The sequence below is a fragment of the Galeopterus variegatus genome, unplaced genomic scaffold (genome assembly GCF_000696425.1).
Source record: "Galeopterus variegatus unplaced genomic scaffold, G_variegatus-3.0.2 Scaffold33, whole genome shotgun sequence".
Classification (NCBI taxonomy): domain Eukaryota; kingdom Metazoa; phylum Chordata; class Mammalia; order Dermoptera; family Cynocephalidae; genus Galeopterus; species Galeopterus variegatus.
This window is the reverse complement of record NW_007726144.1, coordinates 914,368-971,925: the sequence shown is the minus strand read 5'-3', so window position 1 is coordinate 971,925 and position 57,558 is coordinate 914,368. Positions and strand designations below refer to the sequence as shown.

The window sequence follows — 57,558 nt, the reverse complement described above, 5'->3', positions numbered from 1 at the left end:
GGGGGGGGGGGGGGGGGGGGGGGGGGGGGGGGGGGGGGGGGGGGGGGGGGGGGGGGGGGGGGGGGGGGGGGGGGTTTTTTTTTGGGGGGGGGGGGGGGGGGGTGGGGGGGGGGGGGGGGGGGGGCGGGAGGTGCCCACCCAGCCACAGGGGGCGCCCTTGCCTGTGAGGCAGAACTGCCTTGGGGCTCAGAGATCTTGGCTTTCCTGACTCCCTCCAGTGTCTCCGCCCAGCGATGGGGAACTCCCAGGGCTGGTGAGGCAGGGCTGCCAGGGGACTGGTTTGTGGGTGGTGGTGGTGCTGGGCTAGCTCCTTTACCGTCCCCTTGTCTGCCACCTCTTCTTTTTATCCCCAGTCTAAAGTCTGTCTCTCCCCCAGGCCAGGGGAGGAAATGGAGGCCTTTCCCTCCAGGCCTAGCATGTTGCTCCTGGCAACCGGCCCAAACAGGCCTGCAGTTGGCCAGGCTTCCATATCTGGCATCGAGCTGGGCTGAGAAGGGTGACTCAGCGGGTGGGTCCCCTTTGCTGTGCTGATGCCTTTCTTACCCAAAGCAGCTTGAGAGCCCTGGCCTGCAGCAGCCCAGGAGCCAACTCCCTCTCCTGCCAGCCTCCACCTAACAGACCCCCAGCTTTGGGCCACACTTGCCACCTCCAGCTCTCTTTTTTTTTTCCTTTTAAAAGATGACCAGTAAGGGGATCTTAACCCTTGACTTGGTGTTTGTCCGCACCACGCTCAGCCATTGAGCGAACCGGCCATCCCTATATGGGATCCGAACCCGTGGCCTTGGTGTTATCAGCACCACACTCTCCCGAGTGAGCCACAGGCCAGCCCCTCCAGCTCTCTTTTCTATCTTATTCCTTGCCTCTCTGCTCACCTCCCCATCCCACCTCCTCTCTTCCCTCTTTCTGAGATCAGATTTGCCAGCTGTGGGAAGAGTTACGACCAGGATACCCAGCCCCGCGTGCCTCACAAGTCTGCTGGGACGCAGCCATTCCTGTGCTTGCGGAACCTGGAGGATGCCAGGGAAAGAGCTGGCCTTTCCCTGGCACAGCACCAGGACTGGGGCAGGACGCAGGCGAAGCCAGGGTCTCCCTTGTGAGCACTAGAGGATTTCCCGACCCCTGCCCGGGTATTGTCTGTCTGAGCATGAGTCACCTGAGGAGCCCCAGGTTCCCACCCTTCCCAGCTCCCTGGTCTGCCCCACCCTGTCCTCCCTTCCAACCCAGCATGGGGACAGCATTCAGCACGTGCCTGGCTTTCTTGCTGCCATCCCATAATGGACTGGGGCCCAGGCAGCACCACCACCCTGGGGCTGAATGCCTGGCCAGCATCTGTTTGGGTCCCTGCTAGGTCTGAGGGTCTCTCCTAGGAAGGAAGTGGCATTTGGTGGTGAGCAGGCAGGACTAGGGAGGAGGCATGAGAGGCTCTGGGCTCTGCTCTAGCCCCAGCCATCTCTTGGGGTGTGCGTGTGGCTTCCTGGCCACAGAGCTCCCAAGGTTTGAGTCATGCGCCCATGGGTGATAGTGGCTTCTTCCCCGTAGATGGGACCTCCCCATGCCTGACTAAGAAAACCACAAAGGCTCTTCCTCGCTTCCCTCTCTTTGCTCGTGGTTTCCTTCATCTGCAGGGTGTGTCTTGGTTCTTTAGTCCTTAGTCTCTGCCCAGCACTAATTAAAACCTCCAGGAGGGAAAGGGAATTATTCCCCTTAATTTTGTTGGAGGCCGTAGATCGTGGCATGTGCTGAAGCAGTACTGCATCCATTTCCAGTTCTTCAACCTACTTGCTGCAGCACCCCGGGCATAGCTCTCTACACCTCAAGTTTCCTCAATCACATAGTAATAGAACCTATCTCATAGTGCAGCTGCAAAAATCAAATGAGTTAACATTATAATATTTAAAGCAGTGTCTGGTATGTAATGAATTCCATAGGCATTTGCTATTATAGTCATGCACTGCATAACAACATTTTGGTCAACAACAGATCGCATATACAACAGTGGTGTAACTTAGGAGCAATCGGCTATGCCAGCCACAAAACACACAAACAAATAAGCAAATGCTATAGCATACAGCCTAGGTGTGTAGTAGACCATACCATCCAGGTTTGTATAAATTCACTCTGTGATGTTCGCACAATGAAATCGCCTGACGATGCATTTCTCAGAACATATCCCTGTTGTTAAGCGACATGTGACTGGTTGTTGTTGTTGTTATTATTATTATTATTACACCACCACCTTTGGGAGCAGCAGGAAGTGAAGAGGTTAGACTGAAAAGACTCCTGTGCTTGTCAGATCATAAGTTCCTGGAGGACAGGGACCTTGCTCCTCTGTTTTCCTCAGTGTCTGCCAGGCACTGCCAAGGGAGGGATTACCAAGGAGAACTCCTGGAGTTCCTTCTGTGGCGTCTGGGGAGGCTGGGGAGACAGGACTAGGGAAGCAATGCCCTTGAGACGGCTTCCGAAAGCATTCCGTCACTCATTCCTGCTTCTTCCAGCTCAGGCTGGGTGGGTCAGGGGGCTGTTTTGTGCCAGTGTCTGCTCTCTTCTTCCTGGCTTCTCCATTCTCTCTAGACCTTGTGGCTTAGGAAGGCAGTGAGGTGGAGGAGAAAGAGTCCTAGATGAGCAGCCAGAAATGCCTGGAACTGGTCCCTGCTGCTGTGGCTTGCAGTGCTCGACACTGGGCCATTCACCTTTCTCCTCTGTGCCTCAGTTTCCTCATCTGTAAAAGGAGGGGGTTGAGCTGAAGCACTCTAAGCTCCTTCTAGTTCTCTAAATTCTGAGCCTGTCCCAGAACAGCCAGCTGCAGCCGTTAGCCTTCAGGGTAGAGAGGCCTCTTCTGGGAAGCCCCTGCCAGGCTTGGAGTTGGCCCAAGGAGCTCGGAATCTATGTCTGCCATGTCGCTTCACTTTACCAGCGGTTTTTCTTCATTTTCTCTCCTCCCCTTGCAGCTGCCTGAGCTTCGGAAAAGTTCTGAAGTCATGGAAAGTTGGGGCTGTGCTCCCAGCCAGGGGCTGGGCCGGATGGCAGCCAAAACCTGAGCTGGGTTTTGACTTTATTTTTAGCCTTTCAGACTGAGACAGAGGAGGGGAGACATCCTCCAGTTCTGGAAGGGCCTCTTTTTGCAAGAGACAGACACTGTTGCATTAAACAACTTGTTCTGAGTTGTGGCCAGAGGCCTGGATGGAGCAAGCATGCAGACTGGGCAGCTCCCTCCATGTCTTCATGTCCTTCCCCTGCCCCTCTGGGTGTCACTCTATCCTCTTCCCAGCCCAGTGGAAACCAGTTGGAGGGGGTGACTCCTCTTTTTGGAATCTCCTAAGCTGGTGGCAGGAGAACACTGCCTGGTTCTTGCCCTCAAGTCTAGCCTTCTCTATTCTGCTTCAGAGTGAATTGTTGGGCCTCTTGTTGCTTAGGGCTTTTGTGGCTAGAGAAAAATGCTGGCAGGGCTGGTCTCTCTTCTCCTTTGGGAGATAGGTTCTCCCCTACAAACTCCGCCCACGTTTGGTTTTCTTTTTTTCCATCTGCTGTGGTAGGCTCGTGCTTAAGGACTGATGAATTGCAACGATGCAGTACAGCAGCTGGGACCAGGCCCCTTGGATCTTTCCCTCCACTCCCTGTGTCTGCTGCTTTCTCTCACCCTGAATTTGTGAAGGGATTGTAATGTCTGGAAAGTTCTTGGGTCCCCTGTAAGTTTTTAAGAAAATAGGACCCCAGGGACTGGCCTGTGGCTCACTCAGGAGAGTGTGGTGCTGATAATACCAAGGCCACAGGTTTGGATCCCATATAGGGATGGCCGGTTAGCTCACCAGGTGAGCATGGTGCTGACAACACCAAGTCAAGGGTTAAGATCCCCTTACCGGTCATCTTTAAAAAAGAAAATAGGACCCCTCTTTCTCCAGTTCACTAGCAAAAATAATCAGGGGCCCAGAAACGTGACGGAGGTGGCAGAGGCATCCCTGTTTGGTTGGTTCTAGCTAAAGCTTCACCCAGTTTGAGGAGCAGAGAGGCTCAGGCTGGAGCGTAGATGGACCTGGAGGCCTGGGAACCACATCTGGAGCCAGATGTTGAGGCTTGTGGTCGATGGGCAGTGCCCAAATGAGGCCAGAGGGAGGGAGGCTGCAACTCCTCTGCTCTGCCCCCAGATCAGGTGACCCAGACTGGGACCTAAGAAAGGGAATGGTCAATACTGTGCCTGATTGTCCTGTCCAAAGTTTCCTTGAGCTCTAACCAGACTTACCTTCCCTACAGTTCTCCATGTGTAAAAGGGACTAGGAGAGGTGACCAACACCTTTGGGGTGCAAACTGAGAAGCGTTAGGGATATGTGGACCCCACGGCCAGGAGCCTTGTTGTCTGGATCCCCTGAGGGAGGGAAGCTTGACTGGATGGAAAGTGGGTGGAGTCTCGGGAGGAGAAGGTTAAGGCCCTGTGTGGGAAGGGGCAGGAGACAAAGGTGCCCCTGTCTCTTTGGGAAGGAATGGGAGGGGAGAGAGGGAAAAGCATTCATATCATGGGATCAAGCTTTGCCCTTAGCCCCAGGCACGTTCCTGAGCCCTGAGTCATGGGAAGGGTGGAGAAGCAGAAAGGGGGTTTGGGGGGACCTTCTGGGAGGTGGGAGCCCAGCCCCAGAGGCAAGTGGATGCAAACAAACCTAAAGCAAGGATGCCCTCTTCTGGCAGCTGATGGGACAGCAAAGCCAGCCCTGTGGCTGACTTTTCAGGAACCTGGCCCTCTCTAGGGAAGCAGACTTCTTTTCTTAACCCACTCTTCCTTCTCTTCTTTAGCAATACCAAGAAAGAGGGTGACTTGATGGCTGCCCAGGCCCGGCTCAAGGACCTGGAGGCTCTGCTCAACTCCAAGGAGGCCGCGCTGAGCACTGCTCTCAGCGAGAAGCGCACGCTGGAAAACGAGCTGCACGATCTGCGGGGACAGGTGGCCAAGGTGAGGCCACCCTCCAGGGCCAGCCCACAACTCCATCTGACACATGCACACTCTTCTACTCTGGCCTGACCTCAGGAGGTGTCTGGTCTGACCTGTCACATGGTCTCAGAGCCAGTCACTTGTCCTAGCATCATCTCGCCCATTCAGACCATATCTCATCTATCTTAGGCCACCCATGGGATCTAGCACAGTGAATTGAAAATAATCCACAAGCCATTTCTATTTAACTTTGCAACGAACTGTACCCTGCATCCCTCGCAGTTTGGCCCTCCTATAGAGAGCTTTTGACCTCACTGGAAGAAAGGAAGAGTGGAGTAGATCATCCACTGAGGCCATAATTGGGAGCTGATGGCTGATCACATATGGGATGCATGTTAATGACACTTTGCATGTATATGGTGGCCTTTACTTTCAAAACATTTTGCTATTTATCCTCTCCTCTAATTTCTCATGTTACAAGCTAGGGAACAGAATTGAAGAAGCTGGTTTATTCCCAATTTCACAGCCTCACCTGCTCAGAGCAAGGCCAGGTCTAGAGTCAGTGGCCAAGCTTCCATTCTGGGTGCTGTCCCCTCTCAGGCCCTGCCACTGCAGTACACCATGGAGAGGCCAGCAAGGAGGCCGACTACAAAATGAAGGCTGGGCCACTCTCCTCCTGGTCTCCTGCCTCCAGCTCCACCCTTTTCCCCAGTTCCTCCCAGCTGCACTGACCAGCTTGTGCTTTCTTTTTTGGGGCGGCTAGTTGGTACAGTTATCCGAACTTTTGACATTAGTGAGCCTGTGCTTTCTAAAATGAAAATCTAAGCAGGGTGTTTCCCTGCTCACACTTTCTCAGAGGTTCTTTTCATGGCAGATTAGGGCATCTCCTTATGATCTAGCCCCTACCCTAGGCCAGTCACCTTCTCCCACCTGTGCTTCAGGCTACAGCAGTACTGACCTTCCTGAAGACCCCAGAACATGTGTGTGCCTTCATACCTCTGTGCCTTTGCACATGCTTGTCTCTCCCCCTATAGGCCCCTAACCTGCCCATGGGTCTCAGCTTCTTGGAGGCCTTCCCAGACCCCCCGCTCCACCCCAGGCACTCTTGGTTCTTTCCTTCATGTTCCCTCTATACTTTGCACATGACTCCTTTATTGTGATTATTACATTGTTCCAGAGAGGGGAGTCCTGTGGTTGTGGGGTGAATATATCTTTTATTTCTTAACACAGTACTTACCCAGAGTAATTATCATGAGTGAGCGGATGTCCTTACCTCCATGGGCATCCAAGGACCTCACTTCTCCTGGACCTGCTTCAGCACATATAAAGGGATGTGCTGGGAACAGCCCACCTCAACTTCCTCTCAGCTCTCATGCTGTGTGACCCCTCTCTCTGACCTCTGCTCACTTCCTTTCAGCTCGAGGCAGCCCTGGGTGAGGCCAAGAAGCAACTTCAGGATGAGATGCTGCGGCGCGTGGATGCTGAGAACAGGCTGCAGACCCTGAAGGAGGAGCTGGACTTCCAGAAGAACATCTATAGTGAGGTGGGGACTGTGCTTTGCAGGCCAGGAGGGCTGGGGCTGGGTGGTGACAGACAATAGTCTTGGGGCTGGAGGATCAGCTGTGTGCAGCGCTCACCTGCACGAGTCCCTTCTACTAAGTGGATAGGGGTTAGGAGGTAGCCAGAACCCAGGTTAAAGTGGGGCTGACAGTGTCTTGTGGGATTAGGGCTGGCAGGGAGCTTGGCCATCTGGGTCTTGGCCTGTAACGAACTAGTTCTTTTTTTTTTTTTTTCTTTTTTCCTTTTTGTCTTTTTTACTGACCCGGTAACGGGATCGTAACCCTCGGTGTCGCGCCCGTACCGGGGACCGGCAACGGGATCGCAACCCTCGGTGTTGCGCCCGCACCGCGCTCAGCCAGTGAGCGGGAACCGGTCTCCACATGGGATCCGAACCCTCGGCGGGAGCACCGCCACACTCCCAAGCGGCGCACTCTCCAGTGCGCCACCGGGCTGGCCCCAGGAACTAGTTCTGATTTTGTTTTCTGTATCCTTGCTCCAACTCTTCTAGGAGCTGCGTGAAACCAAGCGCCGCCACGAGACCCGGCTGGTGGAGATTGATAATGGGAAGCAGCGCGAGTTTGAGAGCCGGCTGGCAGATGCCCTGCAGGAACTGCGGGCCCAGCATGAGGACCAGGTGGAACAGTACAAGAAGGAGCTGGAGAAGACCTATTCTGCCAAGGTGCTTGCTCTTCCCCGGTTCCCTCACTGCCCCTGCTCCCAGCAGCCCTACCACAGTGGGGGCAGAGTCAGTGAGGGATCAGGTAGATGGTGGCAGGGAACTCAGGGTGGCCCAGCACCTGAGCTGCAGCAATGATGCTATCCTCAGGCCACTCCTTCCATCCCTCCCGTTCCCTGCAGTCCTAACCTTGCGTCCTCCCCTCCAGCTGGATAACGCCAGGCAGTCTGCTGAGAGGAACAGCAACCTGGTGGGGGCTGCCCACGAGGAGCTGCAGCAGTCCCGCATCCGCATCGACAGCCTCTCGGCCCAGCTCAGCCAGCTCCAGAAGCAGGTGATGCCCCACCTCACCCCTTCCCCCAAAGGTGCTTTCTGAGGAAGGGAGGGGAGAGACAGAACATGCCCCCAGCATCACAGACTGAGAGAAGGAGCCAGGACTCGGAGTCAGATGGCCTGTCTGCTGTTCCAGTGCTTCCTCATATTTCACCTTCACTTCCTCCCTAACTCATAAATCTGCCGTAACACTCTCCAATGTGAGGCATTAAAAGCTTCAATATTATCCTAGCTGGCTGTGCAATTTGTTACAGGAGAAAATAGGATGTAGCCTCAGAATAAGATTTCAGTTAGATATTGGGAAGGACTTCCTGGTCACTAACAAGACCATGTTTAGAGCCTGTGATGGGCTCTGAGAGCCTGGAGATCCTAGAAAGGGTAGCTGGGTGTCCCCTATACCTTACCCAGGTCCCTCCCTTTCCATACTCGGGTCTCTTGGGAGCTCACCAGACCCCTGCCTCCACACTACCTCACTTCACAGCTGGCAGCCAAGGAGGCGAAGCTTCGGGACCTGGAGGACTCGCTGGCGCGTGAGCGGGACACCAGCCGGCGGCTGCTGGCGGAGAAAGAGAGGGAGATGGCTGACATGCGGGCAAGGATGCAGCAGCAGCTGGACGAGTACCAGGAGCTGCTGGACATCAAGCTGGCCCTGGACATGGAGATCCACGCCTACCGCAAGCTCCTGGAGGGCGAGGAGGAGAGGTGGGCCAGGGAGCAGCCGGGAGGAGCTAGCAGTGGGTCTGGCCTTCCGCTGGCCTTGACAAGGCCCCTCTTTGTCTCCCTTTCCCAGGCTCCGCCTGTCCCCCAGCCCCACCTCGCAGCGCAGCCGTGGCCGCGCCTCTTCCCACTCGTCCCAGACACAGGGTGGTGGGGGCAGCGTCACCAAAAAGCGCAAGCTGGAGTCCACCGAGAGCCGCAGCAGCTTCTCGCAGCACGCTCGCACCAGCGGGCGCGTGGCCGTGGAGGAGGTGGACGAGGAAGGCAAGTTCGTGCGGCTGCGCAACAAGTCCAATGAGGTAGGCGCCCAGGTCAAGGTCTGAGGGAATCCCCTGGTAGGGAGCAAGCGGCAAGACGAAGGGATGAGGTTTGGAGGGAGGATTATTCCTCCTGGACTCATTGGCTGGGAGACCTTGTGCAAGTTATTTAACTTCTCAGAGCATCAGTTTATTTATAAAATGGTGGTGAATAATGGTTCCCTACCTCTCTGATTTGTTGGGAAGATGAAAGATGACGTATCATTACACTGTGTCGTCTGGCACAGTATAAGTGTCCACAGATTGTAGCTATTATCCTTGGGGGAAGGGCAGTGATGGGGTGGGGGGTGTTGGCGTGGATGGAGGGAGGGGCCTCTGATTGCAGAGGGGTTGCCTGGGCCCTTGAGTGAGATAAACCCACAAGCCTGGATAAGCCTCCCCCTTCCTCCTCTCTCTCTTCCTGGCAGGACCAATCCATGGGCAACTGGCAGATCAAGCGCCAGAATGGAGATGATCCCTTGCTGACTTACCGCTTCCCACCCAAGTTCACCCTGAAGGCTGGGCAGGTGGTGACGGTGAGTGGCAGGGTATTTGGGACTCTGGGGTGGCCAGGGGTTGACCTGTGGATGGGAGCACTGGAATGAGTGCCCTTCTCTAATCCCCTCTCCCCAGATCTGGGCTGCAGGAGCTGGGGCCACCCACAGCCCTCCTACTGACTTGGTGTGGAAGGCGCAGAACACCTGGGGCTGCGGGAACAGCCTGCGCACGGCTCTCATCAACTCCACTGGGGAAGTGAGTATGCTTCCGGCTGGTCTCTTGCTGGACAAGGCTCCGCCTAGTGGCCAAAATCAGAGCCACCCGCCCCCAACCTGAGGGAGCCAATTCAGGGCAACTTTTTTTTTTTTAAAAAGATGACCGGTAAGGGGATCTCAACCCTTGGCTTGGTGTTGTCAGCACCACGCTCAGCTAGTGAGCAAACCGGCCATCCCTATATAGGATCCGAACCCGTGGCCTTGGTGTTATGAGCACCGCACTCTACCGAGTGAGCCACCGGCCGGCCTAGGGCAACTTAACAGAGCTCTCTGGTACAGGCCCCAGACTCCACTCAGTGGGCCACCCAAAAGAAGCCTCCAACAGCAGCATGAGGGGTAGAAGTTACACAGCGAGGATTGTTAAAGGTAGAGCCATACTCCTACCGAGAGAGCTTGACAGTATCCCTCTGGGGTAGAAATGAGCTACTTAGCTCCAATTCCACACAGGACAGAGTAGGCAGTAGGCTGGACAAAGGGCAGCCCACAGGAAAGGTTCCAGGTGGTCACTGTGGGTAGATATTGCTGCACACCCCTCCCAGGCCCTGACCTGACCCTTGGGCCTGGCCCATGTCCCTGGCAGGAGGTGGCCATGCGCAAGCTGGTACGCTCAGTGACGGTGGTTGAGGATGACGAGGATGAGGATGGAGATGACCTGCTCCATCACCACCATGTGAGTGGCAGCCGCCGCTGAGGCCAAGCACACACAGGGGCAAACCAGCCAGGCCTGGGGGCAGCCTCTCCCCAGCCTCCCCATGCCAAAAATCTTTTCATTAAAGAATGTTTTGGAACTTCACTTGCTGCCCTGGCCTTTCTTCTCTCTCCTCCCTATACCTTGAACAGGGAACCCAGGTGTCTGGGTGCCCTACTCTGGTAAGGAAGGGAGTGGGAACTTTCTGATGCCATGGAGTATTCCCATGGGAGCAGCGGGTAAGGGTCTGGGATTTGTCTCCTGGGAAGGGGACGGGAGGACAGATGTGGGGCACCCCAGCCCTGCCTCTCTCCCCCCATTTCTCTTGAATGCAAAATTTCCTTTCTTGTCCCATCCTCATTCGTGTTGCATGCATGTCCACTCCTTTCCCTCTTTTTTCCTGCAAGAATGTTTCTCTCATTCCTGTCCCCCGACAAATTAATTTTGCATGCCTGCTGCCCTACAAGCTTGCTCCTTGCCCCCTCTTTTTCTCTCAAGCTTAGAGTAACTAGAACAGAGTCAAAGCCACGACTCCTGTCCCCAATTCTTCCTGACCCTTTACTCCTTTCATGGATTCCCTCCCCTCTCCTCCCAGCCCCTGGCCTCCCAAGCCCCTGTGGCCCTCTGGTTCCTTGGGCACAGAACCCTGCCTTCCTGCCTGGTGGCTGGGAGCCTGCAGGAGCCCAGAGCCTGGGCATTGGGCCTGAGCAGTCAGTCCCAGACTCGCCGTCCCGCCTGAGCCTTGTCTCCCTCCCCAGGGCTCCCACTGCAGCAGCTCGGGGGACCCCGCTGAGTACAACCTGCGCTCGCGCACCGTGCTGTGCGGGACGTGCGGGCAGCCTGCCGACAAGGCATCTGCCAGCGGCTCAGGAGCCCAGGTGGGCGGATCCATCTCCTCTGGCTCTTCTGCCTCCAGTGTCACAGTCACTCGCAGCTACCGCAGTGTGGGGGGCAGTGGGGGTGGCAGCTTCGGGGACAACCTGGTCACCCGCTCCTACCTCCTGGGCAACTCCAGCCCCCGAACCCAGGTGAGTTGTCTTTTGTCTCCACACCCTGCAGGCAGGACCTGGGTATTGAGGGTTAGGACAAGGTGGCCCTCTGGGGGGGAGAGCCTTCTCTTCCGCAGCCCGGGAGAGTGGGAGTCTCCTCCCCTCAGCCTGAGTCCTAGGCAGCCCACTCCTGCATCCTGCCCCTCTTGTTTGAGCCCCAGACTGGAGGGCAGGAGCAGGGTTGGAGTGTGATGGATGGGGAGACACTACCTCCCTTCTGGGAGTCGGGAGGGAAGGGATGGGTCCAGGCACTGCTGCTCACACCTCTCCCTGCTCTCTTCTCTCTTAGAGACCCCAGAACTGCAGCATCATGTAATCTGGGACCTGCCAGGCAGGGGTTGGGGTGGAGGCCTCCTGCTTCCTCCTCACCTCATGCTCACCCCCTGCCCTGCACCTCATGGGAGGGGGCTTGAAGCCAAAGAAAAATACCCCTTTGGTTTTTTTCTTCTGTATTTTGTCTTTTTCTAAGAGAAGTATTTTCTACAGTGGTTTTATACTGAAGGAAAAACAGAAGCAAAAAAAAAAAAATCTATCTCAATGCTAATTTTTCTTCCTTCCTTTTCCCTGCTTCCAGGAAACTCTACATCTGCCTTAAAACCAAAGAGGGCTTCCTCTAGGAGCCAAGGGAAAGGGGTGCTTTTAAGAGCCTAGTTTCTGCTTTTCTGCCCTGGCTGCTACCCCCACCCCAGTGACCCCATGACATGGTGCCTGAGAGGCAAGCGTGGAGTCATCTCGGCAGCCTCTGGGCAGCAGGTCCACTGCCAGGCCAGCTTCCCAGAGAGAGAGGACAGCTGAGTCAGGTCCCCCGGGCCCGGCCTCCCTGACTGAGGCTCCTCTGCCTGCCCTGGCCCTAGTCCCCACCCCTGCCCCCTGTCCTGGGGTGAGTCGATTCCCCCAGGTACCAGCTGCGCTTGCTTTTCTATATTTTTAGACAAGAGATGGGAATGAGACGGGAGGTGGACGAAAGGAAGAAAGGTTAGTTTGAGCCTACCTTCTCCTAGCTTTAGAGCCTGGGTGGGCTATGTCCAGTCACTGGAGGTCAAGGCCAAGTGGGGTACACGGAGGAGGGAGAGGGAGGCCCCGGAAGGGGTGAGAACCTGCTGGGGCCCCACCACAGTGGAGGAGGAAGGTGAGAGGGGGTGGGGTATGTGTGGCTGTGGTTTCTGGCAAACACTAAGGAGCCCCTTGCCTCCCCATTTCCCATCTGCACCCCTTCTGTCCTCCCCCAATCAATACACTAGTTGTTTCTATCCCCGGCTGCTGTGGTGTCTTTGTTGGTGAGCGTCACCGTGTGTTCAGAGGGGCAGACACATACACACACAGCGCCTCACAGTCACTGTCTGCTCGTGCTCATTACTGCCAGCCTTTGCCCCTGCTCTAGGGAAGACAAGGAGAGACGAAGCCCTCAGGGCACTTTAGATGCATATCTGGGCACTTGGTGGTGGCTGATGGGGAGATATAAGCACCCTCCCTCCCCACTGTGTGGCTCTCCCTGTGGAAGTTCTTCAGAGAGGCAGAGCCTGAAACATGTTTCCTTCCTAACTTCCTTCAACCAACCAACACTCGTCAAGTGCCTCCTCCTCATACATGCTGGGCCCCGAACTAAGCATGAATAAGACATATGATACTGACCTAGTCTGAGGGTGGTGACATCTCAGGACCTAGGGGCATGGACAAATGGGACGAAGAGAGTAGATGCTGAGCTAGAGGCAGCAGGAAAGGAGCAGCGCTTCCTTTGCAAAGGAGCAGTTACTGTCCCTTTGAGCCACATTGTGCTTAGCTCGGGAGACAGGGAAATAAGACAGCACGTTCAGTGTCCTCAGGGAACCCACGCCCCAGTGAGAGGAAAAGGGGATATGTCAGGCAGAGGAGGAACCTTTGAAGAGATGGCTTCTAACCTGGGGGTGTGAGGAGCCCAGACTGAGAGCGCAGGCCCCAAATAGGGAAAATGAGCTATAGTAACCAACCTCTCTCGGAACCTTTCTAGTTTCCAAGACATTTATGCACTATCTCATTTGGCCCTCTGTCTTGAGGGGTAGTTATCTATCTCTAGTGTCTTGAGAGGTAGTTATCGTCTCCTGTGCCCCTGAAAATGGGGACTCAGAGTTAACATGCCCAAGGCCACACAGCTAGGAGGTGGCAGAGATACCAAGGGTTCTGGCTGCAGACCACACTCCTGTGACATGCTCCCCTCTGCACAAAAAATATGGGTGATAAATGTAAGTGTTTGTTCTCTGGGCAGCGGAGTTGAGCCTGCAATCAAAAGTCAGTGAGAAGGCCGGCCCCGTGGCTCACTCAGGAGAGTGTGGCTCTGACAGTGCCGAGGCCGCGGGTTCGGATCCTATATAGGGATGGCCGGTGCCTCACTGACTGAGCGTGGTGCAGATGACACCAAGCCAGGGGTTGCGATCCCCTTACCGGTCAGGGAAAAAAAAAAAAGTAAGGAAAACGGCATGTCTGGGATTGCAGGAAAACAGACCGGAAAAAGCAAAATTAAAGGTCTCTGAAGTCATGCTGGAAACCCCCGAATCCCCCAAAGGCTGAGACCCCATGGGCCTCGGGGGAAGGGATGCTAAGAGAAGGAGCCGGGCGGCTTGAGGAAGGGGTCCTTGCCTGGAGTGAGCGACTTCAAAGAAGGAAACCTTCCTTTCCAGCCCTCAGCGAAGTCACCGAGGCCCCAACAGGTAAGGGGTCTCAGGCGGCCGTGGAGTCCAGTCTTCTCTAAACGACGTCCACGTGCACTTCCCAAGCCTGTCACCTGGGGGCGCCAGAACCCCACGGCCGGCGAGGCGTCCGCGCACCCTGGCCGAGGTCCTCCGCAGCTCAGCCGAACCCTGGTGGACCGCACGGGTTCTGAACGCACAGTGGGCTCCGCAGCACCAGAACCTGCAGGTCAGGTCCCCTGCTCTTGAGGATGAGAGCTGAGGGGGATAAGGCAACAACTCAAATTCTGCCGCAAGCTGGCCGCCCGGGAGAGGCGGTGGCCCGGCACTCTGCAGCTGGAGCGTGCGCACACGTGGTTACCTCACGTGACGCTCGGCGGAACTCAGCACTCTGAGGCCACCCAAGATTGTGTAAAAGTGTTTTTTGGTGGTTGTTAAAAATGTTGTAATACATACTCTGTAGAAAAACTGAAAACACAGGTGAGTACGAAGAAAATCATTCATTTTCAGTCACCAACAGGCAATCATTGATGGATTTCCTTCCAGATTTTTTTTTTCCTGATCATATACTTGACATAGTTAAGATTTCACAGTGGTTTAATTTTTTTGATTCTGCTTTCGTCAGTTAACATGCATAAGCACTTTCCAATGTTATTTCAGAGTTTATAAGCATTATTTTAAAATAACATTGTTTAAAAATAAAAGAAGAAAACAGAGAAAACAAAAAATAGAAAAAAAATTGATTATTTTTCTATCTGTTCATGTAATACTTACCCATTACGGAGAGGGTAGAAAAGGAGAATGAAAATAAATAAACTCTGCAATAATTCCTATTCACATAATAATGGGAGGCCTTTCAGCATTTTATATATATTTTTTCAATTTTCAAACATATAGTGAATCTCACACAATTTTCTGCTTGCTGTTACAAATAATGCTTCCTAGAATATACATCTCTGCACATATCTCTGCGCATTTCCATGAAACAAACTCCAAGAAAAGGAATAGAGTCAAAGGTAGACACATCAAAAAGGCCATGGATAATATTGCCAGAGTGTTCTCCAGAGAAGCTGGACCCTACCCACAGTTTATCATTCTCACCTGCAGGGGAGCCCACTTTCCCTCATCTCTTCCTGATGCCAGAATTTTTGTTGCTTTTAATCTTTGCCAATTTGATAGGAGACCAATTACAGTTCTTTATTGTTTCAAATTACATTTCTTTGGAGAGAAATTGAAAAGTCTTCAATCATGTATATTGGCTATTTGCATTTCTTCTGGTGTGAAAAACATGTTTCTATCCCTTTTGCTCATTTTTTGGAGGAAGATTATCTTTTTCATATTGGTTTTTAAGATTGAGAGAAAATTTTCTCTCTTGATTTTATCTGTCTATAGATAATAAGCCACACGTTTTGCAAATATTTTGTAAGGATTGTTTACTATATAAGAACACACTCCCCCCCATTTTATTAAGGTATAATTGACAAATAAAAATTGTATATATTTACTCTGTACAATGTGATGTTTTGCTATATGTATACATTGTAAAATGATTAAATCAATGTGTAACATATCCATCACATCACATACTTAACATTTTTTTGTGGTGAGAACATTTGAGATCTATTCTTTTAGCAATTTTCCAGTATACAATACATTATTGGTAATTATAGTCACCATGCTGAACTGTAGATCTCCAGAACTTATTCATCCCGTCCAATGGAAACTTTGTACACTTTGGACAACATCTTTCCATTGCCCCCGCCTCCCGAGACATACTTTTTTTTTTGGAACTGCAACCTAGCTTAGTATAAAACATACTTTTTAATGGCTGAATGCACAATTTTAATCGCTGAATGCAGCAATTCATTTAACCAGTCCCCTCTGGACATTAAGATTAATTCTCAGTTTTATGACTGTAACTAATGTTGCAGCGAATGCCGTTTTCTTTAAATATTTCAGGTAACTTCTTAGGATGGAATCCTGATGATTTCCCTGCTGAATGGTTTTTCAATTCATGTTCTTCCCACGCTGGAACTCCTATATCTAGCCCCGTCATCCCCATTCTCCAAGGACTATTCCAGGCCTTTCCCTTTCTTTTCAAACTTCCCCTCTTCACTCTCAGTGCTGAGCTGCTTCCTACTTTATACCAAGGAGACTGCTCTTGCCAGGATCCCCAGTGACCTGCACATTGCTAGCCCACTTGCTGAGACCACTTCTCAGTACGCATCTTACTTGACCTTGTTTGTCACAGGTAACTCGTCCTTCTCAGCCTACCTTGTTGATTCTCCTCTTCTCCCTGGCTTCTAAGGGATGGAGTGCCCCAGGGCTCAGTCCTTTTCTGTCTATGCTCAGGCCCCAAGAGACTTCCTCCAGGCTTATGTCTTTAAATACTGTGCATACATTGGCAACTCTCAAATTTTATACCTTCAGCCTGTTGCTTTGCCTGGAACTCCAGACCTAAATTCCCACTTGAAGGTCTAATGGCATCTCCAAGTTAACATGTCCAAAACTGATATCCTGATTTCTACCCACCCCTCAGTCTGCTCTGCTTATAATCTTCCCCATCTCAGCTGACAACACCATCCTTCTTTCTAGTTGCTTAGGCTAAAAACCCCAAAGATATTCCTAACTCCTCTTGTCCTCTCATACCCCACATTCAATCCATTAGCAAATCCTATCAGCTCCATGTTTAAAATATGTCTGGGGGGCTGGCCTGGTGGCGCACTGCTACAGTGCTCCACTTGGGAGCGCAGCGGCGCTCCCGCCGAGGGTTCGGATCCCACATACAGACCGGTTCCCGCTCACTGGCTGAGCGAGGCGCGGGAGCAACACCGAGGGTTGCGATCCCGTTGCTGGTCCCGGTCCGGTATGGGCGCGACACTGAGGGTTGCGGTCCATTGCCGGACACGAAAAAAGACAAAAAGGAAAAAAAAGGAAAAAAAAAAATAAAAATAAAAAATAAAATATGTCTGGAATCCAGTCCATTCTCGGTGCTGCTGCGCCCACTACCATCATCTCTTGTCTGGATTATGGCATTACTAGCTGATCTCCTGCCCTTCCTCTGTACAATTTATTCTCCACACAGCAGCAGAATGATCCTTTAATAGTTTGGTCACTCTTCTGCTCAAAACTCTCAGAGTCTTTCCAAAGCACTCAGTGTTAAAGCCAAAGTCCTCGCGATGCACGCAAAGCCAGGCATGACCCCCAGCATGATGACCTCATCTGACACCATTCTCCCTCTTTCTTACTCCACTCATGCCACAGTGGCTTCCTACATATTCCTAGGACACATCGAGCACATGGCTGACTCAGGACATTTGCACTAGTGGTTCCCTCTGCCGGGACCACTTTTCCCATCAAATATATGCATGCCTTGTTCCCTCACTTTCTTCAGGTCTCTAGCCAGCTGTCACCATCCATTAAAGCCTTCTCTGACCAAATCTTATAAAATAGCACGTTCCCCATCCTGAGTCTTACCACTTCAGAGCCACCCTCCCTGCTTTATTTCTCTCCAGGACATATAACGCCATTGACATTATTTCACTTGTGTATTTGTTCATTTTCTGTCTTCCACCTGAAATACATACACCTGAGGGCAAGTATTTTTGACTGTCCCCAGTACCTAGTGCAGTGCCTAGCTACATAGCAGGTACTTTAAAAGTAAAATAAATGCATAGACTCAGAAGTGGAATAGCTCTGTGTGAGCACTTTTGCAGAACCTGAGACCTACTGCCAAATTGCTTCCAAAAGAATGGAACCAATTTGTACTCTCACACACTAGTGGGCAGGTTATTACTATTCCCATTTTGTGAGGCAACTGAGATGCAGCGAGAGGTTTACCCGAAGTCACCCAGGACTCCTGACTCCCAGAAAATAATGTGGCAACTCAATACTGTGGAAGGAGCCACAAGGGCTTCATGGAAGAGCTTCATCTTTTGGGATGGGAATGGAAGGACAGGGAGAATTCTATCAAGTAAAAATGAGAATTATCATCATTCCAGGTGGGAGATACAGTATGGACAGAAGCTTGGAGAAAGGCAGGATCCGGGTTGACTGGGGTAGAAGGTCACTGAAGGGGTGAGAGGGAGCCTAAAGTACCAGCCAAGGAGTTTGAAATTAATTCCATGGACACTCGGGATCCAGGGAGAGTTTTGAGCAGAGGAATGATTATGAGAATTGAAGTTTTCTGCTGTCTCGGTTTGTCTCCTATCTTTCAGTTTCCATTTCTTCGTCTTTCTCTTTCTCTGTGTGTTTCTCTTAGCTGCCCTGGCCCCTCCATGACTACTAACTAAGACATTTTCCTTTTTCATGTCACAACCGTGACAGCCCATCAGGAAGTGGGAGAGAGAGGGGATGAGCCTCCCCAGAACCTCAGTGTCCCCTTATCTTACCCCCAGAGGGGTGGAGGAAACAGGACTTGGGGAGGCGATTGGGAGGGAAGTTGCCTCCTGCTCCCCCCACCCCCAGATTGACACTGAGATGCTGGCCTCCCCTCCCCCTCAGGCACTTGCACTTCTTGGGCTGGTTCTCCATGCCTAGTACCGGTCTGTGCCAGCTGGCAGCTCTCACCGGAGACTGAGGTGGCACAAATATGGGGGAGGGGGAGGAAGTGGGCAGGGGCCCAAGGGAAATAGGGGCCAGGATCTGAGGAGGTGGTAGTCAGAAGCTGGTGGCCAGTATGGGGGTCTCATGGGGTGAAGGAAAGGCTCGGCAGAAGAGCCTGGGGGCTTCCAGGGGAGTAGGGAGGGTGTCAGGCCCCCTACCCTGGTTCTCCTGCCCCTGGCAAATTCAGTCCTCTCTCCACCACCTACTTTCCTCTACATTCACCCCCTTAAGCTGCTCCTAGCTAATTCCTCTTGGTTCCTTTAAGAGCTGCCTGGGAACTGGGGCACCGGAGGGGGCTGGCAGGGTCCCCATCGCTCCCCCTGCCATGCCCGCCCCTGCTCCACCCCTTGCCCGATACAGACTCTGCAGGAAGTCTTGGACGCCTGGGTTAGGGTCTCCACTGCTGGGCTGGGGGTAAGGCTTGAACATGGTGGGGAAGGGGGACCGTGGTCCCTGGGGTGGGATGGAGGGGTGAGCTGCCAGATTCCTGGGATTAGGGACTTGGAATGTCTGTGCCAACTTCAGCGGATAACATAGGGGGTGGTCCTCCAGCCTCAGACTTGGGGAAGGGCAGCTCCAGGGACCTTGAGGGGCAAATCCTAAGGCGCAGGATGGCTGGGTCTCCTCACCCTCCACTCTCCCATCTAATTCCCCCGGGACCCTTATTTGCTAAACCCTATCAGCCACTCCCTGTCTCTCCTGTACTCAAAGACACAGGGCCCCGACAGACACCCCATCTTCCCACAGGGCGGGAAATTGAGGCTGGGCAAACCAGAGAAAATTGAATCATGTATGCCATAGCAGGAGAAATGGAGATTAGGTTGTGGAAAAGCTCTCTCTTCTTCTCCACCCCAGAGAACTGGAAACAGGAGACCTGGGTGTCGAGCTCACTCCTGCAAGTTTCTAACTGCAGCTGTGGCCACCACCTGGGACCACCAAGTCCCTGATCCCTCTTCAGGACAACTTAGCTTCTTTCTGGGAGTTTTCACTTCCATATGCCAGGCCAGGAGAGGCCCCTGGATAACCTGTCCAGATGGGTAACCTAGAATGAAGTGGGGCCATTATTTCAGAAATGTGGCTCCTTCCAGTTCTGCCACAGAGACTGGGTCTAATTCCCATAAAAGGGAAGAAGATGGAGCAGGGCCCCAGGGATATCCAATGGGGGGTGTGAAATCTTTCTGTAGTTCAACCTTCTTCCTCCTGTTGTGGTACTAATTCACTTTCCCCTAGTCCCTGCCATCTTGATCCCAAATAACTCCTTCCCCTGCTACCGTGTGTCCCAGTCCTGGAGGACAGAGCCTGAACAAACAGGTACTGTCTGAGTCCCTGAGGCCTAGGTGCTGAGGGGCAGCAAGCACGGAGAGTTAGAGAGCAGTGGGGCGGTGTGAGAGCAGCTCTGCTCAGAGTCCACTTCTGCTTTCAGCGCATGCTGGGTGCTCTTTGCCCCATCCCAGAAGGAAGTGCTCAATCACCACTCCAACCCAGACCTAAAAGGGAACCAGACTTGGCCTGTGAAACCCTCTGCCCCAGGCTGGTGCCAGCACACTCATTTCCTTCTTTTTTTTTTTTTTAAAAGATGACCGGTAAGGGGATCTTAACCCTTGACTTGGTGTTGTCAGCACCACGCTCAGCCAGTGAGCGAACCGGCCATCCCTATGTGGGATCCGAACCCGTGGCCTTGGTGTTATCAGCACCACACTCTCCCGAGTGAGCCACGGGCTGGCCCTTTTTTTTTTTTTTAAAAGATGACCGGGAAGGGGATCTTAACCCTTGACTTGGTGTTGTCAGCACCACGCTCAGCCAGTGAGCGAACCGGCCATCCCTATGTGGGATCCGAACCCGTGGCCTTGGTGTTATCAGCACCACACTCTCCCGAGTGAGCCACGGGCTGGCCCTTTTTTTTTTTTTTTGGGGGCTGGCTGAAATGGGGACCTGACCCCCCGACTTTGGTGTTATCAGCACCACACTCTCCCGAGTGAGCCACGGGCTGGCCCTTTTTTTTTTTTTTTTTGGTGGCTGGCTGACATGGGGATCTGAACCCTCGACTTTGGTGTTATCAGCACCACACTCTACTGAGTGAGCCTTCTTAAAAATGCTATTAAGTCTGAATAGGAGCCAGGCTGCTCCCAGGTAGGCTGAAAAGCTGTTCTTTTACCTATGAGAGTCAGAGATGGCAAGTGCCCTGCCCAGGATCACACAGCAAGTTATAGGCAGACAGCCTGGTCCCAGGGTTCTTGTTCCCCAGCCCCCTGGTTCCTTTTTCATTCTTCCTGCAAGCTCTTCATTTTACCACGAAGAAGCTGAGAGCCAGCAGGCACAGTAGGGAGCTCCAGTAATCGAGTTGCTTAGGATCAGGGCTGGGAGAAGACACAAAGCCCAGCTCCCAAAGCCTCCACCCAACCCTCTGCCTCCTCTATTCCTTCCCAGATGGGAAAGAACCCAGGTCAGCCTTGTACATTTTTCTATCTCTATCTAGTCTAGACCTTTGGAAAGTCCTTTCTAAAGTCTGCCCTTCATCTCTCCTCTTACAGCACAAACCTTTCCCTCCTAATAGGTCTCAGGGGACATCAGCCAAAGAAAGCTTCTGGAGAAGCCACCTTCTTAGTAAGGTGGCTTAGGAAGAAAAGGCAAAACCCGAACCTGGCAGTGGACCCCCTCCCTTGAAAGTCAGGACAATATTAACAGAAGAGGTCTTCCTGGGCTTCTTGACAGAGATCCTTTCCCTTGGCTTATTTGCATAGATGTTTGTGTGTTTATTTGCATCCTCATGGGCAAACTCAATTTGCATAGGGCCAGGCTGCCATCCAGGTGTGTCTCCCCTGTATATACATAGTTCTCAGGGAAGAGAGAAACCCAGAGAAGCTGGCCATAAAGAGGAATTGGCCCCAGCTGACCCCCTGCACCCAGATGGGGAATATCTGCACAGTGGTGCCTGCCTGAAGGTGGGCAAGGGAGCTGAGCAATGACCCAGGGCTACTGCACCCCCCGTGACTCCCCCCCATCTGGAGCCCCTCCTCCTCCACACATGTGGATCCAGGAGCCACAGAAGGTGGGGCACAGTGGGACATGGGTAGGAGGAGGAAGAATATGGGGAGATTCTAGTCCCTCCCACTTAGAGATGCGGTCGCCATGGTGACTGAGGACCAGTGAGGCGGGATGGGGTTGGGGATGGGGGTGGGTGTGTGGCAGGGACAAGGCACTGAGAGACTGAACGCCTGGCATTCCAGGGGGAGGGAAACGCAGCGGCATCCCCAAGCTCCAGGTAAGGGAGCAGGAGAGCTGACAGACAGTTCTGAAAGGAGGGGCCGGGCCATTGTCTGGCGGTGGCTCTTCCCTGAGGAGGGGGCAGACAGAGGGGTCGGGCCATTGTGTGCGATACTCAGCGCAGTCTTCCAGCACTAGTCAGACTAGAGGAGGGGACCTAGGAGACACTGGGTAAGGGGTTAGGAAGGATTAGGCTGGGCAGGTGGCAAGAAGGTTAGAAAACAGGGTGGGAGGATGCTGGGGGCATAGAGGATTGGGGACATTGTAGTGCCTACACACAGTGGGCACTCAATACATATAAGTTGATTTGACTTGCTTGTGATCATGAAAAGGGCAGATGAGGGACAGGGCAGGTGGGGCTAAGGAAGGGGAGCTGGGAAACAGATGTTTTCCGGACTGTGCTTTTCTGAGGGCTGCCCCTGAGGCCAGAAGGGAGAGGAGGCGGGGGGAACTGGACCTGCCAGGGCCATCGGTGAAGCCAGGAGTGGCTTCTTTCCTGGCTCCAGCAGCCCCTCCCTCAGTGAGGCAGGGGATTAGAAGAGACTGAGCCCCTGGGTTGGTTGAGGTTCCAAGGTAGTGTAGGGTAGGGATGGGAAGCGACCTCTCCATCTCCCTTCTCGTCCCCACCTCCACATTTAAGTCTCCACTCTGGGCAATAAAGCCTGGCAGGAAGGGGCTACTGTTTGATGTGGCTACAGGCTAAGGGGGAGGAGTCCTGGAAGGAGCTGGACACTGGCAGGGGAGAGGTTGAAGTGTTGTTGTCATGGGATGTCCCCAGCCTGGGTTCGGGCTCCCGGGCTTGTGGAGAAATGAACTGGGGAAACTCTCGGATTGCTAAGAAGATGGCACAGCCCCTATGGCCTGGTCTCTAAACATCTGACCCCTTCCCACCACCACCCACCTGACCTACTGCCTGACTCCATCCTCAGCCAAAGTACTTCCCCTTCTTGGCCCCAGTTTTCTCACTTGTACAGTGAGGGAGCGGGTGGGAACCTGTCAGCTCTGAACTTCCTTGACGCTGTAGGCAGGACCTGCTACATAATTTTTGGGGCCAAGTGTAAAATGAAAATGTAGGGCTCTTCATTTAAAATTGAGTAAGACTTTCCAGACAGCAACAGCAGAGCATTAAACCAAGCGTGGGCCCTCCTGAGCATGGGGCCATGTGTGACTGCACAGGTCATGCACCCCTGAAGCCTGCCCTGGCTGTGCGCTCTGCAGCTGCAGCAAGGGAGATGGCAGTGACACTTTGGATCTGGCTCCAGAGGCTCTGGTGTGAGGGTGCACTGCTGGGGCAGGGTGCCTTTTCTTCCCATCCAGCTCCCCATCTGTGGAACTTGACCTGGAGGCCTTTGTACAGGCAGGGGTGGTACTTGAGGGCCTTTCCTCAGGGAGGTTTCTGTTCCCTCTGAGTGAGGTTTCCATTCACCCCAGAGCTGTGGTTACTTAGCCCAGAGGAGATAGAGCTTGCTACCTCCCACCCTCCACACTCGCCTTCTGTATCCAAGTGGCTCAGAACGGAGTTTCCTAGACTGGGGCAGGAGGTGGCACCAAGGCAGTAGGGCTCTGGAGAGATGGTGCAGCTAAGGGATTAGCTTTTGAAGGAGGCAGAGACCTAGATTTAATTTTGCTTCTGCTGTGTAACCTCCCTGAGTCTCATTTTCCTTATCTGTAAAATGGGATTATGGTGGTACCTATGTGTTAAAATGGTTGGGAGGACTAAAGCCTGACAGTGCAAACTATTCACATTGGCTGGAAGGGCTGGGGGAGAGGGGGTCTAGGGCTGGGAGAAATTTGAGTCTCTAGAGGAGGAGCTGGGGCCAGGGCATTGAGTTGACCACTTCCAGAAAGGCAGGACTAGGGCATCAGGCTGGGAGGGTGGGGCTGGAACTCCCCCCACAGCTTCCTATCAGAACTCTTCCCTGTGACCCAGATAAGGAGAGACGCCCAGGGGCAGGGTAGCTTCCCAAATCTGAGCTGAGAGTTGGAGAGACACAGAAGTGGGGTCTGGGTAAGTGGGAGTTTCTCTTGCTTCTGAGAATGTGGAAGGGACCTGGCAACCAGTCTCCAGGAGAGTCTAGGGGAGTCTTAAGCACGTCTCGACAGAAACAGTTGTCAGGAGGAATATGTCTGAGACCAACCCCTGGGGAAACTGAGAGATGATGGGAGCACAGGGAGAAGAAAGAAGGCTTAAGGAGGTTCTGGCAAAGAATTCTAAGGAGTAGCCTGGGCTGTACCATCGCTCTTGTTGGTTGATGCTGTAGCAGAAGGGATGGAAGTTACACTACAGGAAGGACTTCCTGACGGTGAGGAATGTGCATTTAAGATGAAGGTGGGTTATTAATTGGAGGTGAATTAGCCCTGGGATGTCTCTGCTCTCAGCCTGCAGTCAGCTGACCTGGCTGAGTAGGCAGGAACCTACCCACTTTATAGGCCATGGAGCCCTTGGCACTCGATGCCTCATTAACCCTGCATTATGAGGTTCCCCTCGAGGCTTTGGGGAGGGGTGAACAGCCACCATTGGGGGTTGGGTGTCTCAAAAGTGTGTTCCATTAAGCATAAGCTCAGATGGGAAATTTCCTGGGTTTCCCACTGGCCTGATGCCATCATAAGAGTGACGGAGATTAGACTACAGGAGGGACTTCCTCATCTAAGTCAAGGATACAATTGTTTAATTTTTAAAGATTATGGTTTAGCTAGAAGTGGGAGTTAGACCACTGCAGGGATTTCCCAGTAGGTAGGAGTGGAGAGACCCCACCTGTGGGTAAGTGAAAGAGGAATATGAAAGATGGTGTCCTATGCCTTGCCTAGGAAGTCTTGAGCAGGAGGAGAAACCACTACTAGGCTGGTTAGACTGGATGTGACATGATACAGAGGCAGGGGAATTGCTGAAATGCCCTAGAAGGGCCTTTTCAATTTTCTGGATGGACTGAGGCAAGAGGAGGGAGAGAGAGCGAGAGAGAGAGAGAGGTGTGTCTCTTTTTTTCCCTCCCAATCTACCAACTTCCGCCCAAGCCAGGATCTGTCACAACTCGAGAGGTGGAAATTCTGGTTTCCCTGGCCCAGAGCTCCCAGTGCTGGCTTTGGCACGATGGGCACCTGGAGGGCTGCGCTCCCATTCCAGCCGGGCTGAGCCTTCTGTCCCCTGCTTCTGAGACCTGGGAACCCCCCTCCTTCTTTCTCTTGGATGGGACCCCCGCCCCAGAGTTTGGACACCAGGGTTTTCCACTGTGGCTGGTTCAAGGGTATGTGAAGTGAGATGGGTGGCTTGGGCTTGGTGATATGGGGAGAAGATTATGCAGACCCAGGGAGGCAGACAGCAGGGGCACAGAGACAAGGGAGAGACGGGGAGCTGTGGAGGCTGGGAGCCACCAGCCATCCCCTGCCCAGGCCACTGCCTGGGAAATGCTGACAGCCAACCTGGTGGGATGGACTCTAATTGCCTTCCTAGCAGAAGAGGGCCAGGTAGGCCTGAGTGTCCAAGACTCTGGGTACAGCTGGGGTTGGGGGAGAGGTTAGAGCAGGCTGACAGACCTGGTCTACTTGCCAGGTCAGTGGTAAGTATGAGGCACAAAGTGTCAACAGATCTGAAAGTGGCAGGAGAGTACAGTCTGAGGAATTTTTTTTTTTTTTTTTTGGCAGCTGGCCGGAACAGGGATTGAACCCTGGACTTTGGTGTTATCAGCACCACACTCTAACCAAGTGAGCTAACCAGACAGCCCTGGTCTGAGGAATATTTTGACTTCAGGAACCTGCTGTCCAGAAAGCCCCCTGCTCAGGGCCAGGCAACGGTTTGGGCTGTGGAAGGAGGGAAGGAAAGGAGGAAAGGCACGAAGAACTTCCCTGAGAACAAGGCGAGAAAAGGCAGAGCAGGGCTACTGGTGAAAAGAACAGAGAGGCAGGACAGGCAACACCTGGGCTCCTACCCAGAGGAGAAAGTGAGGCAACAGGCTGAAGCCTGTGATGATAATGGAAGTGAGACTCTCCGAGGGCCCTTCTAGATAGGGAACTGTCCCCTCCCCTAGCACTCCCCCCAGCCCCCCACTTCTGCCGCCTGGGGCTCTCGGATTGGCCCCCAGGGGGGATGTGGTAAGGACTGCTCACCCAGAAAGTGCCCGGATGCCTGTTTCCCCAGAACCATCTGGAGACAGCCTCTGGCTGAGCATGGCCCTCCCAGCCCTGGGCCTGGACCTCTGCAGCCTCCTGGGTCTTTTCTTCTTCCAACTGCTCCTGCTGCTGACGACAACTACTGCCGGGGCTGTTGGGCAGGGGCCCATGCCCAGGGTCAAATACTATGCAGGTAAGTGTCCGATGGCCAGAAGTATGGGGGTGGCAACACAGAGCTGGATTGGGTGGAGGAAGGAGAGAGAGGGAACGGAGGGGGGTGGAGGTGGACATGGAGAAACAGAGATATGGAGAGAGATGCCAGGGAGAAACAGGGCCTCAGAGAAACAGAGTGAGATAACCAGAAATAGAAACTCCAACCAAGAGGAAACCCGCTTGAGGCACAGCTCGAGGAAAGGGAAGAGAGGGGTCCAGGGGACCAGGGACACTACATCCACCAGTTCTCCAAAGTTGGTGATTTTTATTTCCATCCTTAATGTCATTGTCACCAAGCTGGGCACCTCAAACCCCAAACTACTTTCAAACCCCCAGGTGCCTCAAGGTCAAGGCTCATGCTAGAAGATCATCTGTGGACCTGGTGACCAGGGCACACCAGGCCTATGCCAACTGCACAATCATGCTGGGTCATACCATGTCCAGTAGTGCAGGCACAAGAACTTAGGATAGCCCTGCCAGGATATGGGCCCTGGAACCCCATAGGCACAGCTTGGCTGGTTTCTTACTGAGGCTGTGGGGTTGCTGGTCCTCTCACCTTCAGGGAGAAGATTCAGGGAGGGATGTGGACACTGTAGGAATTGTAGGAACAGGGTCTCCTGGGCATGGTTGTGTCTTTAGCATCTTTCTGGGGCAATCCAGTAAAGGAAATGTTTGTTGTCCATTGATGGAGAGGCCTCTTCTATATTGGATGCTGGTAATACAAACATGGACAAGGCTTGGCCCCTGCCTTCAAGGGGAAGCAGATGAGCAATCAGACAGTCACACTACAGGGTGGTCAATTCAGTAACTGAGGGTTTTGTACCCCTGTTCTGGGGGAGGCCTGGCCTCCAGGAAACACCCCTCCCTGAGGCCGGCCCTTCTGGCACCTTGCCACATCTTATTCCCCAACTCCTCCTCTTGGTCCTGTCTAAGATTCCCTGAGCCTGCAAAGGTAACAATTACCTGGTCAATCCTCTAATTAATGCATAAGTGCAAATGTACCAATGAGAGAGGGCTTGAGGAGCTCCTTACCCCTTGCTGATGTGCCACTGGGATAGGAACACACACACACCACCATCACCACGACCACCACACTATACCAAGGTAATAGAGAGGACCTGGGTGAGCTTCCCTCAAGCAGCTCACCTTCCCTGCCCAAAAGACAGCCAGGCATGCTCACACGGACCTTTGAAGAGAAATGCTTCCTTTCTGTTTGCAGTTATTCTAGTGGTGCAAATTTCCTGTAACAGAGAGGAGGAAGGAAGCAGGGGTGGTAGTGGGGGCAGGGAGGGGGACCCTTAAAACCCACAACTACTCTGACACACAGTCCTAGTGTTTAGCGTTCCTGCTTTTGGCTGCCAGCACCTTCCTGTCTGTCTATCTGCCTGCTGTTTCCCCTCCCAGTGGGGACCAAGTTGTTTCCCCTCACCCCCGCAGCCACCCCCGAGGCTTAGAAGAGCATCCATTGTACCTCACTTTATTTTCTGCCCCTTTGTCTTGGGTGCAGGCCACACTCCCCCAGCTGCAGGCTGTCATTGCCATCTCTGGCTGCCTCTCCTTTCTGCTGTGGGCTCAACAGGCAGAGCTCCTTTGGCTGCCAGCAGGGTGGGGTGAAGGGGGGAGCTGGTGGTTGGAAGAGTGGGTCCAGCTGCCAAGGCCTGGGGAGCACACTCTGCAAGCCCTTCCCCTTCCCCCACTGTTAGCTCAGGAGTGATCTACCTGCGCACCAACTCCTCATCACTCTCTCCTCCCCACCTCCCAACAGGGGATGAACGCAGGGCACTTAGCTTCTTCCACCATAAGGGCCTCCAGGATTTTGACACTCTGCTTCTGAGTGATGATGGAAACACTCTCTATGTGGGGGCTCGAGAAGCCATTCTGGCCTTGGATATCCAGGATCCAGGGGTCCCAAGGCTGAAGAACATGGTAAGGAGGCCAGGGATAGAGGGTGTGGACTGGGAGTGGGGAGGGGGCCAGCAGCTGCTCTGCACCTGGGCTGCCTACGTGTGAATAACAGCCCAGTGGCTGTTAACTATAATCAGCAATAATCGGCGATTCTTGTTATACGTATCTTGACAATATAACAGACAGAAAATATTATAGTGGCCTCGTTATTCACTGGTATCACGAATACTGGTTGAATAATAAATGGGTGATATGGAAATCATTGACATATGCAATAAACATTGACTCAAATTATAGCAATAAATTGATATCCACCCTCTGGCAGAAATCACCAAAGCGTCTGTTATAGTCACCCTACTAATTGGAACTACACGAAAGAAGAAGCGAGGGAGCTAGCAAGTACTGATTACCTACACAGTTTGTGTTTCTTCGTGTGTGGTCTGTTGGCCATCTGCTCATATGGGGTACAGGTTAAAAATGCAGATTTAAAAAAAAAATGCAGATTGTTGAAGGAACTGACCATTTTTAACATTTCTCACAGGAAGTGTGTGGTTTCACAACTGTTGCTGTGTGTACCATGCATTGTGTTAACTGCTTTACATATGCCACCTTGTGTCCTCCAGCAGCCTATGAAATTGATGAAGATCACTCAGTCAGTAAGCAGCTGAGCCTAGAGTTAAACTCAGGTTTGTCTGATTCCTTAGGCCATGTTCTATCATGGAGCTGTGTCCTGATGAATATCAGTATCATCAGAGTAATAGCTATGGTCACAAACTGATATTATTATTGCTCATCAGTATGTCATTAACCATGCCTGCTGGTGATTTTACACCAGAGCTGAGAAGGGAATAGCAGGTTACAGCTAGAGCTGAAGAGCTCGCTTCCCTTCCTCTCCTCCTTCCCAACTCCCCACTTTAGATATCCTGGCCAGCCAGTGACACAAAAAAGAGTGAATGTGCCTTTAAGAAGAAGAGCAATGAGGTAAGTGGAGGTAGAGGTATTGGAGCTCTGGGTAGAGAACACTGGTTTCCCTAGACCATCACTGGATGACCTCAGGTTGGGCAGGCAGTAGAGGGTGCTTGTTTGCATGATTATTGCCTCGTTATGTTCTACAAAGATATACAGGGACTGTCCCAGCATTGCCCAGCCCTTCTTCCCACTAGGAAGTGAGGGAGCAGCCATTAGGGGCCCAGGAGTTTGGGGCAAGTAGACTAGAGCCTGAATTCTGTGTCTCCCCCAGACACAGTGTTTCAACTTCATTCGTGTCCTGGTCCCGTTCAATACGACTCATCTCTATGCCTGTGGCACTTTCGCCTTCAGCCCTGCTTGTACCTTCATTGTGAGTTACCTGGCACCCAGCTCTCAGGCCCCCAAGCATCTCTTCTCACATCTACCCCCAGCCTATCCTCTGTAGCTCTGGAAAACTCTGTTCTTCCAGACTCAGAACCATCATGAACTTCCTGGCCTCAGACCAATTGCCCTCTATGTCCATTTCCCTTCCTCCCTCATGCCCCTCATTTCCCAGATATGAGACCCTGGCGTTCTGGCCCCCCAGCCTCACCCCCCCTCTAGGGACTCCAAGATTCCCACCTGTTGCCCATCTCAGAAGACAAGGTCATGGAGGGGAAAGGCCAAAGCCCCTTTGACCCCGCCCACAAGCACACAGCTGTTTTGGTGGGTAAGTATCAGGTTTCTTGGTCCATCACAACATCTGCTTTCTCTAGTCGCTCTGTGAAATATGGAATATGAGGGCTAGCCAGTTAGCTCAGTTGGTTAGAGTGCAGCCTTGTAATACCAAGGCCACGGGTTTAGATCCCCGAACCAGCCAGCCACCAAAAAAATTTTTTTTTTTTTTTTTTTTTTTAAAGATGACCGGTAAGGGGATCTCAACCCTTGGCTTGGTGTTGTCAGCACCACGCTCAGCCAGTGAGCAAACCGGCCATCCCTATATAGGATCCGAACCCGCGGCCTTGGTGTTATCAGCCCCGCACTCTACCGAGTGAGCCACGGGCCGGCCCGAAAAAAAATTTTTTTTTTTTTTTAAAGATGACCGGTAAGGGGATCTCAACCCTTGGCTTGGTGTTGTCAGCACCACGCTCAGCCAGTGAGCAAACCGGCCATCCCTATATAGGATCCGAACCCGCGGCCTTGGTGTTATCAGCCCCGCACTCTACCGAGTGAGCCACGGGCCGGCCCGAAAAAAAATTTTTTTTTTTTTTTAAAGATGACCGGTAAGGGGATCTCAACCCTTGGCTTGGTGTTGTCAGCACCACGCTCAGCCAGTGAGCAAACCGGCCATCCCTATATAGGATCCGAACCCGCGGCCTTGGTGTTATCAGCACCGCACTCTACCGAGTGAGCCACGGGCCGGCCCCAAAAAAAATTTTTTTAAAAATAAAAAAAAAAAAGAAATATGGAATAAGATAAAGTTTCCTAAAAGTCAAGGGACAGGGCCGGCCCGGTGGCGCACTGGATAGGTGCGCCGCTTGGGAAGCACGGCGCTCCCGCCCGAGGGTTCGGATCCCACATACAGACCGGTTCCTGCTCACTGGCTGAGCGAGGCGCGGGAGCAGCACCGAGGGTTGCGATCCTGTTGCCGGTCCCCGGTCCGGTACGGGGGCAACACTGAGGGTTGCGATCCGTTGCCGGACACGGAAAAAGACAAAAGACAAAAAAAAAAAAAAAAGTCAAGGGACAGAAAGAGGGAAGCCAGAAGCCTCAGAGCTTAAGATCAGAAGGGCAATCAGACACTCCAACCACCAGCTCCTGCTAAAACTGCAACAAAGGAGGTAGAGAGAGATGAATGTGGAGAGATACAGAAGCATGAGGGTTCAGGAGAGGTATCAGGCAGAGAAAAGGCCTGAGATTCAGTCATTTGTTCAACAAATGTGCACTGTGTGAACACCTCCAAGCATCACGCTGCATACTGTGGAGGTTACAAAGAAGAAACCATGGCTCTGTGCCCTTCTGAACACAAACCAATTCAGACTTTTCACCCTGGCTTCCTGGAAGAGGTGGCCTTTAGCTTTTGAGCTGGACCTTGAAAGATAGGTAGGTAAATGAGCAGGGAAGGTGTTCCAGGAAGAGAAGGGTAGGACCCAAGGTATGGAAGCAGAAAACACAGTCACCTTGCAGTATCAATGAGTGATTCTACTTGGCAAGTAGTTCAGCTGCGTGTGTGAGGGACTAGCCAGAGAAAGGCTGGAAAAGTGCCAAAACACAGAGGGCCACATAGGCTGGCCGATCCTGTGGGCAGAGGGACCTAAGAAGGATGCTCAGTGGGGGTGGTGTTGAGCTGGGCTTTGGGGCTCCTCAGGAAGGTTCAAAAGTAATGAAGGAGCCCAGAGACTGATATGGATGCTGGCACCAGTCAGAGGCAGGTCCCAGGAGGGCAGGGGAGCCCTCTGCCTGATAAGTTCTCTCCTCCCGTCTTCTCCAGATGGGATGCTCTATTCTGGCACCATGAACAATTTCCTGGGCAGTGAGCCCATCCTGATGCGCACGCTGGGATCCCAGCCTGTCCTCAAGACCGACACCTTCCTCCGCTGGCTGCATCGTAAGGACCTGAACCCAAATCAGCACGGGCTGGCCCCCTTTCCTGAGTCCCAGGGAGCTGACACTGTGAATTGCTGTTAATTCACTCAACTCTCATTGGTTGAGGGCACACTATGTGGATTACTGTTAAGCAGTGTCCTCATGAAGCTTTCACTTAACGTAAATATATTAAAGAAGTACCGGTTACTCCCCATTGCTACCCTTTGACAAGCTGTAGGGTCCGAGACAGCCTATCTCCTTGCCCCCAGAGCCGACCCAAGGGTTTTCACCAAGGGGAACCCAGGGCGTCCAGGTGCACAGTCCCTAAGCCCATCTGCCCCATCCCCGCAGCGGACGCCTCCTTCGTGGCAGCCATCCCTTCGACCCAGGTCGTCTATTTCTTCTTCGAGGAGACAGCCAGCGAGTTTGACTTCTTTGAAAAGCTCCACACATCCCGGGTGGCTCAAGTCTGCAAGGTTTGCGGCCTTGGCGGGAGGCGGGGCTGGATGTAGGGGAGCCAATGGGAAGAGGGCAGAGGCGGGACTGAGCGCTTGGGGGCCCCATGGGAGCTGGGAGAGGCGGGGCGTGGGCGGGAACAAGTGGGGCAGGAGGCACCCCCTGACTCCGCCGGTGCCCTCAGAATGACGTTGGAGGCGAAAAGCTGCTGCAGAAGAAGTGGACCACCTTCCTGAAGGCCCAGCTGCTTTGCGCCCAGCCTGGGCAGCTGCCCTTCAATGTCATCCGCCACGCGGTCCTGCTGCCCGACGATATTTCCACCGCTCCCCGCATCTATGCAGTCTTCACCTCCCAGTGGTGAGCCGCGGGGCAGGAATACGGGGATTGGATGCAGGATCTGAGGCCAGGGTGGCCTTGGCTTGTGAAGGAAGGCAGGAACTGATGTGGGAACATACTCTGTATTTCATATAAGAAGGCGTTTGATCTTCACCACCTCCCAGGAATTTAACTTACACCCTTCCTGTAGCTCGGAGAGGTTCTGGCTAGTTTATATCCTGCCTGGTTCCAAAGAAAGATGGGAAGCAGTTTACAAAAGGCAGACATTAAGATCAAAGCTAGGGATAGGGTCAACACATTAAAAATGCTTGTCCTAAGATATTGTGTAGTCTCTGGATACCAGCCACAAATTTAACTCTGAGCTTTCTAATGGCAAGGGCAAAGAGGGAAACTCCATCAGTATTATAATAAAGTCATTGTTCGGAGGCTGAGAGATATTAACTGATTTATTCAAGGTCCCACAGCTGTGGTCTGGCCTGCAGTGTTTAGGTACCTGCTGACGACGTGTCAGGCACCAAAGATATCTGGTGTAAGTGGGGTCCGGTATCCATGGGATCCAGTATCCATGGGATCCAGAACTAAGAACCTGGTGTATTCAATAGTCAGGTTGAAAAGAGTGAGAGACAGACCTTCTGTCTCCACAGACCAGGGCTGAAGGACTAGAAATAGTCTGGTAGTTAGGTTCTGGTCAGTTCTCTGAGTATCAGGAATCCAAGGGACCCAGGAGGGCTTCATGTGTAGCTAGCCTGGAGCCAGTTACGCTGCCCCTCCCATGGGTACAGCCCAGCCTAGTCAGGACAGGCAGGAGCCACCCCAGGGCCTGAGCCCCAATTAATTCTCATTAAGGATTATCATGCTTCAGATGCTAAGATGGGCCTAGAGCCAGGCCCTGGGCCAGAGTCAGGGAACTCAATGGAGCTTTCCTAGCCCTTATCACTCCAGCAAGGAGAGGGAGAGGCAGCTGGAGGCTGGTTGAGCCCTCCACACTCCTGTCCTCCTGGCATTTCTCACTGAGGGTGGGCCAGGTCTGGAGGGGGAGCTGCCTGATATGGCAGAAGAGACCACAGACAATGTCCCTTCTGGCTGTCTCTAGGCAGGTCGGTGAGACCAGGAGTTCTGCAGTTTGTGCCTTTTCTCTCACGGACATTGAGCATGTCTTTATGGGGAAGTACAAGGAATTGAACAAAGAAACTTCACGCTGGACTACTTACAGGGGCCATGAGACCTACCCCCGGCCAGGCAGTGTGAGTATCACCCCCACGCTAAGCAAAGCCCACACACACATAAACACACCTAATGTGCCTGTAAAAGCACTTATCATGGCATAGTAAATGCCCAATAAATGTTAGTGCTCCCCACCCTATCAGTCCTGTCTGCTCAGACATATACCTTGTCCAGCTGCCCACATTCCGCCGGGCACCATCCTACTCACAGAGCAGTTGCTGGATCCACCTGCCCCCCAAGGATAAGTGCACACCAAATATCTGGGTATATCACTGCGGAAACAAAGGAACATGGGCTGTGTGCCAAGGACTATGTTGGGCATCTTCATCTGCATTTTTTATTTAACTTTTTTTTTTTTATCAGAGTTATATATGTATGTGATTTAAAGAATCAGATCTATAGCCCCGAACTAGCCAGCTCCCCGAAAAACCAAAAAAAATTGATCTATAGGGTTGGTTACCCCAAACAGCCTTACTCCCTATTCTCCACTTTTCCCCAACTTCCTTCAACTCTTTTAGCTGATTCTTTTAGTATTTATCTCTAAATCTCTAAATACCATGCTACTTTTTGGTGTTTCTGTTCCAGACAGTGTCTATTGAATTCCCATTCTAGGAGGTGAGGATTTAACTGTGTTCCCCCCGCCCCCCAGTGGTGTGCTGAAGCAGGCTTGCAGAACTAGCAAGAACTGTTGTTGCACATCACCTTCCAAATTCGTGTTCATTGTAGAGGTATATACCACAGAAATTAGCAAACACTGCAAATGAGGGTCTCTACCCACTGATTTGCAGTAAGCCATCCTAAGCTGGCTTAACAACATGCTCCCGCACCCACCCCCAAGCTCCCAACATAGTTTTGTAGTAATTTTGGTTAGATCAGTATTTATATTATGACTTTTATTATTCACAGCTGAGCCGGGTAGTAAGCCATGATTACTTTTTCTTTTTTGCATATTTTTTGTTTTCCCTGGGGTCAGTAATTTTCTTGATTTTTCTACTTGCTTTGTTTTCTATTTTTTTGTTTGTTTGTTTGCAGCTTGGCTGGTAATGGGATCTGAGGCCTTGACTTTGGTGTTATAACACTGTGCTCTAACCGACTGAGCTAACTAGCCAGCCTCTAAGCTCTTCTATTTAATCTAACCCCAGACTTTTCTTGAATCATCTGACTATCTTCTGAAGACAGACCCATTAGCTATTCTAACAGTTCCATCTTCCTGGAGATCTTTCATAGCTGCTGTAGTCTAGACTGGTGGCCCTCTATATAGAGAGCACAGCTGTCATCCTGGAATCTCCCTTCCTCATCATCCTGCGGATTCCCTTGACCTCTTTCCTGTGACACATTTTGTTTTTCTTGCATCCCATGGCTGCTTCTTCCATTTTTTTTTTTTTTTTTAGCTATCTTCATAGATTATCCTCCATAGATTCTTGGAAAAGAACACATGACAGGTAAAATTTTTTGAGACCTTGAATGTCTGAAAATGTCTATATTCTACTTCCACATTTGATAGTTTGACTAGGTATATATAATTCCAGAATAGAAATAATTTTCCTTCAGATTTTGAAGGCCTTGCTCTATTGTCTTCTAGCTTCCAGTCCTGCTGTTGAAAAGTCCAAAACTATTCTTCTGATCCCTTTGACTGTATTTTTCACAGTGGAATCTAATAATGCCTTTTCTTTGTCTCTCGTGTTCAGAAATGTCATGGTGTTGTGACTCGATGGAACTCTGCTCATTTGTTGTTCTGGACGTTCAATGGAACTTCTGACTGGAAATTTAGTTCCTTTAGTGCCTTAGTTCTAAGAAGTTTTCTTGAACTATTTCTCTCTATTTTTTTTTCACTCAACAAATATTTGTGGAGGATGTGTGCTACTGTTCTAGGCACTGGGGATACAAGAGTGAGCAAAACAGACTAAAGTCCCTTCCTTCATGGGGCTTACAGTATAATGGAGTGTTTTCTTAATACTTTCTGGGTCTGCTAGACCAGTCCTCTAATTTTTTTTTTTTTTTTTTTTTTAAAGATGACCGGTAAGGGGATCTTAACCCTTGACTTGGTGTTGTCAGCACCACGCTCAGCCAGTGAGCAAACCGGCCATCCCTATATGGGATCCGAACCCGGGGCCTTGGTGTTATCAGCACTGCACTCTCCCGAGTGAGCCACGGGCAGCCCCCTCTAAATTTTTTTTTTTTTTTTTTAAACTTTTCCTATTTTCCAAGTCTTTGGTTTTGTCCTACTTTCTGGAAGAGTGCCCAGCATTGTGAGCATCTGCAAAAAAACCACTTTGCTAAGAAATGATCTTTTTCCTTCACACAATGGCAAGATGTTACTCTCAGAATCTTCTCCTGACAGTGGCGGTGGTGTGAGCGTAATTTCCCTTGTCTTCATTGAGGTAGTTATTTATACAATTCCACGCTGGAGTTAAAGTCTTTTCCCCTCTAAATTTTTTTTTTTTTTTTTTAAACTTTTCCTATTTTCCAAGTCTTTGGTTTTGTCCTACTTTCTGGAAGAGTGTCTCAACTTTATCTTCTTTTTTTTTTTTAAAGATGACCGGTAAGGGGATCTCAACCCTTGGCCTGGTGTTATCAGCACCGCACTCTACCGAGTGAGCCACGGGCCGGCCCTCAACTTTATCTTTTGATCCTTCCATCAGATTTTTCATTTCTGCTAAAATATTTAATTTCCTAGATTTTTTCAGCCTTGAATATCCTTTTCATAAAAGTGTTCTATTATAGAGAATTTCAAACGTATAAAAAGTAGATGGAATAGTATGCTGGACCCCCATATACCTACTGACCAGCTTCAGCTTACAGCTTATCCGACTTATTTCATCTATACCCAACCCACTTTCTCCCTGATTATTTTGAAGCAAATTCTGGACATCCTGTCATTTCGTCTGTATTAGTTTCCTGTGGTGGCCATATCGAATTACTTTTCATGGCTAAAAATAACAGAAATTTATTCTCTCACAGTTCTGGAGGCCAGGAGTTCGAAATCAAGGTGACGGCAAGGAAGTTTCCTTCTGTAGGCTCTGAGAGGGAATCCATTCTATGCTTTTCTCTTAGTCTGTGGTGGCTGCCAGCAATCATTGGTGTTCTTGGCTTGTAGACACATTACTCTAATCTCTGCCTTTGTTGTCTCTTTGCCTTTTCCTCTGTGTGTCCCCTGCTCTTATAAGGATACTCGTCATTAGATTTAGGGCTCACCTTAATCCAGAGTTATCTCATCTTGAGATCTTTAATGTAATTACATCTGCAAAGATTCTGTTTCCAAGTAAAGTCACATTCACAGGTTCCAGATGGACATATCTTTAGGGGGGCCACCATTCAACCCACTATATCATCCATAAATATTTTAGTATTTCTTTTTTTTTTTTTTAAAGATGACTGGTAAGGGGATCTTAAGCCTTGACTTGGTGTTGCAGTACCACATTCTCCGAAGTGAGCTAACCAGCCATCCCTGTATAGGGATCAGAACCCATGGCCTTGGTGTTATCAACACCACACTCTTCCAAGTGAGCCACGGGCCAGCCCTATATTTTAGTATTTCTAAAAGACGAGAGCTTTTTAAAAAACACAGCCAAAGTACCATTATCATAGCTAAAAAATTAATATTTCCTTAATCTGATATAGATTTAGTATTCAAATTTCTTTCTTTCATTAACACCAATTGCTAAACATAGAAACTGGATAAATTTCAATATTCATTTAGAAATTAATTTTATGATGCTGTCCTAAGTATTAAAATACAGGTTATACTTAAATCATTCAAAGTTTGGCATGTTCACACATGTGCACAAAGTATTTGATAGATATTTACACACTGGGAGACACAATTATGGTCTGACTTTGGAGTTTTGGCAGATCTGGGTTCAAATTCTGGCAAGTTTCCCTACTAGCTTTTTTTGGGTGCGTGTGATCCGAACCCTCGGGCGGGAGCGCCGCCGCGCTTCCCAAGCGGCGCACTATCCAGTGCGCCACCGGGCCGGCCCCCTTTTTTTCCTTTTTTATAAAAACATGACCGGTAAGGTGATCTTAACCCTTGACTTGGTGTTGTCAGCACCATGCTCTCTGAAGTGAGCTAACCGACCATCCCTATATAGGGATCAGAACCTGTGGCCTTAGTGTTATCAGCACCACACTCTCCCAAGTGAGCCACGGGCTGGCCCTTCAAATTTCTAATAGTATTAGATATGTCATGAGTTTTTTAAATATATAGGGCTGGCTGATTAGCTTAGTTGGTTTAGAGTGCAGCCTTATAACATCAAGCTTATAGGTTCAGATCCCTGGGCCAGCCAGCTGCCAAAAAAAAGAAAATGACACATAAAAAATATAGTTTGTTTATTTGAATCAAAGTCCATTGGACCCCCATACTGGCCAGCCAGGAAAAAAAAAAATTCAAATAAGATCTACAAATTGCAATTGTTATTTTTTTTTTTTAAAGATGACCGGTAAGGGGATCTTAACCCTTGACTTGGTGTTGTCAGCACGAGGCTCTCCCAAGTGAGCCATGGGCTGGCCCTCATATAGAGTTTTCCATAGTCTAGATCCTGATGATTGCACCTCTGTGGTGTAGTTTAAGTATTTCCTGTAAATTGTTCAGTAGTTGAATATAGAGACTTGATCAGTTTCAGGTTTGGTTTTGGGGAGCAAGATTACTTCATTGTGGTCGTGTGCTGTTCCTTCTGGATGCACGTAATGTCTGGCTGTCCTCTTTGTCCGAAGTAAGGACTTCTCTGTTCCAGAATTCAATTCTTGTTTTATGGATGAGTTATCTTCACTTATCTCCTAGGGTAGTAATAATAGTTTTCTGTGAAGTTTTCTTCTCTCTGAGTCATTTCTGTTTCCTCTTGGGTTTTCATTGTTCTTTTTATATATTTATTTATTTATTTATTTAAAATTTATTTTTATTTTTTTCTATTTGTTTTGGTTTCTTTTTTTCATGTTCATGGTCTTACCCACATATCTGGTAGTCTTTGCCTGTCTACTCATATTTAAGAGTGAGGAATGTTGAAACTGTTTGGAAGCTCTGTGCCCGTGAGTAAGGCTTGGCAATTTAGGCTCCATTATATCTCTATTGAGGATGTCTGGCTGGGCTGTTTTCTTGGGGATTTTTAATGTCAGTATCTTTAGGTCTTTTCTCTTGGACCCCCAGTCAGTTTTTCCCAGAGTAGACTCTTTTTTTTTTTTTTTTTAAAAGATGACCGGTAAGGGGATCTTAACCCTTGACTTGGTGTTGTCAGCACCGCACTCTCCCGAGTGAGCCACAGGCCGGCCCCCAGAGTAGACTCTTGTAGCCTTTTGCTTGGAAGTAGATGGTCTGACTCCTGGTGTCTGGGAGTCAGAGGGGAAGACGGCTGGATATGGAGAGAGTCTCCTTAGGTAGTATGCCTACCTGTATTTAATCTCCCTACCTCAACTGTGCCTGCTGTCCTCCATCCAGAACCCTCTGTTTTACCTTCTTCAGAGAATAAACCTCTAGTCTTGGGCTGGGATGTGGAAGGGGCAGTCACCCAGCTGTGTGGATCTTGGAGGGGATCGGCCTGCTTCTTAAACAGACTTTCTAATAATCTTCCTTGTTTAGCCTCACTTTCAGAAGTGACTGGGGCCACTAGTTCATGAACTTTAGGAATTTTGCCTTGTAAATCAATCAGATGGTTTGGGCCTTCCCCAAGGGTTGGTTTGGGAAGATTCTTCTCTCCCCCTCTCTCTGCTAAATCTTTCACTCTTTGCTTATTTACTTTCCACCTTTTAAAATGTGAATGTTTTTGCCTTCTCTCCAGATCTCCCCATCCCTGTAGATTTATGCCTTAAAAAAAATCCATTTGGGGCCGGCCCGGTGGCACACTGGATAGTGCGCCGCTTGGGAAGTGTGGCGGCAGCGCTCCCGCCCGAGGGTTCGGATCCTGCATGCAGACCGGTTCCTGCTCACTGGCTGAGCGAGGCGCGGGAGCAACACCAAGGGTTGCGATCCCGTTGCCGGTCCCCGGTCCGGTATGGGGGCAACACTGAGGGTTGCGATCTGTTGCCGGACACGGAAAAAGACAAAAAAAAAAAAAAAAAATCCATTTGGGAGGACATGAGAGTAGGTGCATGTGCTCACTGTCGCATCAAAATGAGATATAGAGGGCCGGCCCATGGCTCACTCGGGAGAGTGCGGTGCTGATAACACCAAGGCCACGGGTCTGGATCCCATATAGGGATGGCCGGTTTGCTCACTGGCTGAGCGTGGTGCTGACAACACCAAGCCAAGAGTTGAGATCCCCTTACCGGTCATCTTTTGGAAAAAAAAAAAAAAAAAATGAGATATAGATGTTATTATCTCACTTTACAGATGAAGAAGTTGAAGCTCACAGAGATAAAGTAACTTGTCTAAGGACACAGCTTGTAGGTGACAGACTTGGGGCTGGTCCTGAGACAGTGCTCTTGGGTATGGAGGACAAGGATCCTGACTAGAGATCAGGACATAAGTGTCCCAGAGCCACAGCATGCTTGTGTTGGCAGGGCCTTTAGAGAACAGCTGGTCCAACCCCCTCATTTTATGGGTGAGAAAAAGGAGGCCCAAAATGGAGAAAGGACTCCCAGAGTCATGCAGCAAGTTCATGAAAAACTGTGATGAGAAGCACTCCCTTTTATAGCACCCCTTTCTGTGACTTCCTTCATTCAGTCATTGACTCAGCAAACATTTATTGAGCGCCAACTGTGTGTCAGGTCCTGCACTATGCCTGGGACTATAGACAAGAGTAAAACATGGTCCTTGACTGCAAGCGGACTTCACCCTGCTTCCAGCTGGCTGCCAGGCGTCCTTGAGGAAGGTGCCAAGGAGGAGAACAGTAATAATAGTTAACATTTATTGAGTACTTGCTTCATGCCAAGCACTGTTCTAATTGCTTTCCATGTATTAGTGCATTTCATCCTCACAGCCAGCCTATGAGGTATGTATTGGTAATATGCCCATTTCACAGCTGAGGAACCTCGGGCATGCAATGGCTGGAATTCAAGCCAGGCAGCTCCAGAATCTGAGCTGTAACCACCATCCTGAGTTGAGGACTGCAAGGAGGGAGCGAGGCAGAGGAGAATAGAGGGAGGAGGGTGGGGAGCAGCAGTGGGTGAGATGAAGGGAAGGGCAAGCCAGCTTGATCTGTCTCCTTCCTCTTCAGTGCTCAGTGGGCCCCTCCTCCGACAAAGCCTTGACCTTCATGAAGAACCATTTCCTGATGGATGAGCAGGTGGTGGGGACGCCCCTGCTGGTGAAGTCTGGTGTGGAGTACACACAGCTTGCGGTGGAGACAGCCCAAGGCCTTGATGGGCACAGACACCTGGTCATGTACCTGGGCACCAGTGAGTAAGGGGCTCCAGAACACCCCTCAGAGGACTAGAACAGGGGCTGCACCTGGTCGAGAAGGAAAACCTTAGAGTTCATTCACTCATTCATTCATCCATTCATTCATTCAACACATGTTTACTGAGCACCTACTATGTGCCTGGCATCCTGCTAGGCTCTGAAAATACTGCGGGGAACAAAACAGTCCAATCCCTACCCTTTCTGAGCTTTGTCTGGTGAGGGAGACAGACAGGGAAGTCTTTGGTGGCCTTAGTGAGAGCTGCTTGTCTTAGGGGGAAGAGTGAGCGCGCAGAGGGGAGCTAGAAACAGCAGGTGTAGAGATCATACCTTCAGGAAGCTTGAAGGGTAAGAGAGGAATGGGAGGTGACTGGAGGAGGGTGTGGGGTCCAGCCAGGTTCTTTTCTTACAGATAGGGAAGACTGTAAGGATCCAGTAGACAGAGAGATGGTGAAGAGATGGGCAGGAAAGGAGGTAATAGGCAGGTAAAGTTGTGGGGGAGCAGGAGGCCGGAGTCCAGGCACAGGCAGAGCAACTGGCCATGGCTGGAGGAGGGACAGCACCTCCATTGGCTGGGAGTGAAGTTGTAGAAGAAGGGTGTTGGTGTGTGTGGTTGGGGGGCCAGGAAGCTGAGGGAGCTCTTATCTGAAGGCTTTTGTGTTCTGTATGTAGTAGGAGGACACAAGGTCATGAGCTGGGGGTGGCAAGGAGGTGGGAGATTTGAGGAAAGAGAGGTAGATTTGGATAGTCCTTTTGGAAAAAGCGAGAGAGTTAGTAGAGGAATGTAGCCAGATTGCCAAGCATATTCAGGGCTTGGCTGAGGTCGATGACCTTGAGCTCTAGTGGAGGAAGCCCATCAGGTTTGTCCATTCTTTCAGGCCATGTTACTAGGCACTGTATCAGCTGCTCATGTATTGGGTATGGGTAGAGAACGAAATAGACGAAAACTTGGTCCTTGTGGAGTGGGTGGAGGCAGACTGAAAGCATACCAAATAAGCAAATTACATAATAAGTTATGAGATTAGAAAATCAAGCAGAGCAGTGTGAGGGGGAATCAGGAGTGCCAGTTGGGGCCATTGCAGTTTCTAAGAGGGGGGTCAGGGTAGACTTCTTTGAGGTGCCTTTGAGTAGAGACACCTGATGGAGGGGAGGGAGGCCAGCACTGTGATTTTCTACAGAAGCATTCAGCTGCCCACTGCCCCATATCTTTGGAGAAGTGGATAGTTGAGTTTCTCCAGGGATAGAGTTTTGTCAGGCAGTTGCAAAGGAAGGACAAGGGGCCAAGGGATTTTAAGCCATTTACAAGAAAACTCTATCTCCATGGCATAGAGGGAATGAAAGTTCTGGCTGATCTGTGGCAGTGCACTAACACTTCAGAAGGAGCTTTCTAATAGATGGGGAGGCCATCTGATGCCAGAGGATTAGGTGAGGTGATTTCAGCTCTCTCTGTCTCCCCACAGCCACGGGGTCCCTCCACAAGGCTGTGGTGAATGAGCACAGCAGTGCTTATCTGGTGGAAGAGATTCAGCTGTTCCCTGACCCTGAACCTGTTCGCAATCTGCAGCTGGCTCCCACCCAGGTGGGAAGGGACCTGACCATCATGTGGCCTTCCAGTGGGTCAACCCTGGGGGCTGGTTTGGGCTGGTTCTCTGGGCCTGGGCCAGGGTGCTGGGACTTTTCTAGATGAGGCTGGGGCTCCCTGACACTCTCCATCTCTCTTCTAGGGCGCACTGTTTGTAGGCTTCTCAGGAGGTGTCTGGCGGGTGCCCCGCGCCAACTGTAGTGTCTATGAGAGCTGCGTGGACTGTATCCTTGCCCGGGACCCCCACTGCGCCTGGGACCCTGAGTCCCGAATCTGCCGCCTCCTGTCTACCCCCAACATGTGAGTGCCAGTCCTGGATGGTGGCTGAAGATGGCCTACCAGAACTCTTCTTACCCAGCTTCTGCTACTCTTCCTCTCTCCAGGGGCTTCTGACACATTCACTCCAAGAGCCCACCCCTCCTGCGGTGGCTTCCTCCAGGGATGGAGTTCTGCTGGGCAGTAGGAAGCCTCTCCACGTCCTGGGTTCCTCTCCTCTCTGTTCTGCCTGGTCTCTCCCGGTCCTCCTTCTTCCCCACTGCACTGACCTCCCTTCCTCCTTCCTCTTCCTATTTTTGTCTGTTTCAAGGGATGGTTTTTGCATTCCCTGCCCTCTCAGGAACTCCTGGAAGCAGGACATGGAACAAGGAAACCCAGAGTGGGCATGTGCCAATGGCCCCATGGGCAGGAGCCCCTGGCCTCGGAGCCGCCCGCAAATCAGTGAGTGTGGGACTAGGGGAGGCACAAAGGCTCTGGAGGACTTCAAAGCAGGGGTGGGCATTCCTACTTCCATTTCCTCCTTCAGCACCTGCCTAGCTTGACACCTGTAACACCAGAGTTGGGATGGATTTGGGTCCTGGCTGTAGAGAGGAGGGATAGGAATTCTGAGCTGAGGGCCAAGCTGGGATTCAAGATTGAGGTTGAAGTCAGTTTTGGTGTTAGAGTTGGGGTTAGATGGGCTGGAGGTTAGTTTGGGGTCCAGACTGAAGACAGAGAAGGGATGAGAGTTGAGTTTGGGAGTTGATATGGAAGTTTGAAATGAGAGTTGGGTTCCACATGTAGGTTAGAGACTCTCCTGTCTTCCTTATTCCCCCCTCTTTACCCCTTTGCCCCTTCTCCTACAGTTAAAGAAGTCCTGGCTGTCCCCAACTCCATCCTGGAGCTCCCCTGCCCCCACCTGTCAGCCCTGGCCTCTTACCGCTGGACTCATGGCACTGCAGCAGTCCCAGATGCCTCTTCCACGGTCTACAATGGCTCCCTTCTGCTGATCCTGAGGGATGGAGGTGGGGGCCTCTACCAGTGCATGGCCACCGAGAACGGCTTCTCATACCCTGTGGTCTCCTACTGGGTGGACAGCCGGGAGCAGTCCCTGGCCTTGAATCCTGAACTGGCAGGCATTCCCCGGGAGCGTGTGGAGGTCCTGCTGACCAGGGGCAATGACGGGGCTGCCCTCGCTGCCCAGCGGTCCTACTGGCCCCACTTTCTCACTGTCACTGTCCTCCTTGCCTTAGTGCTTTCAGGAGCCCTCATCATCCTCCTTGTCTCCCCGCTCGGGGCACTCCGGGCTCGGGGCAAGGTCCAGGGCTGTGGAACCCTGCCCCCCGGAGAGAAGGCCCCATTGAGCAGGGAGCAGTGCCTCCAGCCCTCCAAAGAATGCAGGACCTCTGCCAGTGATGTGGACGCTGACAACAACTGTCTGGGCACTGAGGTGGCATAAACTCTGGACACAGGCTAGGGCTGTTGGGTAGAGCAGGCACCTGGCCATGCTGGCTGGGGGCCCTGGAGCAGTGCAGCTCTGAGTAGGGTGGGAGAAGCACAAAAGCCCACCTTCCTCCCATGAGAGGAGCTACTCCTGCTGCTCTGAACCACTGATAGCGCTCAGGGGGCCTTGCACAGCAGCCTGCCTCCCCTGTGGGACTCCCTTCTACCAAACACATGGGGTCTCTGATGGGCGGCTGCCCTCGGACCTGCACCTGCGCTATGACAGGAGGACCTGGAGAGGATCCTTCAGTCCTGACCATTCCAGATACCCTCCAGAAACATACTGCTCCAGGAGACCCTCAAAAACCTGACTGTTCCAGGACCCTGTGATAATAAACACCAAACATCTAAACAACTATAGGCTAACATACCACTCCTGGAAACTTCATTCTGAAAGCAGCTGCCACCTTGGACACCAACACTCCCCTCTTCCAGGGGTCTCTAGGGTTCTGCGGAGATCTGCCCCCTCCTGCTCTCCTTATCAGCCATGTACCGCTGACTCCCAGGAAGTATTTCCTGAAGTCTGACCACATTCTTTCTTCAGTTGGGGCAGATTCTGATCCTTTCTGTCCTGGCTAGAATGGCAGGCGTAATCTGAGCCTTGTTCACTCCTTTATCCTGGCTGACCCCTTGACTTCTCTCCTCTTCCCTTCCCTTTGTTTTGGGATTCAGAAAACTGCTTGTCACAGACAGTTTATTTTTTATTAAAAAGACAAAACTTATGACTGGTGCTGTTTTTGTTGGAGCAGAGTGCTCCAGCAGAGGAGTGCTGGGATGTGAAGGGAGCAAGCAGTCCAAGGACATCAGCAGGGAGGAGGACTAGGTTGTGGGGTGATTGTTCTCTCCAACTCTACACTACTGTTCCCTGCCAGCTGCCCACCCAGAACCAGCCCCACAGCCCTTTCCTCCACTCCCGGCATTGCTAGAGATGCCTCAAACTTTGTTCTTTGGGCCAATCACTGGACTGTGTTGACCAGCCACAGCTTGTGTCTGCTAGACAGGCGACACCTCCCCCGTCATCGGCCCCCCTGCTGCAGCCTCCACGGTTGCTGTCACCGTACTTCTCACCCATACTTCTCGTGACTCCAACTCAGCCCCCTTCCCCACTGCAGCAGTTGGCTGCAACTCTTGGTAGACGAATTTATAGAAAGACCGTGCAGCCGCCCCCATCCTGGCTACATTCTTCCCAATATCTGACAAACAGCTCTGTCCACACCTCCACACCACCTTCCCCCTCTTCCTCTTATCACGAAGGCACATGTTCCTGCTCCAACCCAGGCTAACCAGTGCATTTGCCCCCTTTTCTCTATCACTGCTGGGAATTTGTTCTATAAGTTAACTGACCCCTAGCATTACCCCCACCTCACTTTCCCCACGCCCTCATCTTTAATCTCCCCTCTCCCACCTACAGGTGTGCTCAAGTGTTCTCTGTATGAAACAAAACAAAGCAAAGCAGTAACCCTGAAACTCCACTCCTTCAATCCACGCCCCAGCCATTTCCACTTGGTCTCTTTCCTGCTTCCTGCCAAACATCAGAGAGGGTTTGTTCTGGCTGCCCCCGCCCCCCCTCCAGGGTTGCCCTTGCTCTCTTTAATCCTCTGTGGTCTGGCTTCTTTCCCCACCTCTCTGTTCAAATGATTCTCTCCAAGATTACCCCTAAGCCCCTAACTGCCAAACTTGACCTTGACCTCTGTGTAACCGTCACGCCTCGGCCACCCTATTCTCACAGCTGTCTTCTATTATGGGTTCCTTTTATAAAAAAATTTAATTGTAGGGCCGGCCCTGTGGCTCACTCGGGAGAGTGCGGTGCTGATAACACCAAGGCCATGGATTCGGATCCCACATAAGGATGGCTGGTTTGCTCACTGGGTGAGCATGGTGCTGACAACACCAAGTCAAGGGTTAAGATCCCCTTACCGGTCATCTTTTTAAAAAAAAAAAATTTAATTGTAAAAAACACATACCAGAAAACTTACCCTTTTAGCTGCTTTTAACTGCACAGTTCAGTACTGTTAACTATATTCACATTGATGTGTAACAGATCTCCAGAACTTTTTTATCTTTCAAAACTGAAACTCTGTACCTGTTGACCAACAACTCTGCATTCTCCTTCCCCCAGTCCCTGGCAAGTACAATTCTATTTTTTATTTCCATGATTTTGACTACTCCAGATTCTCATATAAGTAAGAATCATATTGCATCCTTTTTTTTTTTTTTTTTTAAAAGATGACTGGTAAGGGGATCTCAACCCTTGGCTTGGTGTTGTCAGCACCACGCTCAGCCAGTGAGCAAACTGGCCATCCCTATATAGGATCCGAACCCATGGCCTTGGTGTTATCAGCACTGCACTCTACCGAGTGAGCCACGGGCCAGCCCTATATTGCATCCTGTGTGACTGGCTTATTTCACTTAGCATAAAGTCCTTCAGGTTCATTCATGTTGTAGCATGTGACAAGATATCCTCTTTTTTTTTTTGGCGGCTGGCTGGTATAGGGATCAGAACCCTTGACCTTGGTGTTATGACATGGCACTCTAACCAAGTGAGCTAACCGGCCAGCCCAGGATTTCCTTCTTTTTTAAAGCTGAATAATATGACATTGTGTATATATATACCACATTTTCTTTGTCCATTCACACACGGATGGATGTTTGGGTTGCTTCTACCTCTTGAGTATTATGAATAATGCCACAATGAACATGGGTGTGCAAATAGCTCTTCAAGATCCTGTCTACTGTGGCTTTTTTATGGGGATTATTTGGCTTCTGTAATTATTACTTTATCCCCTGCTGGCTCCTTTTCTTCCTCCCACTCCTCAATGCACTTTTACCTCAGGTTTCAGCATACCAAGCACCCTTTCCAGACTTCCTCTCTTGCAGCTCCCCTGATAACCTTTAGGCCAAGGAATGTGGGGCAGCTTGGGGCAGGTTAGGGCAGTGGAAAGGCACTGGGCCAGGATGGGGCTCCTGGAGCTTTCATCTACTGTTAATACACTTGGACAGCCTTTCCTGTCTGCACCTCGATTTCTTCACCTCTTGGATGAAAAGAATGGACAGGAAGGCCTTCCTGCTTTAAAGCATTATGGATCCCTCACTGCCAAATATACAGCTCCAGAGCCGAGCTTTCTCCTATGCTCCAGGCAGTACAAGGACAAGCCTGTCAGACATCTTTCATTCACCCAGGTGACCCAGAGGCTCCTCAAGCCATACCCCTCTCCTCCCCCTCTTTGCCTCCCCTGGCATCACTCTGGTATGTATATATCACATTTTGCTTTTCCATTCATGTGTCAATGAACACTTAGGTTGCTTCTGTAGGGAAATTTAAATTTTTCCCTGAAGTTTTAATAATTTGAGTCTTTAAAACAAATTGTTAATAGAGTAACAGGAAAAAAAGCATAATACATTTTATTATGTGTTCGCCTGTTCGTGGGAGTCATAAAAAGTATTAAAACTCAAAGGACAGCAAGGTGGTTGATGCTTAAATACTCTTTTCATTGGGGAAAGGGGAGATGGGATGTAGGAGTGAATGATTTTCAGGGGAAATGAATGAGCCCAAAGAACAATGGCCTATGACCAAGTTTCTCTGAACTCTGGGGGAGGAGGCTTCACAGGTGAAGGGAGGAGGCTTCAAGCAAAGGCTGCTTTGTCATGCGGATAATATCTCAGGTAATCTTGGAGTTGCCCTTAGAAAGAATAGATGGTAAAGAAGGGGTGGGGGTTTCAGAGAAGGCCTGGCTGTCTATTTCACCAATGCAGATTTTCTCTACAGATGTAAATCGGTCACCCAAAGGTCCATTTGCTCGCTGCTCAATAGCCGATAATTGAGAGACAAGTGTTGGTATAAGGAAAGGTAGCCTTTAATCAGGAAGCCAGTAGCCTGGAGAAATGGTGGAGTTATGTCTCAAAGTCCATCTCCACCTCTCCCAGGTTTGCCAAAGTGTTTTATAGGGGTCCGTGGTAGAAAGTTGATTCATGGTGACCAGGTGGGGACATGCAGACATGCTTGAGTATTTCAGATAATCATCAAGGGACTTCTCGGGTGGGAATTGCCCAGTGTCATACTTCGTTCTCCATGGGTTCAGTTCCTGTCATTCTCAAATAGATCAGGTTAGTAAACTAGTAAAGAATGGCCATCTGGGCCATTTTTTCTCTAATATTTTTTCTCTAATTATTTGTGTACAATGTGAGAGCAAGAGTCATTGTGTTCTGGCATTTAGCTGCAGCCTATGTAGTTTGGGTTATAGGAGAGAACAAGTTTTTATTTTTATTATTATTTATTTATTTATTGTCATTTTTGTGACCGGTAAGGGTATTGCAACCCTTGGCTTGGTGTCACCCGAACCGCACTCAGCCAGTGAGCGCACCGGCCATCCCTATATAGGATCCGAACCCGCGGCGGGAGCGCTGCTGTGCTCCCAAGCGCCGCACTCTCCCGAGTGCACCACGGGGCCGGCCCTTTATTATTATTTTTATGTATCTATTTATTTATTTTTAAAAGATGACTGGTAAGGGGATCTTAACCCTCGACTTGGTGTTGTCAGCACCACACTCTCCCAAGTGAGCTAACCGGTCATCCTTATATAGGGATCCAAACCCGTGGCCTTGGTGTTATCAGCACCACACTCTCCCAAATGAGCCACAGGCTGGCCCTAGAGAACAAGTTTTTAAATTCAAAGATTTAACAAAATGGAGTCACTTCTGTTCAGGCTGTTACAAATCTCCTCCACAAAAGGCAGCTTTTTAGCTATTCTTGTTTTTCCAGCCCCTCTGAATAGCCACATGAAGTATGTTTTGCCAAAGAAGTATATTTTGGGGTGAAATATTTTTTTGTTTCCTTTACTTCTATGTTTTAGCTATTGTGAGTAATGCTGCTATGAACATGGGTTTATGAGTATCTCCCTGAGACCCTGCTTTCAATTCTTTTGGGTATACTCCCAGAAGTGGAATTGTTGGATCATATGGTAATTCTCTGTTTAAATTTTTTGAGGAACCAACATAATGTTTTTCATAGCAGCTGCACCATTTAATATTCCCACCAACAGTGCACAAGTGTTCCAATTTCTCCACATGCTTGACAACACTTGTAGTTTTCTGATTTTTTTGACAGTAGCCATCCTAATGGGTGTGAGGTGGTATCTCATGGCAGTTTTGGTTTGTACCTCCCTGATGGTTAGTGATGTTGAACATCTTTTCTTGTGCTTATCAGTCATTTGTATATGTTCTTTGGAGAAATGTCTATTCTACTTTGCCCATTTTTAAGTCAGGTTTTTTTGTTGTTGTTGAGTTTTAGGAATTCTCTACATGGTGACAATTCCTTCTCTTAACGCTCATGCTTTGGTGTCTGGTTGCAATGTTCTTGCTTACCCTCCTACCTCTCTGGCCACTGCTTCTCAGTGTCCTTCAAGTGTTCATCTTCTCTTATCTCTCTTTAAAAAGCCCCTTTGGACAATGTCTTCCTTGACTATTGTTTCAATTCCCACCTTTTAACCAAAGATGCCATTCATTCCTTCAACAAATGTACACTCAGTACCTGCTATGGTTCAGAATCTGGCCTGGACAGCTGGGAGACACATGAATCGGGCAGGCTTCCTGCCCTCACAGGGCTTACAATCTAGCAGTAGGAAAGGACTGGCAACAATCACAGCTGGGGGTAGGTAGGGGTGTTGGGGGTATTGAAGAGGATCAGTGTATTGCTAGCTCAGGCTTCCTGTCTCCTCTCTAGCTACTGGCTACTGGATACACCAGATAGCTCTAATGCAAACATGCCCCAACCTGAATTTATAATTCCCTCCAAACCTGCTCCCCATCCCATGTCCCCCATGCTAGTCAATCACAGTGCAATGTAGAAGTTTTGGACTCATGCTACACTTCCTCTTCCTCACACCCTCCACATTCAGAGGACCACCAAGTCCTATCTCCTCTCCTTCCTCCCTCTCCCTGGAATTCCTCAGCACCTCTCCAGCCCACTGGGTCCATACCACCTCACCAGGACAACTGGAGCAGACCCCTAACTAGTCTCTTCTTTTTTTTTTTTTTAAAGACTGCCCAGATCTATCCCAAAATTCTCTTTTATTATTATTATTATTTTATTTTATTTTTGTCTTCTGGCCGGTGCAGGGATCGAATCCTGAAACTTGGTGTTTTCAGCACCATGCTCTAACCAACTGAGTTAACTGGCCAGCCCCTAACCAGTCTCTTCTGCCACCTTCTCCTCCTCTCATCCATTCCCCACTCTCCGGTCAGGGTCAGGGGAGCTGTTTTTTGGTGGCTGGTTAAGGGATCCGAAACCTTAATCTTGGTGTTATGACATTGTGCTCTAACTGAGCTAACCTGTCAGCCCCCGGCAGAGCTCTCTAAAAAGAAATTCTACCTAAAACTGCAAATAGCTTTTTATTAAATTCAAATTAGAAAATGAAAATTGCCTGGAATGGTGTGCCTTGCCTCCAGCTCCTCCATACACACCTGGGCACTACTTGTAGCCACACCCTGTATGCAGTTTCACAGAAACTTTTATTGAGTGCCTAGCTTTATTCTAGGCCTTGGCGACAGGGATGAATAGATATCTGCCTTAAGGAACTATCAGTGAGGTTCCTCCGAGCATGCTATTTCTTCCACCTAGGACATCATCCTCTCTTTAGATTCTTCTCTAATGTCCCACACAGAGGTAGTGCCCTATGTATACCTCAGTACAGCCAACCCTTGCACATAGTGCTGCTTCTTCATTGTTTTTGTGCCTGGCGTATGATAGGCACTGTCTCGATGCTGAAATCCATTCATTTGTTCAACATGTATTTACTGGGTACCTACTATGTGTCAGGCATTGTTAGTATGAAGGACATATCAATGGACAAAACAGACACAGTTCTTGCCTTCATGTGGCATACTTTCTAGTGTGGGAGACAGACAGCAGATATTAAAAAAATAGAATAGGTAGGGTACATTAGATGGTGATGTGCTATGGAGAAAAAAATGGAAGTTGGGAGTGGGAAGGGTGTCTGCAATTCAAGAAGGAGATTCAGGGGGGTAAGAGGAAGAAACACCAACTGTTTTTCCTTTGCTCTCACACCACAATCAACTGTAGAAGTCTTTCTTCTGTGACTAGATGTGTGGGGGGGTTTTAAGCAATAATTCTGCAGCAGACACCAGCTAGGTGTCTTCTAATTCAATTCAATTCTGACACTACCTGGAGATAGTGTTACCCCAGGCACTCAGCTCCTGGGTTGGCTCATCAAAATCTGTTACCAGGACCGTGCCCGTGGCGCACTCAGGAGAGTGCGGCGCTGGGAACGCAGCAACGCTGCCGCCGTGGGTTCGGATCCTATATAGGGATGGCTGCTGCTGCGCTCACTGGCTGAGCGCGGTGCAGCCGGTCACAAAAAGGACAAAAAACAAAACAAAACAAAACAAACAAACAAAAAAAGGGCCGGCCCGTGGCTCACTCGGTAGAGTGCGGTGCTGATAACACCAAGGCCATGGGTTCGGATCCCATATAGGGATGGCCGGTTTGCTCACTGAGTGAGCGTGGTGCTGACAACACCAAGCCGAGGGGTGAGATCCCCTTACCGGTCATCCCTAAAAAAAAAAAAAAAAAAAAAAATCTGTTACCAAATCCAAGTCCGGCTGCCTGTCCCAAATGAAAACAAACGACCCAAAAGTCAAAATGCTGGCTGACAGGAAGTCAGCTTTATTCAGGAATACGGGTAACCCAAGGGAGATGTTAGGCTAACTCATCTCCTTGGTAAATCTGAAGGAGAATGGCCAGACTAAAACCATCTCAAAGACCCAGCGTTTACCCAACGCTGCCGCCGTGGGTTCGGATCCTATATAGGGATGACCGGTGCGCTCACTGGCTGAGCGTGGTGCGGCCGGTCTCAAAAAGGACAAAAAAAAAAAAGAAAGAAAGAAAGAAAGAAGGGGTTGAGGGAACGGAATGTGGGAAGTGAAAAACAGGATGGACAGGGATGTGTAAAGGGCCAGGTGCAAATTCTCACCAAGGCTCTGTCTGGCTTCTGTTCTCAGTCACCCTAAGGTCCTGCAGGATTTTTTTTTTTTTTTTTTTTTTTAAAGATGACCAGTGGGGCCGGCCCGGTGGCGCACTGGAGAGCGCGCTGCTTGGGAGCGCGGCGGCGCTCCCGCTGAGGGTTCGGATCCCATGTGGAGACTGGTTCCCGCTCACTGGCTGAGCGCGGTGCGGGCTCAACACCAAGGGTTGCGATCCCGTTACCGGTCAGTAAAAAGGACAAAAAGGGGAAAAAAATATATAAATAAAAATAAATAAATAAATAAATAAAGATGACCAGTAAGGGGATCTTAACCCTTGGTGATGTCAGCACCATGCTCACCCAGTGAGCTAACCGGCCATCCCTATATGGGATCCGAACCTGTGGCCTTGGTGTTATCAGCACCACACTCTCCCGAGTGAGCCATGGGCCGGCCCAGGATTTTGATTTGCTTCAGGGTGGAATCAGCATAGTTTTATTGATGTCTTCTTCGGTTTCCCAGGGTTTCCCAGGGTCTGGATAATGCCTGTCTCATGGCAAGTCTGTAGCTCCAGGCTGCCTGAAAAACAACTTTTTTTTAAAAGATGACCGGTAAGGGGATCTTAACCCTTGACTTGGTGTTGTCAGCACCACGCTCTCCCGAGTGAGCCACGGGCCGGCCCCCCTGAAAACAACTTTACATTTATGTAAATCATGTCATCTTGCCCCATAAGCCAGGTTCAAAATATCAAATAACCATGGAAGAAGAGGGAGCTCAAAGAAATGCATGTTAAGAAAAAACTTTTTTTTTCTCTAAAGCCCATATGGTGTTAGGTCCCAACATGGCTTCAGTCCTGCTCACTTCAACAAAAGCATCAGATCCCACAGGTTGAGAGCTCAGTTTGCTAAGACTGCCTGCACTTCAGACAACAATCACAAGTCCAGGCCCCTGAAATTTCCAACCAACCCACTTCAAGTTGGAGTTCCCAACCACCCCCTCTTTGGGTTCAATTAATTTGCTACAGTGGCTAGCAAAATACTCACTGACATTTACCAGTTTATTATAAAGGATATTACAAAGGATACAGATGAAGAGATGTATGGGACAAGGTATAGGGAAAGGGGCATGGAGCTTGCATACCCTCCTCGCGGGCACCACCCTTCAGGAACCTGCACATGTTTAGCATGTTCAGCTATGTGCAAGTTCCCTGATCCCTGTCCTTTTGGGTTTTTATGGAAGCTTCATTATGTAGGCATGACTGATTAAGTTATTGGCCATTGGTGATCAGCTTAACCTTCATTCCCCTCTTCTCCCTGGAGGTTGGTGGGTGGAAACTAAAAGTCTCAATCCTTTAATCTTGCCTTGGAGGGCCAGCCAGTGGCTCACTTGGGAGAACGTGGTGCTGACATCACCAAGTCAAGTGTTAAGACCCCCTTACCCGTCATCTTTTTTTTTTTTTTTCCTTTTTGTCTTTTTTCGTGACCGGCAACGGGATCGCAACCCTCGGTGTCATGCCCGCACCACGCTCAACCAGTGAGCGGACCGGTCTCTATATTGGATCCGAACCCTCAGCGGGAGCACCGCACTCTACCGAGTGTGCCACCGGGATACCCATCATCTTTAAAAAAAAAAAATCCTGCCTTGGTCTTGCGGTGACCAGCCCCCTTCCTGAAGCTACATAAGGGCTGCCAGCATCACTTTGGAGAGTCTAAGGATTTTATGAGTTGTATGCTAGGAAAGAGGGACAAGACCACTTATATATTTCATGATATCACAGTGGGTCTCACTGGTAAGGTGAAGTTTGAACCATGACTGAATTGAACAATGAAATGATGAAGTAAATGAGGGTATGAATTTTGCGGATGCCTGCGGGAAGAGCTTCCAGACATAAACAGCAGCTAATGAAAAGGTCCTGAGGCAGGAGAGTGCAGATGAAATAAGAGAGATTCTAGGCCGGCCCGTGGCTCACTCGGTAGAGTGCGGTGCTGATAACACCAAGGCCACGGGTTCGGATCCTATATAGGGATGGCCGGTTTGCTCACTGGCTGAGCGTGGTGCTGACAACACCAAGCCAAGGGTTGAGATCCCCTTACCGGTCATCTTTTAAAAAAAAAAAAAAAGAAAAAGAAATAAGAGAGATTCTGGGGGGCTGGCCCATTGCTCACTTGGGAGAGTGTGGTGCTGACAACACCAAGGCCACGGGTTTGGATCCCTATATAGGGATGGCCGGTTAGCTCACTTGGGAGAGCGCGGTGCTGACAACACCAAGTCAAGGGTTAAGATCCCCTTACCGGTCATCTTTTAGAAAAAAAAAGAGAGAGATTCTGGGTGTGTCTGGGGGAACTTCATAGCACCCTGTAGGCCATTGTAAACACTTTGGCTTTTACTCTGAGTAAAATGGGTGGCCATTGGAGGATTTTGAACAGAAGAGAGACATGATTTGATTTTCAGTTTAAAAGGATCGCTCTGGCTGCTTTCTTTAGACTAGAAGGTGGTGGAAGCAGGGAGACCAGTGAAGATGGTACTGGGCAAATCCAGGTGAGAGACGATGGTGGCTGGGACCAGGATAGTAGAATGGAGGTGGTGGGAACTGTTTGAGCTCTGGAAATATTTGCCAATGGTATTTGATGATACACTGCATGTGGGGTGTGAGAAAAAGAGAACAGTCAAGAATTGACTCCTAGATTTTTGGCCTCATCAAATGGAAAGACGGAGTTGCAAAGAACTAAGATGAGGAAGACAGCAGGCAGGCAGGTCAAATTTGGAGGAAGAGCAGAAGTCCTATTTAGGCTAAGTATCAGTCCAGGTTCTCCAAAGAAATGGAACTAGTAGGAGATATATATATATCATGTGAAAGGACAAAATTACAACAAATTTAGTTAAAGATCGCGATTGGCTTTATTGTGATTCTACAATTGGGCAATATCTTTATGGTAGAATAAGTGTTCCAATGAGCTGAATAAGAGGTTGACTTCATAGAAAAAGAGCTGAAGAAAGCAAAGAACAAAAAGTGGGTTGGTCTTTAAAGTTACTTTCCTTGTAAGGTGGGGACAGGGAGAAAGAACAGTAGAAAAACAAGTGATTATTTAGCATCAGGTTACTCCAGGCTATCCTTTTTGTGAAATGATTAAAACAGAGGGAACATCCTTATTGTGCCAATTAAAGACTTAAACTGGCTTGTTTGGGAAATTGGCAGTTATCTCTCCCGATTTCTCAGAGGTCAGACAACTACTTAGTTTGGGTTTGGTCACGGGGAACTTTTGCAGGGGTGACTCCATTTTGATTTTTAGTCTGGTCTGTTGCAGCCTAGGCAGTGGCCTCTTATAATTTTTATTTAATTTATATTAAAAGGAACTGGTTACACAATTGTAGGGTCTGGAAAATTTGAATTCTGTAGGGCATGCCTGAAGGCTGGAAACTTTGGGGACAGGAACTGATGTTGCAGTGTTGATGCAGGATTTCTTCCTCAGGGAAATCTCAGTTTTGCTCTTTTTTTTTTTTTTTTTTTTTTTTTTTTAACAAAGATGACCGGTAAGGGGATCTCAACCCTTGGCTTGGTGTTGTCAGCACCACGCTCAGCCAGTGAGCAAACCGGCCATCCCTATATAGGATCCGAACCCGCGGCCTTGGTGTTATCAGCACCGCACTCTACCGAGTGAGCCACGGGCCGGCCCAGTTTTGCTCTTAAGGCCTTTCAACTAATTAGATGAGGCCTACCCACATTATTGAGGTAATCTCCTTTATATAAAGTCAACTGATTGTAGGCCGGCCCGTGGCTCACTCGGTAGAGTGCGGTGCTGATAACACCAAGGCCACGGGTTTGGATCCCATATAGGGATGGCCGGTTTGCTCACTGGCTGAGCGTGGTGCTGACAACACCAAGCCAAGGGTTGAGATCCCCTTACCGGTCATCTTTTAGAAAAAATAAATAAATAAATAAATAAAGTCAACTGATTGTAGATGTTAACCACACCTACAAAATACCTTCACAGCAACATCTGAATTGGATAACTAGGTACTATAGCCTAGCCAAGTGATAGAAAACTAACCATTACACTGAGTTTGAAATGTCCATTAGATATTTTGGGGCAGTTGTAAACAAGTCTGCAGTCCTAGAGATACCAGTTTTTTTATTGCAGTAAAATATACATAACATTAAATTTACTATTAATGATATTTAGTACATTCACAATATTGTGCAATCATCACCACTATCTAGTTCCAGAACATTTTCATCACCTCAAAAGGAAACCCATTAATCAGTCACTCCATCCCTGCCTCCCCACCTCCCTGTCCCCAATCCCTGGAAACTGCTTATCCACTAATCTGCTTTCTTTCTTTTTGTTTTTGGTGGCTAGCCTGTATGGGGATCTGAACCCTTGACCTTGGTGTTACAACACCATGCTCTAACTGACTAAGTTAACCGGCCATCCCCTAATCTGCTTTCTGTCTGTAGATTTGTCATTCTGGATATTTTATATAAATGGAATTACATAATACAGTATGTGGCCTTTGGCTTATTTCACTAAGCATAATGGTTTTGAGGTTCATCTATGTTGTAGCATGTATCAGTACTTCATTCCTTTCTATTGCTGAATAATATTCCGTTGTATGGATATACCATATTTTGTTTACCTGTTCATGAGTTGATGGATATTTGGGTTGTTTCTATTGAGTTGTGGCTATTGTGAACAGTGCTGCTGTGAACATTCATGTACAAGTTTTTGTTTGAACGTCTGTTTTCAATTCTTTTGGGTATATACCCAGGAGTGAAATTTCTGGGTCACAGGCTAAGTTTATGATTAGCTTATTAAGGAAGTGCCAAACTGTTTTACACAGCAGCTGCACCATTTTATATTCACACCAGCAATGTCTGAAGGTTCCAATTTCTCCACATCCTTACCAATACTTGTTATTTTCTGGTTTTGTTTGTTTAATTCTAGCCATCCTAGTGAGTGTGAAGTGGTATCTCATTGACTTGGTTTCGATTTGCATTTCTCTAATGACTAATGATGTTCAGCATCTTTTCATGTACTTGTTGGCCATTTGTATATCTTTTTTGGAGAAATGCCTGTTCAGGTCCTTTGGCCATTTTTAAATTGGGTTGTTTGTCTTTTTGATGTTAAGTTACAGAGACACAATTTTGAAATAAAGTTGTGGGGAGTGAGCAAGATGGAAGACACGTTGGGACCTAAAACCATATGGGCTTTAGCCAAAAAAAAAAGGGCACAGTTTTTTTTCTCAGCATGCATTTGTCTGGTGAACCCTTGCGCCTGGCTCCTTGCACGGAGCCCCCTCAGCTCACATCTTCATCCCTCCTGCTTTTCATTTCCTACATTTCATTCCATCAAACCCATCTTTAAAAAACTCAATAAAGGGGCCCGCCCGGTGGCGCACTGGATAAGTGCGCCGCTTGGGAAGCGCGGCGGCGCTCCCGCCCGAGGGTTCGGATCCCACATACAGACCGGTTCCTGCTCACTGGCTGAGCGAGGCGCGGGAGCAACACCGAGGGTTGCAATTCCGTTGCCGGTCCCCGGCCCGGTACGGGGGCAACACTGAGGGTTGCGATCCGTTGCCGGACACGGAAAAAGACAAAA

General features: G+C 50.0%; 2 protein-coding genes across 2 annotated transcripts in view; both read left to right on the top strand.

Moving 5' to 3' along the window:
• Positions 1-12,266, top strand: part of LMNA (lamin A/C) — a 20,982-nt gene extending 8,716 nt beyond the window's left edge. Inside the window, exons 2-12 of the mRNA XM_008570688.1 lie at positions 4,783-4,939; positions 6,336-6,461; positions 6,987-7,157; positions 7,363-7,488; positions 7,969-8,189; positions 8,278-8,503; positions 8,929-9,036; positions 9,134-9,253; positions 9,854-9,943; positions 10,720-10,989; positions 11,300-12,266. Of these exons, the coding sequence (XP_008568910.1) occupies positions 4,783-4,939; positions 6,336-6,461; positions 6,987-7,157; positions 7,363-7,488; positions 7,969-8,189; positions 8,278-8,503; positions 8,929-9,036; positions 9,134-9,253; positions 9,854-9,943; positions 10,720-10,989; positions 11,300-11,326 (1,642 nt within the window). The 3' untranslated portion in view covers positions 11,327-12,266. The remainder of the gene's footprint in view (positions 1-4,782; positions 4,940-6,335; positions 6,462-6,986; positions 7,158-7,362; positions 7,489-7,968; positions 8,190-8,277; positions 8,504-8,928; positions 9,037-9,133; positions 9,254-9,853; positions 9,944-10,719; positions 10,990-11,299) is intronic.
• A 9,201-nt stretch (positions 12,267-21,467) lies between these two features.
• On the top strand, positions 21,468-44,706 carry SEMA4A (sema domain, immunoglobulin domain (Ig), transmembrane domain (TM) and short cytoplasmic domain, (semaphorin) 4A). Its single transcript, XM_008570676.1, has 15 exons — positions 21,468-21,540; positions 25,675-25,839; positions 27,625-27,785; positions 28,683-28,745; positions 29,005-29,103; positions 29,337-29,442; positions 31,204-31,320; positions 31,650-31,774; positions 31,939-32,111; positions 33,184-33,334; positions 40,463-40,643; positions 42,105-42,223; positions 42,369-42,526; positions 42,843-42,943; positions 43,348-44,706. The coding sequence occupies exons 2-15, from the start codon at positions 25,704-25,706 to the stop codon at positions 43,938-43,940; spliced, it is 2,283 nt and encodes a 760-aa protein (XP_008568898.1). The 5' UTR covers positions 21,468-21,540; positions 25,675-25,703; the 3' UTR covers positions 43,941-44,706.
• Positions 44,707-57,558: the final 12,852 nt, after the last annotated feature.

What these genes read in the sequence shown, in the direction of transcription:
- SEMA4A (XM_008570676.1), top strand. Translation starts at nt 25,704, where the DNA reads ATGGCCCTCCCAGCCCTGGGCCTGGACCTCTGCAGCCTCCTGGGTCTT. An exon ending in TTAAGAAGAAGAGCAATGAG is followed by an intron (nt 28,746 to 29,004) that starts GTAAGTGGAGGT and finishes TGTCTCCCCCAG; the next exon opens with ACACAGTGTTTCAACTTCAT. An exon ending in TCGGAGCCGCCCGCAAATCA is followed by an intron (nt 42,944 to 43,347) that starts GTGAGTGTGGGA and finishes CTTCTCCTACAG; the next exon opens with TTAAAGAAGTCCTGGCTGTC.